This window comes from Lactuca saligna, chromosome 4, assembly GCF_052625555.1.
Source record: "Lactuca saligna cultivar CGN05327 chromosome 4, ASM5262555v1, whole genome shotgun sequence".
Classification (NCBI taxonomy): Eukaryota; Viridiplantae; Streptophyta; class Magnoliopsida; order Asterales; family Asteraceae; genus Lactuca; species Lactuca saligna.
The window spans coordinates 216,498,116-216,570,204 of record NC_136420.1 but is presented as its reverse complement, the minus strand read 5'-3'; positions in this window follow the sequence as shown (position 1 = coordinate 216,570,204).

Genomic DNA, 72,089 nt, shown 5'->3' with positions numbered 1-72,089 from the left:
TGCAATACTTATCATAATTATCATGCTCCCACTAACATGATGATTATTAGCATAACACTTATGCTCCCACTAGCTTTGACATGTACCCAAAAATCAACTGAACTTCTAGAATTCAATACTTTATTGACTTTCTTACCAAAGTTCAGATTTCTGATACTAGATTGCCTTGATAAGACTTTATCAATATCATACACCTCTCCTAGATAGCTCACATGTGTGTCTAAACAATTATGAAGAGGGATGCCGTAATCATAATGTTTAGACCTTTTGTCATTCCCACAATTGCTATCTACCCAAAATCTACTTAGTGAAAGAGTTTCCTTACCGTTATTTTCATGAATCAAAGAGCAACCTTATGACACTTAGATTTAATGGTGTATGTATTCTTATCCATGTGAATTGTCAAAATCATAGTCACAAGACAAGGATAATGACAAATCCAAACTCATATGGACTAAACTCAATCTTAATTTCTTGCCACCTGGCAGCTCAAGGGTCTATGATTGCTTCCAAGTTGTTGTGCAACACATTGAGAACTCTAAGAACTCATATTCAAAGCCAACTTTAACTGGAATGGGCACATAATATGTCAACACGATAGGTTATAAACCTCAAGTCGTGTGCTAGTGAAGAACTTCAGGTTCTATTCTTTATTAGTTTTTGAGACTTTCAAGACCTTTAAGACTCCCACTGTCCTCTTGACCTATAAGACTCCCTTGTCAAATATCCAAGAGATAGTGTGGATTCTAACCAAGACAAACACTTCACACAATTGGCCTAAGTTGGTCTTTGTTTTATCCAAAACATCACAACTTACCAATTTCAAATGTACAAGAGTAGAAAACTTTTACTCTTACATTTGACAAGTGTTTTAAACCTTCTTTGAGACATGTCACTCAAGTTACAATCTTGGAGTATGACTCTAAGAATTGTTTTTGGAACGAAGTATGAATCATCTTCTTGATTTAACCACTTCAACAATTCATAGTTCCTCTTCTTAGCTATACGAAAGCACTTAGAGGATGAATTGTGATAAGGTCTCTAAATCATTAAGATGATCATAAAAACTGATACGAAAGTACTCTCCCATCTTTTCAGATTTGAGAAACTTCTATCCTTTTGCCTAATTTGATTCTTCTTATTCGCTCTGCCTTACATTGGAACCTTTTTCCAATGTCTCAGAATTACACTTAAGCTTGTAAGTATAACCATATTTACTGAACTTTAGTAAATTATGACGAATAATGTTATTGATATTTTGTGGTGGACTTGACCAATGCATAAGAATGTGTACTCGACCCCTTAGTCCTTTACTTGACTCACACATCCATGTGAACAAGTAATTAGTCTTAATTTTCCAATACTTGAAAGTTCTCATTCATCATGCTATACAACTTGCATGATTCCAAATTCTAGTCCAATTGAGACTTGGGTGATGAGAATCTTTCCTTATTTGGTAAATTTAGACATTACCACAAATGAAGAAATCAATTTCATATTTCCACTCTTGCTATTAATGGAATCATATAAGCAACAATTTTTCCTCAAATGCCATTGTAAGGATATTTTAAAATAAATAAAATCAAAAATTTTCTTTTATTTTAAAACTATGCGGAAAAACTTATCCTTACAATCCATATGAAAACTTGTTGTTATCTATTCCTAAGCAATATCTCATAACTCCTAAGAAGTAGCTCAAGAATCCGATCTTCAAACTACGCGATAGAAATCCATCTATGCGATCAGATTCAGTGTATTCTTTCTTTAAGTTTCTTCACTTTTCTTTGATTCTTAAAACATTACCATGTGACCCAGTCACATCATGTATCAGGAATCTCATAATAGAAACTTAACAGAGTTAGATAGTGGACTTTACCTGAAGTAGAGTCAAACTTGTTGACTTTAACCTCCTTAGGTAAATTTGGCAGCTTCACAACCAATGCCCCTTCCTTTGGAAATATAAACATACGGACCCCTTGATAATGGTACACGGGACTATCATAGACTTAGCTTTTCTCTTTACCATTTGGTCAACCGAGTTGACTATGGCCGATCCCTTTCCATTGGGAAGAGAATGCTTTTCTTAGATTTCCTGTGTCCCTATTGTCAATATCCATCAAGTTTTAAGGAAGTTGAACTTAACAAATAGATAAGATCATTAAGGGTCATGTCATAGTCTGTTTCATAGGTGTCCCAAAGGAACTCACTATGTGACTTAGAAAGTGATTGAACCACCAACTTTCTCAAGACTTTGACACCCAACTCTCCGGGCTTATCAATATGTGACTATATCTCCAAGATGTGACCACACCTAGACCTTGCCTTGCCAATAGGGCTTGAGTGATCTTAAACTTTTCAAGAACTTGTGGGTTAGGAAGAATAATTGGAGGAGGTGAAAGAAGTATGATTTCCAAGGGACATCATCTTCATTAGGAAAGCTTGTTTCAAGATATTTGGGAAGATCATAAATGTCTAAACTAGACATCTTTTGGGAGATATTCAAGATAGTTGATTTAAAGTCCTTAATATGACACCCAATATGAAATATTAAGGCTAGGACCCAACAAACTAGTTTATAACTTAGAAGAGGGATTCCGTAATCCAAGCTATAAAATATTTGAAGGTAGGTGAATGACGATTCACCAATTTCCACCATGTAAAACGAAATAATAATTAGGTTTTAATTGGTTTTGAAACTCCTAGATCTTTGAGATTCATTGAACTGTTCAATGGCATGTTTCAATCTCGAGTGTGCCCTTCAGGTTTTGTGACTGGGATGCCGAGGATCACAAAACAAGGTGTGAAGTAACCATGCAAATTACTTGGCACCCTTAAGTGTTTACCCCTCAATCGATGTGCCGGTTAACCACACACGCTCCATCGATACTATGATAAACATTAAGTTACCCTTTGCCTACCTTGTTAAATATGAGTTAGTGTGTCGGTTAACCACACATGCTCCACTAACCGACTTAAACAAAGTGCAAAGTGTAATTTCATGGATTAGCACCTTATTCACATTTTCCTAAGTAACTAAGATTAGGTATTTATAAAAGGTTTAGTTACTTAGTATTTATCATTAATACTTTTAATGAAGGGAGAATTATAGTCCTTGTCCTACCCGTTCGGCTAACGACCCTCCACCAGTCAAGGAAGCGGTGGGTGAGAGTGGACACCCATTAAACTACCATTTTATAGGCTGTAACCTTATACCCCCCTTATAAACCGGCTTCGTGAATGAGACCTACTAACGGTAAGACTGACTTTACTCTTATACATATATATAAATATTATTAACTTATAATATTATAAATTATAAGGGTTGAATTTTAACTTTTAAATTTCTAAGGTCTAGTTTGGAATTAAAGTATACATGGGGGGTAACTTTACAAATTCCAAAACTTGAGGACAAGTTTTGAAACCTTTCAAAACTCTTGGATTTTTCATAACTTATGAGTTTAATTAAGGTTTAATGAAAAAAAAAACAAATTCCATAACTTGAGGACAAGTTATGGAAGACATTAAATCATTTCATGATGACATTAATAATAGAGACTCTTCTATTTTCATAACCTATGAGACTTAATGACACTTTAAAAAGAAAAACTCTTCACGTTCCATAACTTGAGGACAAGTTATGGAGTTCATAAAAACCAATAAGATCAAATATTCCAATTAACACAATAATCAAATATTTTTTCTATGATCTAGATTAAACTCATAAGTAAAGATAATTCACATCAACAATTTTCAAGAAATTAGATAATCATATAAACTAATACAAATCTTGAAACTTTAACAATTATTCTTTGAAGACTCTTGGACTTCATAACCTAAAGAGTTAATAAATGAGACATTTCACATCCATAACTTATGGAAGTTTCAAAACTCTTAAGATCATAACTTAAAAAAAACTTTTGAGTTCCAAAATTTTATGACAAAATTTGTAACTCCTTAAAACCACTTAGATCAAACTTTTAAAACAAATAAAATACTCATATCATTCTATCTTTTAATAAATTGACCTAATTCAACTCTTGTAGTAAAGTGACTCAAATTTTAGAAATAATTAGTTTTTCATAAAATCAAGTAATTATCATAAAATTTGACAAACTTCATGTTTTTTTTTCTTTTTTTTCATCAACTTGAAAAAAAATACATTTGCAGCAAATGTAGTAGAAAAAAACCCATGTCTCTGATACCACTGTTGCGTTTTGGTATAATACAACATCCTATGGTGCACATACAACCCTAAATACCTTGGATCTATGTTTTCACTAATTATACATGCAAATGGTTTCCAAGGCATTAAACCTATAACTAGCATGCATTTGACATAAACCATATAATATACTAGTTAGGGAGGCATACCTTTTATGTGGCTTGAAGTCTTGATGTATTTGGCCTTAAGAGCTTAGCACCAATAGTATGAAATGCCTCAAATGGAATCACAACACACCTAGGACAAAGGTGGCTCTTGAGAGAGAATTCCATGCACCAAAACACCTCCATATTTCTCTAAGAAAAGAAGTGGTCATTTTGGCTATGGAGTAACCTATTTATATGTAGGATTCCAAGGGTCATGGGTATAACCCATAATCCATACCCATGGGTTTTATGATCCATGGTTCATGTGGCCCAAATCTTTATGTATCCATACATAAACTTGGTCCAACATGGATCATAAGCCCAACACATATAAATATAACTAATTTTCATAATTAGTCCCCATAGATTTAATTAGTCTCTTTTGATCACTAAATTAATTCCAAATTAATTCTCGATCGATGCTAATTAAAACATGTGAATTCATATTAATATATTATAACTTATACTATATTAATAAACCATAAATAACCTTCTCTCAAAAGTCCATCCTAACAAATTTTCCTGATGATATGCAACCCAAATGGACCATGCTACTCTCGGGTCAAGTACATACCAATAATAGTTATGGGCTTAGACATCTAATCTAACAACAACTCCGGCAGCTCAACCTGAAACAATGCAGCAACCTCATCATGCAGGATCTCAAGAATCCTCGCATCCAACTCGTACGTACTCATCTGACTGACAACCTCGGGCGGTACGGACCCACCCGGAACTCCCTCTCCTGCTCCTGATCCTGACCCGGATCCACTCCTAGCACGCCTTGAAATCTCCATACTGAAAATAAACCACCAAAAATCTCAGACACTTCCCACTATCCCGGGAACCAACTCTCAACCCAACCCTAGAGGTCATGGTTTCCCTGATACGCGTATGGGTCTTGTGCTTTCAGTAGTACGGGCCCATACTACCTTCCACACCTACCCAGATTTATATGAAGTACTACCACAACACCCTAGAGAAAACACACATAACAACACTCTATCCTCACTACTAGAGGAACACTAGAAATCTCTCACAAGGAAACCCTAGGCTAGCAGGCATCATAAATTAGGCAACACATCATGAAATCCTGAAGATCCCTAGCCTAACTCTAGCATGCTATTATATCAAAGCTCAATAAAACAAATATCATGTATGGTATTTTGGAGTTACTTACTGGCTCCGTCTCATCATACCTCCGCGTCCTCCTTTACTTATTTTGAAAACCATTTTGAATTCTCTTTTGAAAACCCTCCTCGATTTGAGACTGGAGTCACACGAGTGTTCGTCCAATTCACTCAAACCAAGGCTCTGATACCAACTTGTAATGACCGAAAAATCCAACCAATTTAAATTTTTTCAAAAACAACCTGATTTCATTAAATTATCACAAAAAGGTTTTCAATACAAATCATTTAGAGTATTACCAAAATCACATTGCTACAAAATCATGAGGAGCGGTACGATCACGCCTTCGCCTTGCCACATTCTCCTGAAGAACCTGAAAAACATTAAACCACAACAGTAAGCCCGAAAGCTTAGTGAGATACCCCCAAAATACCAACCACATATACCATACACATAACACGCTATCTCATAACGAATCACAGAACAACCATGCATATCGGGTCTATTGTGGGACTGGTCCGCCTTGTCAGGCCTTCAATCCACCGGGTCCACCCTCCGAGTCCAATAATGTCCTTCGAGTCTACAGTGTGGTTGGTCCGCCCGCACTGGGCCTTCAACTCACCTGGTCCACTCTCTGAGTCTACAGTATGACTGGTCCACCCGCGCCCAGGCCTCCAGTCGGCCTGGTCCACTCTCCGAGCCTCGGCACGTCTAGTCTGCCCTTTTGGGGCCTACAGCCTATCCGGACCGCTCGTTGGCCTTCGGAATAACCGGTCCGCCCTGGGTATCTTGGCCTACAACACGAAGCAGGACTCACCTCAACCCAACTCCAGCCCAAACAACCATGTGCACATAAACATAAAATCACATAACAATTCATATTCAGGCAACCGATCTAGCAGATCACATATCACAACATACTCTAACAGGATACCGACCTAACCGGCCACTAGCATAACCTCACCACACATACCAAGATACCGACCTTAACCAGGTCTCTAACGAATATTATTCTAACTACCAGGATGTAACATATCAAAGTAATAACATAACAACAAATACCCGGATCTCAATCCGATAAAAGGGTCGGCCTTAGTGCCTTAGACCCTGTTGATATAGTGAGGATAAATCACCTCGAAACTGCAGGCTGAAAGGATAAGATCCCGTTGCTCCGAACTCCGACACGAACTCCTCTACTGAACACAAAAACACTCAACTCAATAAATACCCTTAATTACCAAAATACCCCTGGAAGACAAATGGTTAACCTTTGGACAAAGTCAAAGTCAAACCCTGACTGACTCTACTCGCCGTGTCAACCTGATGACTCGCCGAGTCCCTAAGCTCAAAACTCCCCTCAATCCGTGACCTAACTAGCCGAGTTACCCCGAGACTCGCCGAGTCCAACAACTCTGAGTCCACTCGCACCCAACTCACCGAGTCATCCCTTGACTCAACGATTCTCGACTCAACCAGAAAATATTGGGACTCTTCGACAAGACTCGTCGAGTCCAAGAACATACTCGCCGAGTCTAAGGCTATCTTCAACCTACTCGCCGAGTTGTTCATCCAACTCGTAGAGTTCCAGCCCATCTTCAAGCAACTCGTCGAGTCCACCCATGTGACTCGCCAAGTACCACCTGTCTGAATCCATACAGAAGCATTCCAGGCCATGCAATTGATCCAAAACATAGATCTAGCCTCCTACAACCCATCCATCACGTAAAGTAGCAAACTTTACGTGAATCCAAAGAGATCTAGGCCTTTTTTACTCTAGGGTTTGGGGGTTGGGACAATATAGCTCCATCAACAACACAAGAACAAGGACTTTAATGCTCTTAAGACCTTCCCCACCTCAGATCTGAGGTAGAAACCTCAGATCTATCCTTCAAACTCAAGATGCCACAAATCTAAGTTCCCACACAACCCAAATATGAAGAATCTAGAAGAACACAGCCCAAGAACGAGATATTACCTCAAAAGAATGCCCCAATTGCAATAAAACTCGAATCTAAGCAAAGCCCTTTGATCCAAGCCTCTTCTCCTTCAAGATTTCTTCAACAAACACCTCCCCAAGCTCCAAATGCACTCCAATCTTCCACAATCACGCTTCCTAGGGTTTCTGGACTTCAATGGGGATCAAAGAGGTTGGGGAGAAGGTGTGATGTTCTTAAAATAGGGCTCATTCCCCGGATTTAGAGTTTTCTCCACTCAGCACCTACTCGCCGAGTCCATCTTTGGACTCGCCGAGTAGGCCACTTGACTCACGACTAAGGTCGCGACCCTACTCGCTGAGTCAATCCATTGACTCGCCGAGTTGCCCTTCAAAATTTACACTTTTAATCCTTCAACTCTACTCTTGCTATTCCAGGATGTTACAGAAATAATAAGTTTGAGTACAATATTTCCTTGTACTTTTGCTTGTATTCTCCCCCTGAAAACATGAGAAACACCAAAAATAATGTTGGGGTATGAACTCACCAGACGAGAATGTGTCGGGTAGGATGCAAAGTGTCAATTTGGGGCTTGAACATGTATGATCTCTCGATCCATGATTTCGATTGGTGCTTCCACGAAGTTCAGGTTTTCGTTGATCTTGATTTCATCAAGAGGGATCACGGGGGTTTCATCGGATAGACACTTTTTAAGATTTGAGATGTGGAATACAGGATGGATGTTGCCAAGTTCTCGAGGTAGTCGGAGTTTATAGGCTACGGAACCGATCCTAGTGAGGATCTTGAAAGGTCCTATTGTGACAACTGCCAATTCAGGTCATTCTTGGACTCATGCATCTTTATAATAACCATTCATGCACAACATGCCATGACCTAGTAGTATAAATTAGGTCAAAAATCTTGCATAAACTAGGATCCAACTAAGATCTAGGACTAATATACTTGATACTTACAATTCTAGTAAGTTGCTTAGCTACAATAGGAAATGCCAATACTATAATTAGAATAAAGCTTCAAGCTTTGTTACAATTGAAATAGGGTATAAAACTCTAAAAATAAATTAAAACATTCTAATTATACTTCAACATGTTGTTGAATATCAAACAATATTCCAAAAACCCTAAAGAGCCAAAAATCCCAAGTTATAAATTATAAAGCTTAAAAACTTTATAAAATTTGGCTATAAACTTCCTAATATCAAATTTTATTAATCAAATTATGGATTATACCAATGAACTAGAAATATAAATTACAAGTATTAATCATAAATTATTTGTTGAAAACAAGATTTTTAAATAAATCAAATTGCTTAATAAACATTTTATAAAAATGAATGTTTTTATATAAAATACAGGAGGGAAGTTTATAAAATTTAAAATTGAGGAGAGAGGAGGCCAAAGTGCATGCAAAAACTGGCCATCACCTCTCCCCATGCCCTCTCTCTTCCCCAAAACACAATCATTAAGCTTAAACTGTCACACCCCAAACCAGAACGGCGGAAACGTTCGGGGGCGGAGGACATCATGTTCAATATCATAACAGTTCATAGAAAGGAAAGTACACACCACCATATATAGTAATTTTGCAAGATGTTTACATACTTGTATTCATTACATGTTCAAAAGATAAATAAATAAACATCATTCAAAAGAAGTAATTAACACCAGCGCGTTAATCCCAAAAGTTGATTCCCAACCTGCTTAGCGATTTCCTGAGAATACAAGTTATTTCAAAGAAAAAGTGTCAACAATTAAGTTGGTGAGTCCATAAGTAATTTAGAAAAATTGGATGCCATTCCAAAATGGGTGTATGTTTTCCAGTAAACGTAGCTTTTCAAAATGTAAAGAGTTGTGATTTGTTGTATTGAAAATGAAAGCATTAGATCCAGAAAATCCCATATTTTCCCTAATGGTTGAGATACGACTTGTTGTGTTTTCCAAGAAAACCCTCATTTTCTTATAAAAGTATGGAATGCATATAAATATTCGTGTTACAAGTTGTAAATGATTTCACCGGGAAAATCCCTTATTTTCCTATTAGTTGTTTGGTTTGTATGTAGGAAAAACCCTTATTTTCCTCACACAAAATGGCAGTCTCTAAGACCGAAAATTTGCAAGAAACCGACGTTTCTCGTAAGTTGTGTCATAGTTTTATATATAATAAAACTACGCGAAGATCGAACCGGTTGGATGAAGAATAGTTTTAATAGCTACTCGTTCATCAAAACTGAATATTATAATAATTGTATATCCGATGAGTTTTATAACCATACTAAACATAATATGCCTGTAACGACGTTCTTCAGGCGTCGCAGTGCTATGACAACTGTCACCCCAAAAGACGGACTGTAGCTAACAGTCAGGGTGCGGGATCATGACTTCCCGTATAGATCTATACACATTTGACACGTTCTCGTCGCGGGAGATTCTGGTTATAGACAGGACTTACTGCAGTACTTTCTAATAAAGAAAAGTAACGTTTGAAGATGTACGCGTCTCATGGATTCTCAATTAAGTCTATATTAAAGTGAAAGTTTTGTATGCAAAGTTTATCCTTTTTCACAATGTTTGATAAAGCAAAACCATAAGTTTTTAGAATGTATAAAACGATTTAACAATGAAAGATCATTATATGCTTCGTATAGGTCTAATGCACACAAAGTATGACAAGAGTTTTCCATAATAGTAATGAGCTCCAAGTGGTTTATTTGATAATATAAGTGAAGTGAAACTTTATAAAATACACGATAATAACTGTATGTTTACTTGTATCCCCCCCCCCCCCTAAAAGAGTGTAAAAGTATTTAAAAATGTATTTAAAGTGTGTTAGAAAGGGGTATGAACTCACTTGACAACTTGAAGATAGCGAGATGGCAAAACGGCAGAGTTTCGTCTCGGGAAATGGATTTTCCACGGAAATCTCGGGATTCCTCGGGAGAAAATCGACCTTCGGATCTTGCACGAAGCGACCAGGGCTTCGGGGTAGTACGAGCACGGAAAACGAGGAAAAACGCAAGAAAAATGAGAGAGAATGAGCCCTTTTCTCGGGAGCCCTCGCATCCCTTTTATAGGGGGGCGGATCAGCTTGCGTACGCGGGGCGTACTCCCGTACGCGGCGCGTACGGGACGTCATTGCTGACCGCTTCCTCGGCTGCAGCGTCTCGGATGGGACGGGAGAGGGATAGCTTGCATAGGGGTGACGTGGACGATCCGAGGCCGTGGCCTCTGAGTACGCGGGGCGTACTAGGGTACGCGGCGCGTACTATAGCCCTAGGCTGACTCCTCTTCGGATAATACCGAATTTTGAATAAAAATTATATATAAATTAATTATCAAACTTCAAAAATTCATATCTCCCTCATACGAACTCCGTTTTTGGCGTTCTTTATATCCCCGCGAAGGTGAGACTACGATCTACAACTTTCATTTAGATTCCGTTGGCAAATTCCGAAATTATTTTTATTATTTATTTATTAAAGTGACGTGTTTAAGGAATTTCTTTAAAAATTCATAACTTATTCATATGATGTCCGATTTGAGCGTTCTTTTTATGCATGTTTGTAGTTTAATGATATCTATGACTTTCATTTAGACACCTAAGGTCAGAAAGTGTTTTGTTGAAACTTTGCGTTTTTACGCAACTTTATATTGATGGTTTTTGTCGGAAAACTTATAATGAGCATAACTTCTTCGTTATAACTCGGATTTTTGTGTTATTTATATGTTTGGAAACCTTAAGACGATAACTACCACATAGTGTACTCCAAATAGAGTTTTTGAATACTTCATATTCTATTTCCTTTCTCAAGGGGGTTACATGACTCGATCTTTACTGACTTGAAATAACGGGTTGTTACATAAACCCTTACTCCACCTCTTCCCTCTTCACTCTCTCACTTCACTCTCTTTTGCCCTCTCTCTATACTCACGAAAATCCTCTCATTTCTCTGCAAAATTTCGTGATTGTGAAGCCCTTGAAGTGTTCTTACTTCTCTCAAGGTCAAAACCAAGGTAAACAACAACATCTTCTTCCATAGTTTCATGGTTAAACCTCTTTTTCTTCTTAGTCTTCTCTACTTTTCGGATTCTATGCCTTTCCATGGCTAGAAATCTTTATTCTCCCCTTGTGGTTCGTAGATTCTCACCATAACACAATGCATGTGTTAGAGATGGTGAAAATCCGGGATCAAACCCATGCAAGGAGTGGAAAAGATGCACATATGATCATGTGACATCAAAACCTAATATTTCATGTTCTTCTCCATTTCTTTTGTGTTCATGCATGAACAAAAGCATTTAAACCATTTCTAGTACATCTTGGATGCTCATTCATTCCATGCATGTGTTAGAAATCGGGCCTTACCAAAGACATGCATGATGTTCTTGTTGAAATACCCTAATAATGCACACAAGCAAACATGCAATCTGCCAGATTACTTTGTTCGACTTTGAACAGTCATAACTCAGTCATTTCTTAACCAAATCATGATATTCTTTTTGTATTGGTTAGTTCCACGCGTTAACCTTCAAACCCAACTGGTCTCACTGTGAAATATTAAGTATCCGATTTTTAGCAGATTTTACAAAAAGGTTGCGCATACAGCTCTTTTTCTGTGATCACTATTTTTATCTTGCTTAAACAATGGCCTTAAACCCAACCATAAATCTGAGGAAAAATACCTTAGAAACTTAACATATCTAGTGAATTATGGTTGAAATTTCGTGGCTTAAAACCTCACTGAATGGGCTACACAAATTCATGAACTTCAGCCACATTTACACTTCATGCATTATTGCATGCAACTTTTCTTAAATTGTTTGGAATCATTACCCTCATTTCTCTTCTGAATACATTTTTTTACATTTTTCCTTTTGAAAGCCCTTGCATGCATGAGATAATCTAGAAAATTTCAAGAGCTTTTGTTATTTCTTTGATTTATTAGAATTATTGCTAAAATCAAGGGCATAAATCATATAAAATACTTCCAGAGGTCAATAAATCCTAAATAAATTCATGGATGATCCGTATGGGGAATAATGAACCCTCACCAAATTTCATCAATTTTTGTTACTGTTTCATATGATTTCTAATTTTCTTTTATTTAGGACATGATAAATTACAAAACCACCTTATACGATGTGAAAATTGTATCTAAAAATTTTTGCATACCTTACCTGTGATGGGTGACTCCAGAAAATAATTTCAAGATTTTCCATCCTGTTTTACTATTTTTCCCAATTTTTGGTAACTATAATGGTCTAAAAATGGGAGAAATAGTTCTGATTAACCAAAATTCATAAAAATTTACCAGGATATAATATTATAGAGTAGGAGGTTACATAAAAAATTTGAATATTTTTCTCTACTGTAAACTATTTTTCTCTTATTTTCTAAAGATAATTGCAGTAAAATACACTTAAATATACATAAATACCCAAAACCAGTTTATACATTATGAAAACCACTTTTGATATTTTTCACAGGATATTTATACTGTAAATGATGTTACAAAAATTTATGGTGATTTATTTTAACTGTTTAATATTATTTCTTTAATTAATGACTATTTAAAGGAATAAAGCAAGGAAAAATAGAAATACCCACTGAAAAATATCTTTTATATTTTTCCCAGCATATTTATGTATAATAACAATTAAATAAAAAGTTTGGGTAATTTTGGAAACTGTTTTCTACTTATTTCAATTTTTATTGAAATAAATGCTCAAAAATCATAAAATATAATTAAACAGCTTGGAAATCCATTTTTATAATTTTCCCAGCTTAGTATTGTGTAATAACAGTTAAATAAAAAGTTTGAGAATTTTTATCCCTCGAATGCTATTTTCGTGAATTTATGTTGTAATAAGGACTTAAAAATTTGGAAAGTTTATATTCCAAGGTTGTAATTAATCGCCCGATATATAGAATTTCATTACTTCAGAAAAAGTGTAACTAATTGATATAAAATCCAATACTAAAACATAAATTGGCATTTCCCTATATGTAGAGTTTAGTATATTAGCATTAGATATCGACATGGAAACTCACTAGTGCATGTGTTTGATGTCGTAGGATCCCGGTAGTAAGACGTTGGTGCATCCCGAAGTACCGCTTGTGTCTACACAAAACATCGTGAGTATTCACGCACTCCCCTATTTTCAGTTTTTATGTTTTGGGGTGGAAAAGCATGTCCAGAAAAACTACTGTTTGCATGTTGTATTTAAATTGAATTGTATCAAACATGATTGCTATTGTATTGCTATGTTTCTTTATGTATGTCTATGCAACACGGAACATGAGAACTTATCGTACTAAGGCCCTTCCCTTATCTCTAACCATTAACTCTTTGAGCCAATGGTCGTTATGGATAGCGCTATTAGGAATTGACAACTCCTCACTCACCCGAATCACTGGAGTGCATGATACCATATTCATCTATGGAACGATAAGCATAGATCTCGATAGGGCTTCAGTCATAGGTTTGGTTGAGACTCATTGTTTGCTCATACACATACAAACTCGTTTCTCGTTATAGCAATAAACTTGTATTCATTAATAGCAATCAACTTGTTTATCATTGAAGCAATGTACTTGTATTTACGAAAAGCCTTATTGTACGCTCGATTTTTATAAACTTGTGATACTCACCAACTATTTTCATAGTTGACGCTCGTTTTACATGCTTTTTCAGGAAGTAATTAGTAAGTGGATGTAAAGATTCATCATCATAGAGCATGCTGCATCGTGTTTAAGCTATTATGAAGCTATATTTTGAACAATGTTATTTTGAAAAACTTGTATTTTGTTTCTTTTGAAGCTATGGATTGTAAACTTTTAAATACTGCTATGGTGATGTATCTTTATCTTTTTCATTGAAACCGTTATCGCTGTCATACCTTGCGTTTCCGCTTTAGCGGGGTGTGACAGAAGTGGTATCAGAGCTAAAGTTATAGAGAACATCGGTTTTTCTTTAAGAAAACACTACCTATAACTAAAACTTACAAAGAAATTCGTTTTACATCAAACATATTACTAGTATAACTAGGTCGAGAGTTGTATTATTGGACCTTGATTAAACATAGCCTGATCACCTATGTTTAATTAAGAAAAGATTTATACAAAGCTTGAGCTAATTATAATGGGAATATGTTCAACAAAAATATTTGAGAAAACTTTATTTCAAAATTTCAAAAGGTTAATTTTGGTGTGTGTAAGCATTGCATATTATAGGCATGCATTGTCATTTATTTCATATCTCATTGAAACTATGTCACAGTCCACTATGTCAACATCGTCATCTTCCCGCGCTACCGCCTCAACCGATGAATCCGGCTACATCACTGTTATCCCTCGACGTAATCCCCCCGCCTCGGTAGAAGAAGACCCATCAGAGGATACGAAAGATACTGGGAACTCGGTGGAGATCAGCAATGACAACACCCCGAGTCAACGACGCGAGGCATCACCGACATCGGTGTTGCCACAGCCACCGCTCTATGGACTTCGCATTCGGAGGACAGCGAGGAAGAGTGTTCCCATTCCAGGAAGGATACCCGCCAGCAGAGCAGGACATGGCACGGCAGGACCTAGCGGACCAGAACCCAGCGATGCAGGACCGAGAGCACCCTCACTTTAGCAAGTCATAGGGATACCTGTCAGACAGCCAGGTATGACCCCGGAGGAGTCCCGGAGATTGCAGTTGATAGCAGCGGGCCTACGTCACAGTCTCGCTGTGATAGCTGGGCATCGAGAAGTTTTGGATGAAGTCTTGGCAGGAATGGAAATCCTGTATCAGCATTCGATGGAGACTGGTGACACTGCTAGTGCTGCTAGACGAGAGGCAGGTCATGCGATTGGCTTTTGGTTCCTAATTTTGGTGTTGATGCTTCTTGTTGGGATAGCGATTGGCTTTTGGTTCTGATTTCAGTATTTTGTTTTATTTTGTTTTGAAATGAAAACCCATGTTGGGTGTCTTTTGGGAAAAATATTTAAAACTTTATTTTGGGATTGACGTATTGGTTTGGTTTTAAGATTATTTCAAATGGTAATGAAAAATTTTATTTTATGTTTGAGAACTTTTACTATGAGGTCAAACCCTAAAATTTATTTGGTAAATGGTTTAATAAAAGAGATTTTTCTTTTCTTTCCTTTCTCAAATCTATATGCATAGTATTAATGCAACCCATTAATTTGACAACACTTACAGTTTTCAAAATGGTAGTGAAATACATATTATACATTATTTTATGTATTTATACGTATTTCTTCTCCTGTGTCATAGAACCATGTCAGGAAGGCCTAATCGCTGGCGCCCACAGAACGAAACCCCCGATGTTGCTCAAATGGTAGCACAACAACTCATGCAAGCAATCCCAAACATTGTTACTCAAGTAACTGCAGGACTTAATGCTAACCAAGGAAGTAGTGGAGGAAACCGGGGAAACAATGAAAGAGAATGCAACTACAAGTCCTTTATGGCCTGTAAACCTAAGGAGTTCCATGGAAAGGAAGGTACGGTCGGGTTACTGAAATGGATTGACAGCATGGAGTCGGTCCTTCATATTAGTAAATGCCTCGAGCGCAACAAAGTTGAGTATGCATCTTGCCTATTCCAAGATAGGGCATTAACCTAGTGGAATACTCTAGTGCAAACCCGAGGCCGTACAGCAGCATATCAGCTAACTTGGGAAGACCTAAAGAAGCTGCTGATAGAGGAGTATTGTCCCAAGGATGAACTTCAGAAACTTGAATATGAATTCTGGAACCATTCTATGGTTGGAACACAAATAGAGAAGTACGCAGTCCGATTTCATGAACTAGCAAAACTAGTACCTCACATGGTTACTCCTGAGGAGAAACGGATAGATCGTTACATCTGGGGTCTGGCACCAGAGATTCGGGGAATGGTTACCTCAGCAAACCCAACTACCATTCAAAGTGCAGTAAGCCTAGCAAATCGACTAACCAATGATGTGATAAGGATGGGAGCATCAGCAAAGGAAAGCTCTAGTAGCAAGAGGAAGCCAACAAATCAGGGAGAGAAGAAGTATGGAGGCAAGTCAGGGAGGAAGCAGAAAGTCTCAAGAAACTTTATGGTAAGAGCCCAGGAGCAAGAACCAGTGAAAACTCAAGGACAAGAAGTGCGGGAGCGAAAGCAGTACTCAGGGCCGCTTCCGAAGTGCAATAAGTGTAACTTCCATCACAAGGGAGCTTGCCCGGTGTGCCAAAACTGTAAGCAAACAGGCCATTACTCAAAGTATTGTAAGGTGAATAAGGAGGGAAAAAGGACATGTTACGAGTGCGGGAGTAATGATCATCTCCGTAGAGCATGTCCTAAACTGAAAAATGGACCTGGTAACAATGGACAAGGCCAAGCCAGGCAAAACTTTCAAGGAAATCAAGTTCGACAGCCAAGAGGTGTAGCCTTTGTGATTGGTGCAGAAGAAGCTCGTCAGAACCCTGAAGTGATAACAGGTACGTTCCTCCTGAACAACCATTTTGCATCAGTAATTTTCGATGCTGGAGCAGATAGGAGTTTTGTTTCTTTAGCATTTAGACCGTTAATTGGCTTGAAATCGGTAAAGATGAGGAATGCTTATGCTATTGAACTTGCTGATGGGTATGAAATTAGGGCTAGTGATATAATTCCTGGTTGTACTTTGAATTTAGCTGATAAACTCTTTAGCATTGACCTAATTCCTATAGAGCTAGGTAGTTTTGATGTGATAGTAGGGATGGATTGGTTATCCAAAAATAGAGCGGACATTGGTTGTTATGAGAAAGTCATCAGAGTGCCTCTCCCTAATCGAGAAACCCTTATCATACACGGTGAGAAGCCAGGAAGAAGTTTAAACATAGTATCAAGCGTGAAGGTTCACAAGTACCTGAAGAAGAATTGTATTGTATTCATGGCCCACGTGCTAGAAAGAGAACCTGAAGCTAAGCAACTCAAGGAGATTCCAGTGGTTCAAAACTATCCCGAAGTATTTCCGGAGGAATTGCCCGGTCTACCCCCTTATAGACAGGTCGAATTTCGGATATACTTAATTCCCGGAGCGGCACCGGTAGCAAAAGCACCATATCGCCTTGCACCATCCGAGATGCAAGAACTATCCGGACAACTTCAAGAACTTCTAGACAAAGGGTTTATTCGACCAAGTTCTTCACCTTGGGGAGCCCCAGTGTTATTCGTCAAAAAGAAAGATGGTTCGTTCCGAATGTGCATTGATTACAGAGAATTGAACAAGTTGACAATCAAGAATCGATATCCCCTCCCTAGAATAGATGACTTGTTCGATCAGTTGCAGGGTGCTTCCTACTTCTCAAAAATCGACCTTCGGTCAGGGTATCATCAGCTAAGAATTCACGAAGAGGACATTCACAAAACAGCATTTAGAACCCGTTATGGACATTATGAGTTCTTAGTCATGCCTTTTGGACTAACGAACGCACCCGCTGTATTCATGGATTTGATGAATAGGGTCTGTAGACCATACCTAGACAGGTTTGTAATTGTATTTATCGATGACATACTTGTTTACTCGCGGACCAAAGAAGATCACAATAGACATCTAAAGCTAGTGTTGGAGCTGTTGAAGGAACAGAAATTGTATGCCAGGTTCACTAAGTGTGAATTTTGGATTCGAGAAGTACATTTTCTTGGTAATGTGATTGGTGAAAGAGGAATCCATGTAGATCTAGCTAAGATAGAGGCAATCAAGAAATGGGAGGCCCCCAAAACCCCGACAAAAATACGACAATTCCTAGGATTAGCTGGGTACTACAAACACTTCATTGAGAATTTCTCTAGGATTGCTCAACCATTAACATCTTTGACCCAAAAGGATAGAAAATTTCTCTGGGAAGAGAAACACGAAGAGGCGTTTCAAATCCTGAAAAACAAGCTGTGCAATGCACCAATTCTGGCTTTACCAGAAGGATTAGAGAACTTTGTGGTGTATTGTGATGCGTCTCATCAAGGATTAGGATGTGTACTAATACAAAAAGATAAGGTCATTGCATATGCTTCCAGACAACTCAAACCGCACGAGAAGAATTATACCACCCATGATCTACAACTAGGAGCAATAGTTTTCCCCCTTAAGATATGGAGGCATTACTTGTACGGAACCAAGTGCACCATTTATACCGATCACAAAAGCCTTCAGCATATCCTGGATCAGAAAATGTTAAACATGCAGCAGAGAAGATGGGTAAAGTTGTTTAGTGATTATGATTGTGAGATACGATATCACCCAGGGAAGGCTAACGTAGTAGCCGACGCTCTTAGTACGAAAGAAAGAGTGAAACCTTCCCATGTGAGAGCTTTGGGAATGGTAATTCAGACAAACTTGAAATCTCAAATCATTAATGCCGAGGAGAAAGCGTTATGCAAGGAAAATCTTCCAGGCGAAACTTTACATGGTTTGGAAGAAAGATTTGAAATCAAACCTGATGGAGTTCGTTATTTTAAAGACAGGGTCTGGATTCCAAGGGTTAACAACCTGAGAGACATGGTACTAGAGGAGTCTCATCGATCTAAATACTCCATCCACCCTAGAGCAGATAAGATGTACAAGGATCTTAAAGAGTACTATTGGTGGCCTGGAATGAAAAAGGATATTGCCTTGTAAGTTGGGAAGTGTTTGACATGCTCAATAGTCAAAGCTGATCATCAGAAACCATCCGGGTTGTTGCAACAACCTGAAATTCCCCAATGGAAATGGGAGCAAATATCTATGGACTTTGTTACCAAACTTCCTAGAACTGCTAAAGGTCATGACTCAATTTGGGTCATAGTGGATCGACTGACGAAATCTGCACACTTTCTCCCCATTCGAGAAGATTTCAAGATGGAAAAATTGGCCCAAATCTACATCGACAAAATTGTTTCTCTGCATGGTGTACCCTTATCTATCATTTCTGATAGAGATAGTCGTTTTACATCTCGATTTTGGTGGATGTTACAGAGGGCACTAGGAACCAAGATAGATTTGAGCACAGCTTACCACCCTCAGACAGATGGGCAAACAGAGAGAACAATACAAACATTGGAAGACATGCTACGAGCGTGTGTCATTGAGTTCAAAGGAAATTGGGATACTCATTTACCCATAACTGAGTTTTCCTACAATAACAGTTACCGCACGAGTATCCAATGTGCTCCATATGAAGAATTGTATGGACACAAGTGTCGTTCGCCCTTATGCTGGACAGAAATCGGAGACAGACAGTTGACTAAAGTCGAACTTATCCAGGAAACATCCGACAAGATTCCTATCATCAAGGATAAGCTTAAAGCTGCTAGAGATCGTCAGAAAAGTTATGCGGATAATCGTCGAAAACCATTAGAATTCCAAGTAGGAGACAAGGTACTTTTAAAAGTGTCGCCTTGGAAAGGGCTTGTGCGTTTTGGTAAGAAAGGAAAACTAAGCCCGAGATATGTTGGACCCTTTGAAATCCTTGAAAGGATTGGCCCAGTAGCGTATAAACTCCAATTTCCCCAAGAGTTAAGCGCCATTCACGACGCATTCCACGTCTCCAACCTTAAGAAATGTCTAGCCGACGAAACATTGATAGTACCCCTGGAGGAAATTAAGATCAATGATAAGCTGAGCTTCGTTGAGGAACCGATAGAAATCCTTGACAGGGAGGTAAAAGAACTTAAGCAGAGTAAGATCCCGATTGTGAAAGTTCGATGGAACTCAAAACGCGGGCCGGAGTACACCTGGGAGCGCGAGGACTTCATAAAGGAAAAGTATCCGCAACTTTTCCCTTGCGATGACAAGCAATGACATAGAATGAATTTCGGGACGAAATTCTTTTTAAGTGGGGGATACTGTGACAACAGCCAATTCAGGTCATTCTTGGACTCATGTATCTTTATAATAACCATTCATGCACAACATGCCATGACCTAGTAGTATAAATTAGGTCAAAAATCATGCATAAACTAGGATCCAACTAAGGTCTAGGACTAATATACTTGATACTTACAATTCTAGTAAGTTGCTTAGCTACAATAGGAAATGCCAATACTATAATTAGAATAAAGCTTCAAGCTTTGTTATAATTGAAATAGGGTATAAAACTCTAAAAATAAATTAAAACATTCTAATTATACTTCAACATGTTGTTGAATATCAAACAATATTCCAAAAACCCTAAAGAGCCAAAAATCCAAAGTTATAAATTATAAAGCTTAAAAACTTTATAAAATTTGGCTATAAACTTCCTAATATCAAATTTTATTAATCAAATTATGGATTATACCAACGAACTAGAAATATAAATTACAAGTATTAATCATAAATTATTTGTTGAAAACAAGATTTTTAAATAAATCAAATTGCTTAATAAACATTTTATAAAAATAAATGTTTTTATATAAAACATAGGAGGGAAGTTTATAAAGTTTAAAATTTAGGAGAGAGGAGGCCAAAATGCATGCAAAAACCGGCCATCACCTCTCCCCATGCCCTCTCTCTTCCCCAAAACACAATCATTAAGCTTAAAGCCTTACTCCACCTCTTCCCTCTTCACTCTCTCACTTCACTCTCTTCTTCCCTCTCTCTAAACTCACGAAAATCCTCTCATTTCTCTGCAAAATTTCGAGATTGTGAAGCCCTTGAAGTGTTCTTACTTCTCTAAAGGTCAAAACCAAGGTAAACAACAACATCTTCTTCCATAGTTTCATGGTTAAACCTCTTTTTCTTCTTAGTTTTCTCTACTTTTCGGATTCTATGCCTTTCCGTGGCTAGAAATCTTTATTCTCCCCTTGTGGTTTGTAGATTCTCACCATAACACAATGCATGCATTAGAGATGGTGAAAATCTGGGATCAAACCCATGCAAGGAGTGGAAAAGATGCACATATGATCATGTGACATCAAAACCTAATATTTCATGTTCTTCTCCATTTCTTTTGTGTTTATGCATGAAAAAAAGCATTTAAACCATTTCTAGTACATCTTGGATGCTCATTCATTCCATGCATGTGTTAGAAATCGGGCCTTACCAAAGACATGCATGATGTTCTTGTTGAAATACCCTAATAATGCACACAAGCAAACATGCAATCTGCCAGATTACTTTGTTCGACTTTGAATAGTCATAACTCAGTCAATTCTTAACCAAATCATGATATTCTTTTTGTATTGGTTATTTCCACGAGTTAACTTTCAAACCCAACTGGTCTCACTGTAAAATATTAAATATCCGATTTTTAGAAGATTTTACAAAAAGGTTGCGCATACAGCTCTTTTTCTGTGATCACTATTTTTATCTTGCTTAAACAATGGCCTTAAACCCAACCATAAATCTGAGGAAAAATACCTTAGAAACTTAACATATCTAGTGAATTATGGTTGAAATTTCGTGGCTTAAAACCTCACTGAATGGGCTACACAAATTCATGAACTTCAGCCACATTTACACTTCATGCATTATTGCATGCAACTTTTCTTAAATTGTTTGGAATCATTACCCTCATTTCTCTTTTGAATACATTTTTTTACATTTTTCCTTTTGAAAGCCCTTGCATGCATGAGATAATCTGGAAAATTTCAAGAGCTTTTGTTATTTCTTTAATTTATTAGAATTATTGCTAAAACCAAGGGCATAAATCATATAATATACTTCCAGAGGTCAATAAATCCTAAATAAATTCATGGATGATCCTTATGGGGAATAATGACCCCTCACCAAATTTCAGCAATTTTTGTTACTGTTTCATATGATTTCTAATTTTCTTTTATTTAGGACATGATAAATTACAAAACTACTTTATAGGATGTGAAAATTGTATCTAACAATTTTCGCATACCTTACCTATGATAGGTGACTCCAGAAAATAATTTCAAGATTTTCCATCATGTTTTACTATTTTTCCCAATTTTTGGTAATTATAATGGTCTAAAAATGAGAGAAATAGTTCTGATTATCCAAAATTCATGAAAATTTACCAGGATATAACATCATAGAGTAGGAGGTCACATAAAAATTTTGAATATTTTTCTCTACTGTAAACTATTTTTCTCTTATTTTCTAAAGTTAATTGCACTAAAATACACTTAAATATACATAAATACCCAAAACCAGTTTATACATTATGAAAACAACTTTTGATATTTTTCCCAGGATATTTATACTGTAAATGATGTTACAAAAATTTATGGTGATTTATTTTAACTGTTTAATATTATTTCTTTAATTAATGACTATTTAAATGAATAAAGCAAGGAAAAATAGAAATACCCACTGAAAAATATCTTTTATATTTTTCCCAGCCTATTTATGTATAATAACAATTAAATAAAAAGTTTGGGTAATTTTGGAAACTGTTTTCTATTTATCTCAATTTTTATTGAAATAAATGCTCAAAAATCATAAAAGATAATTAAACAGCTTGGAAATCCATTTTTATAATTTTCCCAGCTTAGTATTATGTAATAACAGTTAAATAAAAAGTTTGAGAATTGTTATCCCTCGAATGCTATTTTCGTGAATTTATGTTGTAATAATGACTTAAAAATTTGGAAAGTTTATATTCCAAGGTTGTAATTAATCGCCCGATATATAAAATTTCATTACTTCAGAAAAAGTGTAACTAATTGATATAAAATCCAATACTAAAACATAAATTGGCATTTCCCTATATGTAGAGTTTAGTATATTAGCATTAGATATCGACATTGAAACTCACTAGTGCGTGTGTTTGATGTCGTAGGATCCCGGTAGTAAGACGTTGGTGCATCCCGAAGTACCGCTTGTGTCTACACAAAACATCGTGAGTATTCACGCACTCCCCTATTTTCGGTTTTTATGTTTTGGGGTGGAAAAGCATGTCCAGAAAAACTACTGTTTGCATGTTGTATTTAAATTGAATTGTATCAAACATGATTGCTATTGTATTGCTATGTTTCTTTATGTATGTCTATGCAACACGGAACATGAGAACTTATCGTACTAAGGCCCTTCCCTTATCTCTAACCATTAACTCTTTGAGCCAATGGTCGTTATGGATAGCGCTATTAGGAATTGACAACTCCTCACTCACCCGAATCGCTGGAGTGCATGATACCATATTCATCTATGGAACGATAAGCATAGATCTCGATAGGGCTTCAGTCATAGGTTTGGTTGAGACTCATTGTTTGCTCATACACATACAAACTCGTTTCCCGTTATAGCAATAAACTTGTATTCATTAATAGCAATCAACTTGTTTATCATTGAAGCAATGTACTTGTATTTACGAAAAGCCTTATTGTACGCTCGATTTTTATAAACTTGTGATACTCACCAACTATTTTCATAGTTGACGCTCGTTTTACATGCTTTTTCAGGAGGTAATTAGTAAGTGGATGTAAAGATTCATCATCATAGAGCATGCTGCATCGTGTTGAAGCTATTATGAAGCTATATTTTGAACAATGTTATTTTGAAAAACTTGTATTTCGTTTCTTTTGAAGCTATGGGTTGTAAACTTTTAAATACTGCTATGGTGATGTATCTTTATCTTTTGCATTGAAACCGTTATCGCTGTCATACCTTGCGTTTCCGCTTTAGCGGGGTGTGACACCTATGTACCTCGGATTAAGTTTTCCGCGCTTTCCAAAGTGTATCATGCCTTTCCAGGGCGAGACCTTCAACATGACACGATCTCAAACTAGGAATTCCAAAGGTTTTCGTTGTTTATCAGTGTAGCTCTCTTGTTTGTTTCTAGAGGCTTGCAGTCGCTCTCGGATTTGGGTGATCCTTTCGGTGGTTTCACGCATGATTTCTAGGCCAATGAGAGTGCTGGTAGGGTCTTGCCCTTGGCTATCTGCGTGCTATCCACCTTAGCCCAACGCAGAGGGGATCCGCACCTGTGGTCATAGGGAGTTCCAAACGGTGCAACCTTGATGATAAATAGGTCATTGTTTGTTTCGAGGAGGTTCAACTAAGAATAACTGAGTGTCCTATGACGTACTTTCAATTGTTCGTATAACCCTCTTACTTTGTCTATGTCCTTATGGGTGGCACCCTTAGTATGAATACTTTTGGGTTCCTTGAAAAGCGATAAATTTTTGAAGTTCACATCTAATTTGTCGTTACGAGTGACGAGTGTTTTGGGATAATATGATTTAAGATGATAGGGTGAGGTATAACATAGACTCAATCGGACTAAACATGATTTCATTAAAGAATTACACGATAAGTTGGTTTGGAAGGATCACTTTGCTAGAACATTGATGTCCTTGGGTAAATGTCTATGGTGTACGCAAACCGTTCATAATTACAACCAATCCTAGTGTATTCACTAAGTTATCATAATTTGTTCATTAGACCTTAAACCTTATAAAGATTTTGTGATCTAATTTGGACGAGAAAGTAATCACAATTATGAACAATTATCAGGATTTTTGAAAACATACCAAAACGTGGCAGGGTCTTTGGATGCTTCCTTACTCTCATAGGTTACGCTCCTGCAATTTCTTCATTGTTCTTTTCTTTTGGGCAATCTCTTTTGAGATGTCCCATTTCGCCACATACACAGCACACTTGGACTATGCAAGCATCAGTAACGGAAGTGATGTGTTGGGTTGAGGTCTGTACAGAGTGACTTTCCCGACCATCCATAATCCTTGGACAATTTCTTTTGAAATGACCGGGTTCACCATAATTGTAGCAAACTTGATTCATCCTTACACCGCAATCAATGTGTTTGGTTGTGCAGATGCCCTGCAGTATTGCGTGGTGTGTCCTTGCCCATTGCAGTTCTTACAGCACTCTCCTACGTGATGAAAGTTGCATTTCTCGCAACTTGGAAGTTTTCCAGTATATTACCGCACTGGCGTTGGCACTGGTAGGGCGGACATGGCGGATGTAGAGGTTATCTCGGGTTGTCATTTCTTTGCAAGTTTCTGAGATGACTTTTTCTTCTTCTCGGACCAAAATTTTCGTTTGGTGCTCTTAGGTTTAGGGGTTGGAATGTTCTGTAGGATAGGCTCTTGTTGATTTCCTGGTGTGTTGTTACAGCTTGAGGTGTGGAAGTTGTTCCTATTTCCATTTAGGCTGTTAGCATTAAGAACAGCTAAAGCGGCTAGTACGGCTGCTGTGACAGTAGCTTGGAACGTAGCTGAGTCCATCTAGAGGATTGGTGCCTTACTGGTTGATTCGTTCTGTTTCTTCGGAGGCTTGATCTGCTATTTGTCAAGAAAAGAGTTTGTGAGAAACAAATGTTGTCTTTGGATGTATCCTAAATATTTGTCTATGCATTGATATTTCCCATTTTTGCTACTGACCCTCTTTGATTCGACCCACATCCCCAAGATGTGGTCTTAGCAAGTATAGAAAAAGATTTGAGCACACAAAGTTCACATAGAATAGTATTAAGAACTTTTGTTCGCTCAGCCCATTGGGCTGGCGGAGTAACTCTCCTATTTCTACAGTTTCAGATGAGGTGAAGTGTTAGCTATAAGAGTAGCTACAATTATTCAACTTGAAGTTCGGGAGAAATCCCTTAAATGTCTTTAGGGAAAACATCAAGAATGTTGTAAGCTTCGTAAAGGCTCTTGGGGTCTTTAACTTTTTGCATCCTATTGACAACATGAGCCAAGAATGCATAACACTCCTTTCGTAGATGCTCCTAGGCTTTGTCGTAGGAAATGATATGAAGTTGCGAACGATCTTATCATTGAAACCGGTGAGGACTCCCTCAGCGGGACGACTGAGATGAATTGTTTTCTCAATGCAAGGACATTACCCTATAAGTGGCTCATTCATCCTATGCCGACTAGGACATTGAAGCTTTTTATGGGTACTTATATGAAATCGATTGAGGAAAAGGAATAACCGTATAAGGTAAGAGTACGTCCTATGATACATGCGTTAACTGAAATATGATTATTGTCATTGTTACTGAAACTGTGATTACATATTTTGGAATTTAGGACCTACGAATAGGTCTACATCCTAATATCAAATAGAAAATTTTCGGCATTATAGAAGACAAAGGTGTTTACGGGAAACGGTTACTTAAAATATAAACATGAAGGCTATTCCATAGACCAGAAAGGAAAGACGAACAAAGTGATCCTCCATCGATGATGGGTACCCCTCAAGTGAAATCCTAATTCGGTCAGTTGTTTCTCTATGTCAATCAGACGTCCTTCATACCCTAACTGTCCGGTTCAGAGCTCTATGACCTCAACTTGGGTTGTAGCTAACTCTAGCTGTAGAGCTCCGTTGTCTCTTCGTGGTTCTTCTGTGAAAAACTTCAGTAATGCGAATGTGGTATGTATTGGCATTCGAGTCTGCTTCAAGTTCCATAGTTTGTTGAAGGGTTGCCACAACTAACATCACATTGTAAGCCACTCGGTGTATCAGGGTTGGGAGGGCCCTGTCTATAGGACCTCCTCTATCAGATTGTAGAAGTTGTGGTTACCGTTGAATGAGAGGGGTTGGCCTTGCTTATGGCTCCACCTATTCAAGCTCCTTACCACATAGGCGTTGGATCTTGGAATCCAATTTGAGGGTTAGGATTTGGCATTGGAGTCACTTGGGGTAGGTTTTGAACTTCGGGTTTCGAGTCAGTCTCTTCAAGAAATGGTTCGACAAGGCCGTCGTCCAAACGAATTTTAGTGTTTCCTTCTAGCTTCGAATCGATCCATCCGCCATCTCCTTGGTTGACGAAGCATGGGTCGCCAAGGAGATGGAAATCTAGCCATACTATCTACACGAGGTGATGGTAAAGGGGTCTCTGAATTGAATCAAGAGATATGGAACAAGAGATATCTCATTATGATACATAAAGTGTTCTACTATGCGATAAAAAATAGGAAAGCTACCAAAGCAAGGGAATTTATCGCTATGGGAAACGATTACTAACGCTTGAATAAGGATTTCTATAACGAAGTTGACTCTAGAAAATATTCCCATAGTATTTTATGTTTCGCTACAACGATGACTCATTGTTTGGATATTCGGTAAGTTTTAGGCCTGCTGCACACCACAGTCACTCCAAAGCACATCTTCGCCGTGTTTCGAGTGAATATAGTTGATCAGGCTGTATTGACCCTAGACATGACTACATAACTGCCCAGGTTTAACTGTATTTTACAACACCCAATTACTTATATTTTGTTCTACTCTTGGTTACGGTTTCTGTGTTTAGGCATTCTTGTATACTTTTGAAATAAAATACTTATATTTTAAAGTATACTTTTAGTTCAAAGCGCTTCGACTCCTTAGTGTTTATAGTTATATACCATGTAAGGTTCGATATACTTAGTTCACTATAAACAAGGGCTATGATACCAATCTGTCACACCCCAAAACCAATGGTGGAAACGTTCCGGGGTGGAGGACGTCATGTAATGTATCACAACAATGTACATAGAAAGCATAGTAAACACAACCATTACCTTACGTAGGAATATTTACATTTATTTGAAAGCAAAGTAATACATGTTTTATATATACATCAATATAACAAAAGTAAAGATGAGACTTCTATACGCTTCGTCTTCTCCAAAACAATTTCGGATACCTGTCTAACCAGAACCTGAGAATACAAGCAATCTTAAAAACATCAGCATAAAGCTGGTGAGTTCATAAGCGGTTTGTTTCTTGTAAAAGAATAAGTTTTCCTTTGGTTTTACGAAAAGTTGTTATCCAAGAAAATCCCATATTTTCTTATATAACAAGTTTAGTTATCCGCTTGTTAAACAGCCTGTTTATGAAAAGTCAAGTTATCCTACGAATAACCCTATTTTCCTTAAAAGTTGGTGGTCGGTTATCAATCTGAAATGAGGTGTACAAGTATCTACCATACTTGTATCGTTAAATGAAGTTTCCCTAAAAGCCTAGTTATCCTTGAATAGTACGTTAGTTTTAACATGTATATAAAACTAATAAGTAAGTAATAAACTAATTACTAAAGTTTATCTCCATTATCTAAGTTGCAAGTTCCATAACCATACAATAAACTAGATAAAGCTCCTAAAGGGTCCAGTATTATTTTATGACTTTTGTCACCCGTGGACCTGTCCGTCCCACTGTAGCTAGCAGCCAAGTGCGGGGTAGCCAGTCCCGTATAGATCTATACACTAAAGTCACGTTCTCCCTCTAGGAGATTCTGGTTATAGGGGTAGTCCTACACCCTCGTATCTAGGGGGAGTGTTACCAAGGATGTGTCTCCAATCTTAAGATTAATGAATTTAAAAGTAATAATACATAAAATCGTATTTTATTGGTCCTTCACTCTCGTATTTCTAGGGAGTGTTACCAAGGACGTGTCTAAAGTTCTAAGATTAATGTTATTGGACCTTCACTCTTGTATTTCAGGGGAGTGTCACCAATGACGTGTCTAAAGCTCTAAGATTAATGTTTTTGGTCCTTCACTCTCGTATTTTTGGGGAGTGTTACCAAGGACGTGTCTAAAGTTCTAATATTAATGTTATTGGTCCTTCACTCTCGTATTTCTGGGGAGTGTTACCAAGGACGTGTCTAGAATACAAAGATTAACAATTTTACATGTAATGATATGGAAAATCCTGTTTTATGAATGGTATGAATTCCTTTGTGAAATATAAAATATAACATTTTATAATGAGTTTCATGATTAGTTTGAAAATTAACTCTACAAGTTAAACGGTTAGTAATACGGTTTTCTGTGTTTAAAGCATACTAAATATGTAACATTTCATACGAAATAATAAGTTTGAGTAGAAGTTTTCCTTGTACGTTTGCTTTTATTCCCCCCTGAAAACATGAAAAACACAGAAAATAATGTAGGGGTATGAACTCACCAGACGATAATTTGTCGGGTAGGATGCAAAGTGTCAGCTTGCGGCTTGAACACGTGCGAGGATCCTATGTAACATGAGGATATTCATAATTGTATATAATTAGACATTGAACCACTAATTAATTAAGATAACACACTCTGATGCGTGAAAATACTTTATCTCAAGTGTTTGGAATGATACGGGTTGCATCTAAGGGTTGTAGGGAATAGTTATGGAGTTTACTCTTCAAGAGTAAACTCTTAGGTAGATACCGGCCCAAAGACCATATCCCCATGAGTTTACAGCCTTCAACTCAAAGTTGGAGTCTTTTTGGATGTTTAAAGGTATTATATTGCACAAGGGGAGGTTCTAGGGTTGATTCAATGGCTTAGGAAGTGATCGGGACTTGAAATGACCTTAGAAATGATGTTTGTGGTTCTTAAAGGACACTTGGGCTGTTTACTGCAGTAAACACATGGGTTTACGGACGTAAACTCATGCTTGGACCAAACATGCATGATTTAGATTCTCAAATGAAAGGATACAAGGTTCTATGCATTAATCCAAGCCATAGGGAAAGTTAGGGCACCATTTGACCTCTTTAAGGGATTTTACGGCCAAAGGACCATTTGTTTGGGGGTTCACGGCTGTAATCTCTTAAGTTCTTGGTTTCTTTGATGTTTAAGGTCCCTACTTCGATGGTGGTGGATCCTAGACATTAATCCAATCCATAGGAGGTGTTTAACGGGTAATTTAACACCTTAAAAGTTGTTTACGGTCTATGAATGAGTGTTTACAGTCCAAGAGTGTTCTTGGGTCATAAACTCATGTTTACCCTATACTGATATGATTTTGGGGTTCTAAGCTCATACATGCAATTCCTTAAGTCATAGCTAAGCACTAGGAAGGATTTGGAAGGGTTTTGGGGCTTCAAAACCCCACTTGTAGGTGTTTACGGTTTTGAAGTGTTCCATGGCCATAAACACAAACTTTTGAGTCTTTTGAATGATTTAAACACGAATTTTCATGAACAACAAGCTAAACAACAAGCTAGGATAGATTACTTACGATTTTGGAGCTTGAAAGTGGTGTTTTTGGATAAAAATCAACTTGTACAAAGAGAGTAGAGAGAGAGAGAGAGAGAGAGATCTATGAGGAGGTGGAAAAAGCTTCAAATGTGACCACTCAATCCCTTATATAGGGGTTGATTTTGCAGCCTGGTGGAAATCTACCCTATACCGATGTTAAACGGGGCTTATGGTCGTACCCGATTAAATGTTCGTAACTTGACTTGGTCGTAAACTAAAAGCTTTTCAACGGTGTTTCACGTGTTTCTAAATAATTTCGACACATATGAAGTTATAATAAATGTCCCAATTTGATTATCCTAATCCAAAATGTTAACGGAAAATTTAATAAAAACGAGTTTTATTAACGGAAATGGGTTACAACGATGGAAGAAATTTCAGGTTGTCACATATAGCACTAAGGGTGGCAACCCTATGCCTAGAAACAGATTGGACCCGTAAAAATACATTATTCGGACCTAAAAAGGTCCAAAACACCATTAACATAGAACTAAGCATTGATGAGGCAGCGTTGAGAGCTTTTTACCCCAAATAATTGCCAAATGGTGATGTTATCTCAGATCCTTGAGCTCAAGCTATTCAAGTTCTTCTTCTTCAACTTTTTCCTTCTCCTTCCAAGCTTCAAATAACCAAAATAAGCTACACAAGGCCAAAAACACACAAACATGAAGAATGAAAGGTTTCTAGGGTTTTTGAGTCGAGGTGGCTAGTAAGGAGGCTAGGGTTTGTACATAATGTTGTATTTATACAACTTAAACCCTATACATTTAGGTTTTGAATCTGCTCGCGTACAATGCGGGTATGCGCATGAACCTCCCATATCCAATGTTACACTATGCCCAACATACACCAAGCTTACGCCCAACATACGTCTTCAGGCAGCGTAATCATGACGACCCACTCACTAAGGCCGAACTCAATAATACACTATTCATCTCATAGCCCAACAATTAATTACAAATATATTAATTAAACAAAGATATTAAATTATTATTATAACCTCAAGTCATAGATGTCACATGAAGATAATCCATAAATAAACAAACTTAGTGAGGAAGACACCAAAACAACAAAAAAAGAAAGGTTTTTCTCAAACCAAAGCACATTCGAAAATACCCTTTTCTTCAAAATAAGATGTTTGCCGAAAATACGACTTTTGTTAAAAATAAGTCCTCTCTAAAGGAAAATGATTTTTCAAAGGGACAATCTAATGATTCCAAATCAATTAGAAAACCAATTGTTCAACAAAAAAGAAATGGGAAGTTTGTTTCAAACCAACGATCATGGAATTATGTTTCAAATCCTAAAAATGAAAGGTTTTCGTAAAACAACTTTCAAAGAAATGTTGTTCAACAAAATGAACAAAGAAATTTCCATTAGTTCTGAAATCAAAGATGTTTTGTACAAGAACAAAAGGTTTTCAATTGAACATCGGTCGGTTATAACAATGATTTTCAAAATTGGTTTCAAAATCTTTCAACAGCATCGTTTCCAATTTTTTTTTTTTTGAAAAATTAGAATTAAAATGAAGGACAAAATGAATTGTTTAAGCCAACACAACCTCAGTTTCCAAATCCGGAATCGAAGCACAAATTCAAAGCTTTATTTGTCAAAGGAAAATTTTATATGAAGTATATTAACCATTGGCTCAAAGGCAAATGAAAACTCTACGAATATGGGAAGTTCTCTGAACAGCAAATCAAGGATGCTTACGAAAGTTACTTAAACGAGTCACAAACTGGTATTTCATCATCAATCGGATAACCTCTGTTAGTGAAAAGATGGAACGAAATACCCAAGACGAAGGTTAAATCACAACAAACCATAGATGGAAAAGGGAAATTTATTTTCGAGCCAAAACCATTGAATGATTTCATTTCAATGCCCAACTATGTCAAATTTATTAACTTAATAGATAGCGTAAAGTCGAAAGTTCCAAATTGGGTACTAGGTTCATCATTTCACCATGCATTCTACACTAATATCTAAGGACCCACAAAGCCTTGCGACCTAAAATCTTTTAATTGATCGCATGTATTCTGTCACGACCAATACAATGAATACTAGTATGTCGATAGTGGTTGCTCTCATCACGTGACAAGTTGGAAGGAAAATCTACATGATTTTTGAAGTCTGGAGTGTGCTGGAGTTCTAAAGTTCTGAAGTAACCAAATATGAAAGGTAGAAGGCTATGGGAAATTAACAAAAAAAAAATTTATAGCCAACCAGGTGGCATACGTCGAAAGTCTTCAACATAACCTGATAAGTGTTTACAACTTATTGTGAGCATGTGTAATCAAGTAGTCTTCAATGATGAAGGAAGTGTCATCTTGAACAAAGAAAAAAAGGAATTACTGCTAAAGTCTATCAGGAAAGGTGATATGTTCACACTCGACATAAAGCTATTTGGCGGTGTTCCATCTGTTTGCTTACATTCGAATGCATCGTTTGAGCTGAGCTAGATGTGGCATCGAAGACTCTCCGATCTAAATTTCAAGAATCTAAAAAAATTTGTTATACAGATCTTATTTGTGTCTTACCTATATTAAAATTTAATAATGATTAGTTATGTGTAGCATCTGAACAGGGCAAGCAACATCGTCAAGGGCATCCCATCGTCATTGAATCAAACTTCATCGAACCTCTAGAACTTCTTCACATTGACCTTTGTGGACCTTCGACTATTCAGACTGTCAACAAGAAGAGGTACATACTGGTTATTGTCAATTAATTTTCATGGTTTCCTTGGGTTTTCTTTCTTTGTTAGGAGTCTAAAACTGCTCAAGTAATAATCGATTTCATCAAGCACATCGAACTCAGTATGAGAAAGAAATTCGGAAAAATCAATAGCGATAATGGCTTAGAATTCAAGAATCATGTTCTTGATTCATTTTTGGTTGAACTGGGGATTACACATATTTTTTTCATCTGCTTATACACCATAACAAAATGGTGTTGTCGATAGGAGAAAGAGACCCCTATGCGAAGGAACGAGCATAATAATGACCTATGGAAAGTTGCCTCAATTGACAGTTGTCACAACAAGTTTGGGTCATTTTGGCCTTGTTTTGGGTGTTTACGGCCTAAGGAGGAGCTTAGGCTGTAAACTCCTTTTCCATTGCTTATAAGTCCGATTTTTGCGCTATAAACACAAATCAATATGTTTAGAATAATCTAGGGTAAGCGGACTTACAGTTTGGAAGCGTTTGGTTGCGGATTCGAGGCTAAAACGAGTTTAGAGAGAAAGTATAGAGAGAGATTGTAAAAAGTCTCCAATGGAATCCACTCACCCTTATATAGGGTTTTGAGTCGGGGCTCAGTGAGATTTTACCCGATACTGTCATTAAACGGGGCTTTTGGTCGCACCCGATTTAGTGGTCGTAATAATAAAACTTAACATTTTTCCAAATAAATGGAAATGGGTGTTATGTGTTTTTATTTTCTTTTATCACGACTTAACGACATATAAACATAAACAATTGAAATTTTTTTTAAATTTGACGACCTCTAATTAACGGGACTTTCAGAAACTGGAATATTCCGCTAACGGTAACGGGGAAATGTAACGAAACAACTTGGGTTGTCACACAAATGGATGCCAAATCCGCTTTCCTGAATAGAAAGTTGGCTGAAGATGTTTACATGAGTCAACCATAGGGTTTTGTCAATGCAATGTACCCTAATAAAGTGTGTAAGCTTGAGAAATCCATATATGGATTGAAACAAGCATCTCGTAGATGGAATCTTTGTTTTGATGAGAAAGTCAAAGATTTTGGATTCTCAAGAAGCAAGGACGATTCATGTGTGTATGTCAAAGCTAGTGGGAGTATACTTGTCTTTCTGGTATTGTATGTAGATGACATACTACTCATAGGAAATGACATCCCACCCTTGCAGGAGGACAAGTCCTGGATTGGGTAGTATTTCGCTATGAAGGACCTTGGAGAAGCTTCTCATATCCTAGGGATAAGGATATTGAGAAACAGAAGTAAAATACTAATAGGACTTAGTCAAGCTACTTACTTGGTCAAGGTGTTGAAACTTTTTAGCATGGAGGAGTCCAAGAATGGTGACTTACCTATCCAAGGCAATACCAAACTGAGTAAGACTCAAAGTCTAAGTATAGAGGCTGAAATAGTAGCGATGAGTCATATATTATAGGATTCTGCCGTTGGTTTGATCATGTATGCTTGGACTTCTACTCGCACTGATGTGGCTTTTTCTTTGAACATGGTCAACATATATCAAGGGAATCCTGGTAAAACTCATTGGACAATGGTTAAGAACATTCTTAAGTACATGTGAAGGACTAAGGACTGGTTCCTTACCCTCGGTGGGAGTGATTATTTGAGAGTGATAGTGTATAGCAAATCCAACTTCCAAACCGACAGAGATAATTTCCGCTCTCATTCGGGTTGGGTGTTTACCCTAAATGGAGGAGCAGTGACATGGAAAAGTTCCAAGTAGGAAACTGTAACTGATTCAACATGCGAATCAGAGTGCATTGCAGCAACCGAAGCATCGAAGGAGGCAATATGGTTGAAAAACTTCATCGGAGATGTTGTAGTAATTCCATCCATAAAGGAGCCTATGGAAATTTTTTGCAATAATGAAAGGGCGGTTGACTTAACTAAGGAGCTGAGAGATCATGGAAGATCCAGGCATACCGATAGAAATTACCACTTCATAAGACATCAAGTAGTAGAAGGACACCTCATGGTGAAGAGGATATCATCAGAGGACAACCCAGTAGATTCCCTTACAAAGGGACTAACTAGGGTTAACCACTTGCAACATGCGAGGGGCATTGGGCTAATGGACGATATTAGTTTTAGTGATTAGATAAACTGAAACTTGTAAAAGCCAAATTGTAATTGGGATTTGATGATGAATAAATGGATTTTTATGTATAAGTAAAGTTACTGTCTTGTGACAATTATTTACTATTGTTTCACTTTGTGTGTTTTGACTTCCAGAATAGTAGTCGATCATACGTTGGAATTAAGTATGAAAGAATATTGTCATGAGTTGGCTTGTAGATTGTCTAAGGTGTTAGGCATAGCAACAGTTTACTACACCATTCATGAGTACTTCTAAAATAAGATTAGAGTATTGGATCAACCCGCACTCACCTGAATCACTTAATAGAATTTATCACGGGTGATTGTGAGACGATAATATCCTATAGTATTCAAACCAAGATATATTAGTTGTTTACTATGATTTGGTTGTGCATTGATGGCACAAAAACTCATCAGTAACTTGATGTTATAAAACATGTCGTTGTGCATGATTTCTTTAGTAGCTAGTACAAGCATATAATGTCGAAGTCTATATGTTCCCTTTTATCCTAATAGGATTAAAAGAGATATCTTAGGCTCCTCAATGATTATGTTTTAACTATGTGTTGGGCCCGGTCAGAACTAAATTCATGTGTTCAGTTATGTTCTGTGTCAGACGAATCAGAAAATGAGAAACAAACTGCTGGACAATAAGTATGACTTTGTTCCATGTATTTTTTGGGTTGATATCTTGAGAACAGAGGAGTATATGATCCCTTATCTAAAGTATGCATCAATGCCTGGGTCAGAGTTAACAGCAGCTTTTGAAAGTTTACAATTGCTAAGTCGGATCCTGAAGTTACATTGGCAACTAGAGTTATTAGACTTATTCAAATGGAACACTGTTGGATTTGGTGTCTAAGCCCATAACTATAATTGGGATGTGTTTTACCTGGTTGTAGCATGGTCCTTTTGGGTTCCTTCATTAGTGCAATTTGATAGGATGGGCTTTTGAGAATTAGGTTATTTGTGGTTTATTAATATATTATAAGTATAATATATTAATTGAGAAATTATATTATTTAATTAGTATTGGTCAAGAATTCTTTTGGAATCAATTTTGTGATCAAAAGAGCCTAATTAAATATGTGGGGATTGATTGTGTAAATCAATCATTCTTATAATGTGGGCTATTGATCCATAGTTATTTAGGATGGGCTAAACCATTTAGAAAGTCCATGGATAGTCCATGGAGGTTATCCCACGCAGCCTAAGTATATAGAAGGTCAATCCTAGCATTTTCCACATTATAAATACTCACCCCTAGTGATAAAATCGGCCACCACACACATTATAAGAGAGTGATGTTGATTTTGTATTAAGTGACCTATTCTCTCAAGCCTCCTTTTCTATTTGGTGTTTGTGAGCCATTAGGGCATCATACTTGGGTGCTCAAGATTACAAAGGTCATGAACTCTACACTACTCAATAGGTAAGCATCCAAACTAAGTTGATATTGTAAAGCTTCAATTGCATGCTAGCTAGGGGGAATGCTTTGGAAAATTTGAAAATGTATGTATAATTTGAGAAAACATAGATCCAAAGCATTTAGGGTTGCATGTGCAGCATAGGAGTGCTATAGTGCTCAAAACCCAACACATTCATCATCGTTTTAACATCACCCCTTATGAAATTATAACAATTGAAATCCTAAGGTGAAATTTTTCCATATTTTGGTTGTAGGTGCTTCAACATGAATCTCAAGGATAATCTTTCAAAATTTCAGTCAAAAGCTAAAGAAGGGATATTCTTGGGATACTCGCATAATTCAATCGCATATAGGGTGTTGAATAAATGCAAAAGGAAGATTGAGGAAACATATAATCTAACTTTCGATGATTATCATGCTAAACGTGTTGAACAGACTTCCGCAACAAAATTATTTCTTTCAGAAACAAATGATGAGTCAGTAGTTGTTAATTCTTTTGATATTGAGGAATGCTTAGAATGACTTGTAAGGCTTCAAATCACAAAATGGTCAAAGTATCATGAGTTTACGGCCATAATCTCATGGGTTTACAACCGTAAACTCAAGTGGAGTTGGTTACAAAACCGTAAACACCCATAGATGCCATTTCACTTCCCTTTTGATGAATCACATGTGATTCCAACACTTAATCAAGGTGTTTCCTAGTCCCGGAAGGTGTTTCCTTTCATATAGTTGTTTATAAACACTATATTCATGTCAATATGTGTCCTTATATGTCATTTAGGACTTGTTGTTTCTCGAGACTTCATTCGTGGAACTTCTCATCCTTACACGCATAGCCGATTGAATCACCCACATCAGGTGACTTCATACCCCATAATGAATCTTTTAACTGTTTAAGGGGGGGAATACAGGTTGAACACAATGATAATTGTGTATATATTTGTTGTTAAACATCTTTCAAAATGTTACTTACGTTATTTATAAGTTGTCAAAACATTTCAAAAATCTTTAAAGTTATGTTACTTTATAGTTACACAAAACTCTGTTTTTAAAGTACAAGCATAACTTATTAGAAAATGAGTCTTTTCAATAACAGTCCAAGTATAACACTAGTAAACTATAATAGGTATAGTTTAGGAGAATGATATTCATTAATTCTAGTACAATGAAGCACACAAAGAGTCAGTCCATGCAAGAATCAAACAAACAGTGAAGAAAATCAAACAATACCATACATAACAAACAAGTTAGGTTGCTATAGCATGAGAACACACAAATAGGATCTAATTATACCAATGAATCACTAACTCATTGTTTTAAATAAAAGGTGATTGTTATATTGGGTATACATGGTCATATAACTTTAATGTGAATTACACGGCTTGCAAGAATTTGCAGGGGTCGCGTTTGGTTCCCTTAATCTCTTGACAGGGAGAGTGTTTAGTAGCGGTTCTCGCCTTCACATTATGACCGTAATAAAACAAATATGTTTTTAGGTTATTTAGTACATCTATATGTCATTATAAATGACATCTGTGTACATATTTTTCCCATTACTTTCATAAAGTGACAGTACCACTTGAAAGTTGAACTATTTTCTAGTCAAGATAGTTATAAACTATGGAAAATATACTTCTTAATAATCGACAAAGGACCCATCGGGTCTAGCACAGAACAGAAGATGCCTTGATAAAAGGATACGATTAAAGGATAGGACCATAATGCTAGTCTTATGATTCCTTAATATATACCAATAGGTTCTAAAAGCTAATAGGATGTGTGCTCTCCGCTTCATTTCATGTTCCTCGTTGGGTTGTGGGCTTGGAACAGATTCACCCAATCTATTATCTATCCGATTCTATATATATGTATGCTTAGTATACATTAAGTCATCATAAGAGTATCAGGTATGGGTCAGGTTATAGGACACAGAGTCAGAGCACGGTTTTCTAGTACAAAACATACTTTCCAAAGTCAGTACTTTTGAGTATTCAAAACTAGAAACTTCCCAGTAAAGGGTTTAATCCATTTTATTAAACCGGTACAATTTTAAAGACTTTAGGTGAGTAATTCTATAATACCTTAGTTTATACACCATGTTTATATATAAAACTAATACCCAATAGGTAGTTAAATGTATGTTTTCTGCCTTACTTCCTACTCATTGTTGGGTTGTGGGCTTAGGGTAGATTCACCCAATTAACTTTCTAATCGATATTAGATTATATATAGCAGTATAAACTAAGCTATTACAAAAGTATTCACTGTGGTCACTATTTTAACTATAAGAAATATAGGTTTTCTTAAAGAATTTTTCATTAGATATAAAGGATTCATTACTACTAACTCCATCAGTAACAAGTGATTACACCAGGGTTATATATGACAACGATCTAACAAACAATGGGATGTGTGCTATCCACCGTACTTTCTGTTCCTCGTTGGGTTGTGAACTTAGGGCAGCCACGCACAATCGATTGTTTGTTTACTCCGAGACTTATATAACTCGTACCCACTTAGTACCCATAGAAAGGCTTGTAGTGTCAATTTACTTAACTTTCATTCAAGTAGGAAATATAGGATTTTCTAGAGTAACAGGATAACTTTTCAAAACATAACTTAAAGCTTACATCACTTTTACATATACATTTTCAACAATATTTTACAGCTTACTCACATGACTAAAATCTTATGAACTCACCAACTTAATTGTTGATCAACTCTTTCAAATAACTTGTATTATCAGGAGACTATTAGACATGTGCTCGTGTTGGGAAATCAGAAGATGGAGCATTATAGCTTCAAGTCTTTTTTTGTTATTTGTTTATGAATTCTACATTTTGTGAACACACACATTGTAAACACTTTATTTCTAAATGAAATGGTTGTGAATTACTTGCTTACCATATACATATCTCGTGATGCTAAGACTGGCGTCCTCCACCCTTGAACGTTTCCGTCGTTCCGGTTTTGGGGTGTGACAATTGAAGATTTCCATGGAAAGTTTGTTCGACGGTCTTTTACATAATTTCGATACTATTTGGTCAGTGAAAAAAATGTGGCTTATGAATTCTCTTTGGCTGATTCCCTCTTATGAACCTAAATGATCTTATCATTGTGGCAAAGATATTAAGTATGGTCGATGTATTAAAGCTTCAAGTTAACAAGAAAGATGATATCTTGATTTCTTTTGCACATATCAAAGTTTTCATTGATAACTACTATGATTGCTTGGTTATGATGAATATCGAGTTAGCTATGACAGTGAACAGAACATTGAAAGTTCCTTGGTCGACGCTAAAAGGGAAAGGTAGTCATAAAGACTATGATGATGGAGATATTATTCACAAACCTTAGGAGTTGTCTTTCTTTGGAAGAACAAGAAAAACAAGATGACAAAGTTTCTATTTCAAGTTTGTGACTTGGAGAGGTATATGAATTCTCAGTATACTAGCTTGTTAGTTCATCTTGGAAATTCCAAGAAGAGTACTGTTGCAGATAAAACTGAAATCTGAAAGACTATCATCTGGTATATAGAGGTTCGTCGAGTACTTCACTAGTCCATGAAGATGATGATGACATAGATTCGACACTTCTCACTAAAGGGGAGATTGTAAAGTTCGAAGTATGTAGTGAGGTGTTGAAGTACAGTTAGGCCTGGTTAGTGTCAATGAAATTGTATTACATTTATTAATATATATATATATATATATATATATATATATATATATATTACAATAGGCATTGTTATAAGTCGAAGGTCTCATGTCTATCCCTTATGTTTTTTTGTACACGCCTATTAGTCCCTAAAAAGAGGAGTATGTTTAGGAATCGAAAGTAACTTTTGTGAGCATGAGCATTTTACTTTTCTGTACTCCTGTATTCTTTCAAACATAATCAAAGAGCCTAAAAGATTCTATTTACTTCTTTGTTCTTGTTACATTCAGTTCTTGATTTCGTTCTTAATACTCGATTCAAACTCACTACAATAAGGTATCACATAGTCAGGCATCCCTATCCTGAAACTTATGAGGATTCCTTAGTCGAACAACTAGCATGCATTACCATCAGCTCAAATACAACAACTAAAATACAACATATAACATAGTTATGGATATTTTTAAAGATAACTACCCTGGGCTCCAGCTGACTGTACACTCTGCTTTCTCTGTTCCCTTTCGCAAACTCATTATAGTAAAAAGCTTTATAAAACCTTTTGACCCATAGTTTGAGTCTGGAATCCCATTAATGTTCATCCAACTCTCGCAAACCAGGGCTCTAATACACACTTGTAACAACCAAAAGTTGCTAACAATTTTTCCACATTTATTTTTGCAAAAACTGTCACATCCCCGAACCAGACGGCGGAAACGTCTGAGGGCTGTCGTTACTTAATTGAATACGATAACATTGAATATATATGAAACATAACAACATTCGTCACCATGCATTAATATAGTACAAATGATAAAGTTTACATGCAGTACATTGTTCAAACATTACATTCCCAAAAATAAATTGTTCGGTTCGTTAATAAGTAAAATGCACGCCATCACTAAGTACATTTTCCTTTGATTCACTGGTTACCTGAGAATACAAGTATTTTGAAAAAAAGTCAACATGTGAAATGTTGGTGAGTTCATAAGCGTTATTTGAAAAACAATGTTTTGTATCATTTTGAAAACCACCAGAAAATCCGATATTTTCTGAAAAGAACTTTTGAAAACATTGTGAAGATCCATAAGTATGCTTGTTTGTTTCTATAGTTGTAATAAGAATGCTCGTCAAAATTGGGTACATTTTGAAAACCTTGTGTATTGAAAAACCCTAGGAAAACCCGATGTCTTCCTAATTCCTTGGATTCCATGAAGTTAAAAATAAAACCATTGCAGCGCGCGAAGTCATTAAGTCCAGGCGACGTCGGATTATTTTTGCGCATGATTAATTGCTATAAACACACGTTACACAAATGACCCGTTTATAACTATACTAACGATCCCGTAGGCATCGTCTATACTAATCACGTTATCCAACCGCCCTGACTTCGAGTAATCCCACATCCGAAGAGAAAGAGGACACGAAGACCCCGATGACTCCATTAACCGGTTGGGAAGAAAAAAAGGTACGAGGGGCCCTTGACCTGCCTCACATGAAATACCGACTTTACTAGCAATACCATAGGACCCTTGGGGACCAATAGTATATAAGCCATTGAAAGTCCTTTTATGCTGTGTTAGATCATGTAAGACCCAACAACTCGTAAGGTAGAAGTCTTCGGGCCTTAAGATCAGGTCATTGGGCTAGCTAGGCCCAACAAACAAGATTTTACACTTTGGGGCCCAAAGATGGTGCGTAGACGTCTATGCACTCTCACGTGTATATTGAATTACGAAATGTTTTCGTGTATGAATCGAGTTATCGTCGTGTTAGTATTTTCGGATTGTTATTGATTCAAGACCGAATCAAATCGTTTAACAACAAATTTTGGTATTGTTGTGTATTGTATTACGTAGGTAGTCGTGCTGCCAATATTTGATCAATTTGCGTGTATTGAATTACCCTTGAAAGTTTTCTGTTTTCAGCCCCTCATTGTTTGTAAAATTTACTTTTTCAACCCTCTAATTAAATAACTTTCCGGTTTGGTCCTTAAATCATTTTCTTTTCATTTTAACACCAAAAATTATTGAAATTAATATTTTTCAGCATATTTTTCATTGAAAACAGTTTAAGTCCCTGAAATTGCAGTTTTCTCGGTTATAGCCCCTCTTTTTCGCAGTTTTTACAATTTTGGCCCAAATTGGAAAATTTTTGCAACTTCGGTCCTTTTTAAATTGGAAAAGCATTTTAAACCTTTGAAAAGTACTTGGAACCTTAGTAGTCCACTATTTTACAGAAAAACACAGTTTTGGCCCTCCAAAACATAAAATTTTGCATAATGGGCCCTATTGGGCCAAAAATGCCATTTTTAGCCCCTTAAGCTTGAAATTTATGTTTTTAATCCTCCAGAAAAGTATATTTTCAGAAAATACATTATGGAAACTGTTTTGACTCATATCACCCATCAGATTTCGAAATAATTCAATTTGGGCCCTTTAACTTTATATTTTTAACATTTTATGTCCAAAAATTGAGTTTTTAGCCCAAATAAAATGTTATTAAGCCATTTAGCTATTTTTCTTGGAACACTTTGTATGTAGAAATATACTTGATGCTAGTATCATTAATCATAAAGTATATCTCGGTTTTTAGGGGTTTTAAGGCTAGATCCAACATTATAACACATAAAAACACACATATAAGCATAAAAATCATACAACGCATACAAACATATATAGATCTACACTTTCACTTGTATTCCCCCCCCCCCCACAAAACTCATAAAAACAAAAAATAGGGGGTATGAAGCTCACCTTAGGGTGTGGTTTCGGTTTTTGAAGAAAAGATGGAAGAAAACTTGATGATTTTTGGCCTTAGCACCCTTTTCTTGAAGATCTCGAGTTTGATGTGCTTCTAGGATGTAAGATCACGATTCTTGCATGGATTAGGAAGAGATTTTGATAAAACAAAGACTCTAAGTAATAGATCCAAGCATAACCTTACCTTAGATGAAGAGTTTGTGGAAATATCCTCTTGAAAGCTTCCTAAATCTCGAGATTTTTGAGTGGAGAGGGAGGATATGTTCTTGAGTGTTCTTGAGAGAGTTTGAGAGATATTTGTGTATGTGTGTGTGTGTGTTTTAGCTGTAAGTGAGGGAGAGGGAAGAAGGAATGAACTTTGAAGTGATGTATGCATGGGTATATGAGATATAATGCATGGATAACCATGAGGTAATAGTGAGGTGTCACTTGAAAGTCAACTCTCTTCATCTCCTCTTGGGTTTGGGCCTTGGGCTGAGAGTTTTGAATGGAAAAGGAAAATTTTGGGCTTTTTGCCCCTAAGCCCAATATTAGAGTTTGTTTGGGTGTGTTTCAACCTAAAAGAATGTGATATGACTTTTACATTTTTGTTGGACTAGTTTAGGTTATTCATGGATCAAAGCTTTTAATTCATTTCATTCTAGGCCCAATATGGCCCAAAATGTTGAAATGAATTAATGTGAGTCCAATTAGAGCCCATTTAAGGTTCTAAGCCCATGATAGTCAAATTGGAAGCTTATTGGTCCATTTGGGTCCAATAAGGAAGTCCTAGTCCAAAGTGGACCAAAACAAGAACTTCTAGGGTTTCCAATTGTTTGATGACTATTTGTAGTACTTGTATGATGTATTTGATTGACGTTTTTGATGTCATAATAATAGGTGTCACACATGTTCTTAAGTTTTGGATTCACATTAACTTGAGTGTATAGATTACATGACACAAAATTTCCAGTTGTGACATCATCCCCCTGTTAGAGGGAATTTCATCCTGAAATTCTGTTTGAAAGCTAGATTTGAGAATGCTAGAATAGGTGAGGGTACTTTTGCTTTATTTGGTCTTCGCGTTCCCACATGAATTCTGGCCCACACTTTACGTTCCACCGTACTTTCACGATCGGGATGCGACTTTGCTTAGTGCGCTTCACCTCCCTGTCCATGATTTCGATTGGTTCTTCAATGAACAGGAGATTCTCATTGATTTCGATTTCGTCAAGAGGAATGACAAGGGTCTCATCTGATAGGCACTTATTCAGGTTAGAGACATGAAACACAGGGTGTACACCATTTAGTTCTGTAGGTAATTGTAGTCTGTAGGCTACCGGACCTATTCGGGCGACGATTTTGAAAGGTCCAATTTATCGCGGGTTCAGCTTTCCCCATTTTCCGAAACATATAACCCCTTTCCAGGGTGAGACTTTCAACAGTACTCGATCACCGACCTGGAATTCTAAGGGCTTTCGCCGTTTATCGGCGTAGCTCTTTTGTCGGTCACGCGTGCCTGCAATCGAGCTCTGATTTCAACGATCTTTTCTGTGGTTTCTTGAATGATCTCCGTTCCCGTTAGTGCCTTGTCCGACATATGTGTCTTCGCTAGCTGAGTATCACCTATTTCAGCCCAACATAACGGTGATCTATATTTACGCCCGTACAGTGCTTCGAAAGGAGCCACCTTGATGCTCGAATGGTAACTATTGTTATATGAGAACTCGATCAAAGGTAGGTGGGTATCCCAAGACTTCCCAAAGTCTATCACACATGCACGAAGCATGTCTTCAAGCGTTTAAATGCTTCGCTCACTTTGGTCGTCCGTTTGTGGGTGATACGCGGTGCTCATGTCGAGATGAGTTCCCATTGCCTTGTGGAGTGATTGCCAAAAGCGCGATGTGAACCAACTGTCCCTATTTGAGATAATAGATTTTGGCACTCCATGGAGTCTCACAATTTCTCGTAGGTACAAACACGTCAATCTCTCCATCTTGCAGGATTCTTTGATTGGCAGGAAATGGGCAGATTTCGTCAGTCGGTCGATTATTACCCATATGGTGTCCAGTCCGTCCGACGTTTTGGGTAGCTTGGTCACGAAATCCATAGAAATCCCCTCCCATTTCCACTCAGGGATTGCCAGTTGCTGCAACAATCCTGAGGATTTCTGGTATTCCACTTTCACTTTGGCGCACGTAAGGCACTTACTAACGTAGGTCACGATTTCCGCCTTCATGTTAGGCCACCAATAGTGTTGTTTAATATCCAAATACATCTTGACCGAGCCAGGATGAATGGAGTATCGCGTTTTGTGGGCTTCCTTCATAACAACCTCCCTAAATCCTCCGATTTTTGGGACCCAAATACGGTTCATGAAGTAGTATACCCCATCCTCCTTTGCTTCTAGGTTCTTCTCCATCCCACGCAATGCCTCGCTAGCTCTATTTTCCGTTTTCATAGCCTCCGACTGAACTGATGCAATTTGAGTGGCCAGATGAGATTGAATGGTTATCGAGAGAGTTTTCGTACGACGATTAGAGTGCTCCTTCCGTCTTAATGCATCAGCTACCACGTTGGCCTTGCATGGGTGGTACTTGATTTCGCACTCATAGTCGTTCAGCAATTCAACCCATCTTCGTTGTCTCATGTTCAGCTCCTTCTAGTTCAAGATGTGCTGGAGACTCTTATGGTCAGTGAAGATGGTGCACTTCGTACCGTACAGGTAGTGCCTCCAAATTTTCAGAGCAAAGACCACAGCTCCCAATTCTAGGTCATGGGTCGTGTAATTTACTTCGTGCATCTTTAGTTGGCAGGACGCTGTTGGGCTTTGTAGATTGCGTCTTTTGGGCTCGACTGATTATGCTATTCTGTATTCTGGTTTGGGCCTGTCCAACCGTGAACCTTTTATGTTTTGTATATAAGTTTTCGCTTGCATGCATATTAGGTTAAGGTTTTAGAGATCTGAGAATAGCGATACATCTAGACGACAACGGGTTTCTTTGATCGTTCTTGTAACCTTCCAATCCTCTACAGTTGATGTTCTTAATCGAGCTCTTCTGAGGATTTTGTTTAATCATTCGACACGTTTGATTCAATCTTGTCTCGTTCTTATTATTGTGTTTTTATCGTCTTTGTTTACTTACTTGTTCAAGATCTAATCGATCTTTATAAATTAAAAGATTGTTAAATCTCATCAATTGGAATCAGAGCAGGAGGCTGTGTAATTGATACACATCTTTTCTGTGAAAAAGATTTCCATTAGGGTTTTTCCGCAATCATCAACATTTATTGAGCCGTCATCTCTTTATTGACGTATCTTGATATTTATTACTTTGCCCTAATCTGCTTTATTACAAGTCTGATCTTTGAACAGGTTTTTACGATCATAATGGACGCGACACAATCAAACCTTATTAATATTTCCAACAGCATTGGTTCGACGACAAAGATTCCGATCTTATACACCCATGACTATGAAGTATGGGCACATCACTTCGAAGACTACGTTATTGAATTGGAGGATAATGGGTATCTCATTTGGGAAGCCATCACCAATGGACCATTTTCTCATTCTGCAACGTCCAGAATCATCAAGACACAAAAAGAGTACAATGATCTGCTAAAGGACGTGAAAGATATTGCACAAGATGAAAAGGATAAGTTCCAGTGCAATATCAAGGCATTAAGGTTGATCAGGTTCGCCCTTCAGTCCGATAGATTCAGATTGATTAGCTCATGCACGACGACAAAGGATGTTTGGGATAGACTTCGCGAACTGTATTCTACAGACGAGGATCTTGAACATTCTATTCAAACTTTGCTCCTATCTGAGTTTGGAGAATTCAGGCAAGGGGTTGCCAAAGTAAGGGTCATTAGTTGCGAAGCTGCCTAATTTACCTAAGGATGTTAAAGTCAATAAGATTGACTCTACTTCAGGTAAAAGTCCACAAATCTAACTCTGTTAAGTTTCTATTCTGAGATTCTTGATACATGTTGTGACTGGGTCACATGGTAATGTTTTAAGAATCAAAGAAAAGTAAAGGAACTTAAAGTAAGAATATGCTGAATCTGATCGCATAGATGGATTTCTATTGCACAGTTTGAAAATCGGATTCTTGAGCTACTTCTTAGGAGTTATGAGATATTGCTAAGGAATAGATAACAACAAGTTTTCATATGGATTGTAAGGATAAGTTTTTCCGCATAGTTTTAAAATAAAAGAAAAGTTTGATTTTATTTATTTTAAAAATATCCTTACAATGGCATTTGAGGAAAAATTGTTGCTTATATGATTCCATTAATAGCAAGAGTGGAAGTATGAAATTGATTCTTTCATTTGTGGTAATGTCTAAACTTATCAAATAAAGGAAACATTCTCATCACCCAAGTCTCAGTTCGACCGGGACTTGGAATCATGCAAGTTGTATAGCATGATGAATGAGAACTTTCAAGTATTGGAAAAATTAAGACTAATTACTTGTTCACATGGATGTGTGAGTCAAGTAATGGACTAAGGGATCGAGTACATAGTCATGTGCACTGATTAAGTCCACCACAAAAGATGTAAGGCTATTCGTCATAGTTTACTAAAGCTCAGTAAATATGATTATACTTACAAGCTTAAGTGTAACTCTGAGACATTGGAAAAGGTTCCAATGCATGGCAGAGCGGATAAGAAGAATCAAGTTAGGCAGAAGGATAAAAGTTTCTCAAATCTGAAAAGATGGGAGAGTACTTTAGTATCAGCTTTGTGATCATCTTAATGATTAAGAAACCATATCAAAAATTTGTTCTCTAAGGAAGTCTTAGTGCATTCTTATGACTAAGAAGAAGGGATCTTGAATTGTTGAAATGGGTAAATCAAAAAGATGAGTCATACTTCGTTCCAATACAAGTCTTAGAGTCATACTCCAAGATTGTAACTTGAGTGACATGTCTTTAAGAAGGTTAAAAACACTTATCAAATGTAAGAGTAAAAGTTTTCTACTCTTGTACATTTGAAATTGGTAAGTTGTGATGTTTTGGATAAAACAAAGACCAACTAAGGCCAATTGTGTGAAGTGTTTGTCTTGATTAGAATCCACACTACCTCTTGGATGTTTGACAAGGGAGTCTTATAGGTCAAGAGGATAGTGGGAGTCTTAAAGGTATTGAAATTCTCAAGAACTAATCAAGAATGAAACCTAAAGTTCTTCACTAGCACACGACTTGAGGTTTATAACCTATCGTGTTGACATATTTTGTGCCCATTCTAGTTAAAGTTGGCTTTGTATATGAGTTCTTAGAGTTCTCAATGTGTTGCACAACAACTTGGAAGCAATGGTAGGCCCTTGAGCTGCCAGGTGGCAAGAAGTTAAGATTGAGTTCAATCCATATGAGTTTGGGTTTGTCATAATTCTTGTCTTGTGACTATGGTTATGACAATTCACATGGATAAGAACACATACACCATTAAATCTAAGTGTCATAAGGTTTCTCTCCGATTCATGAAAATGATGGTGAGGAAACACTTTCACTAAGTAGATTTTAGCTAGATAGCAATTGTGATATTTGCATTCTCAAAGTAGTTAGTGGAGCGCGTGTGGTTAACCAGCACACTAACATGGACTTGTGAGAAATGACAAAGTTCAAAACAATCAAGACTATGATTACGGCATCCCTTTTCATAGTTCTTAAAATTGTTTTGACACACCCATGAGCTATCTAAGGAAAGGTGTATGTTTTTTGATAAAGTTTTATCAAAACAATCTAGTATCAGAAATCTGAACTTTGGTAAGAAAGTCAATAAAGTATTGATTTCTAGAAGTCCAGCTGATTTCTGAGTACATGTCAAAGCTAGTGGGAGCATAAGTGTTATGCTAATAATCATCATGTTAGTGGGAGCATGATAATTAAGATAAGTATTGCAAGCTAGCAATGTTAATTATAGAAAACAAAAGGTTTCAATTGGGAAAAAGTTGTTTTGCTATAATTAAGGGAGAGGAAATTATACTTCATCTCAAATCTATAAGCTTAGATCGTGAGGTTTTAATCATTTAGTCAAGGATATATATGAATTTCATGTTGGAATGGCTCAACATAAGGAAATTCTGTATATGGGTCCATTATTTGCGTTCTTAAATTCGATTATGATTACGGCATCCCTTTTCATAATATGAATTATAAGAACTTGGCAAATACAAATGGAAATGTTATAGCAAAAGACTGGTTTAGTCTTTATGTGAGACATCATGAATCGTGTCCCATATGCTTCGGATATAGGACCGATTACATGTGCTATATTCATCCTTTCTAAAATTTTCCAAATGCCTAGGGCATTAAGAAGGGAAAAGGTTTAGAACTGGATATGACTAAAAGGATTAAACAATTGTCAAGGACAATCTAAGGTTTACCAAAGATTGGTTTCTGAAGGATAATTGGAAGTATAGTGATAATTCTGGAAGGACCATATTGACATAATCTGTAAGGAGGCCACTCTTGTTCAGAAGTGATAGTCAAAATGGAACCTGGAAATGTTTCAAAGTTAGAATTTTCAATCTGTGTAAGATTAAGGAAACTTAATGCAAGAAGGATGTTTCTAAGGAGCTGATCTCCTTTGGAATGCTCTGTAATGTTTGTTGTCAAGTCTTTATCACTTTGTGCATAATCATTACAAGAGGATCAATGCATATAAGTTTAGAATCTAACAGATTTCAGTAAATAACATGAATTTGGAATTCTTGCATTTGCAGTAAGGATTTGGGAGTGTGAAAAGAGAATCATTGAAGTTATGTTCATTTGATCTAGTTCACAAAATAAAGATCATAGACAAACATATTATGCATACTTGGTGTATGGCATGACTATTGTTTAGAAAAACATAGTGTGCATGCTTGGAGCATGGGACAACTATTGTTTCAAATTCAAGAATAATGTTGATAGCTGAAACAATATACAATGAATAATGTGTAATCATATGGTGATAAATAAAAGGAGTTTTATTTATATTCATAAGTTCTGAGACCATATTGGATTCAATTATTATTGTGTTTCACTTTGCATGTTTTGACTTCCCGAATAAACTAGGTTATTCCTCCGGAATGACTAAGTTTTTCAAACCATCCACAGTCGGTCATATGTTGGAAGTAGAGGTCTAAGGTGTTGGACAAATGGCTACAACACTCATGAGTGCTCATAAGTTCTGAGTATTGGATTCAACCCGTGCTCATTGGAATCACTTCATGGATTTTATCACGAGTGATCATGAGACGATAATATCTTATATTCTTCAAACCTAGAGATATGAGTTGTTACTATGAGTTGGTTGTACATTGATTGCACGAAACTGCATTTGGTAACTCGGTGCTATAAAACGTGTCTTTGTGTATGATTCAACAAGTAGTAGAACAAGCCATATGAGTCGAAGTTTATCCATTCCTTTTACCTTCGGGATAAAAGCAATATCTGTGGGCCCCTCGATGATTTGATGATGACAAATGGAAGTGCTCGGCCGGGCCAAGACTGATTTGATTTGTTCAATTAGTCAGTCGTCATAAATCGGAAATCGGGAAACAACTAATGGACAGAGAGAATGATTATAATCCATGTCTCAATCCATATGATATCTAGAATGGAGGAATATATGATCCCTTATCGAATGGACAAGTCGTTGACAAAGATCAGAGTTCATCTACAAGGTCAGAGTTCGACAGAAGCTTTTGAGAGCTACGATTGCTAGTTGGTTCCTGAAGTCATACGCAATAATAGTTTTAGACTTATCCAAGTGGGAGACTGTTGGATTAATGTCTAAGTCCATAACTATAATTGGTAAGACTTGACCCGACCCGGCATGGTCCATTTGGGTTGCATGGCATCATGCACTTGGATAGACTATAATGAGAGAAATAAGACACTTACGGTTATTAATATATTATAAGTTCTAGTATATTAATAATAATAATAATGAGATTATTTAATTAGTATTGATCAAGAATTAATCTAGAATTAATTAAGTGATCAAAAGAAGACTAATTAAATATATGGGTTGATTGTGTAAATCATTCATTCTTATATATGTGGGCTTGTGATCCAAGATTCCTTATGTTGGACTAAGTCCATGGGGTGACCCGTGGATACTCCATGGAGGTTAAAATCCATGGAGCATAAGGAATGGGTAAAGTCATGAGTTACATGGTGTAACCCTAATAGCCACCATATAAAAGAAACCCATGACTCAAGAAATCGGACTATGACTAACACTATGTGTATGTATGAGGGCTACACGATTTCATGAAGTGTTCTAGTTTCTCTCAAGTTATTCCAAGTGTATTTGGTGTTGTGTGAACCATTTGAGGTGTCACACTTGGGGCACTAGGCACTCAAGCTTCATGAAGACATTCTACATCAAAGAGGTATGTATTCTATCTTGTTATATTGATAGTTTTGTATGCTATATTAGGATAATACCTTGGATGTTCATATTTGCATGTATAATAGAGAAAACATAGATCCAATGTATTTAGGGTTGCATGTACACTTAGGAGTGTTAGAATGCTCATAACCCAACACAAAGCTCACGTGGACCCAAGAAATTTTGGGTTCCTAAATCTGTCTAATTTTTGCAGGTTATAAGTGACGAGCAGTTCGACGAAGAATGGTACATCGATAGTGGCTGCTCACGTCACATGACAGGGAGGAAAGAAGAGCTTAGGGAATACAGATCTCTTGCAAATGGTGGCAACGTCAAGTTTGGAAACAATTCTTTTGCCACCATAAAGGGATACGGGATGATAACAAATGGAGACTTTACTATAAGGAAGGTGGCTTATATGGAAGGACTCCAACACAACCTCATTAGTGTATCTCAGCTTGTTGGAGGTACAGATCTCAAAGTCTCGTTCGATGATGAAGGTTCTGAAATCATAGAGAAAAAGTCAAAGAAAGTAATTCTCAAGTCAGAGCGAAAGGGTGAAATGTTTCCCTTAAACCTTAAACCCATCAAAGGAAACCCAGCTATATGCTTGTTGTCAAAAGCTCAATCCGACGAAAGTTGGTTGTGGCACCGAAGATTATCTCATCTTAATTTTAAAGATATCAACCGTCTTGTTACTGGAGGTCATGTTAGGGGCCTTCCATTGCTCAAGTTCTACAGGGATCATCTGTGCGCTGCATGCGAAATGGGGAAGCAGAGTCGTCAAAGTCATCCATCTATAATCAACACAAAAGTTATTGAACCACTCGAATTACTTCATATCGATTTGTGTGGTCCTTCATCTATCGAAAGCATCGGTGGTAGCAAGTATATTCTTGTTATTGTTGATGACTTTTCACGATTTATATGGGTGTTCTTTCTAAAGCTCAAATCTGAAGCGACTCAAAAGCTGAAAGTGTTTATCAAGCAAATTGAAGTACAACTTAAGAAGGTTGTTCGTAACATCAGAAGCGACAATGGTCTCGAATTCAAGAACAGGGAGTTTGAAGAATTTCTTTCAGAAAAGGGAATTAGTCATAATTTCTCAGCTCCCTACACACCGCAACAGAACGTAATAGTCGAAAGACGAAACCGATCTTTGTGTGAAGCTGCCCGAACTATGCTAAGTTTCGCTTCCTTACCTCTTTATTTTTGGGCTGACGCTATTTCGGCTGCTTGTTTTACACAGAACAGGTCATATCTCAACAAGAGGTTCACGCTCACTCCATATGAGATACTGAACAACAGAAAGCCAAATGTGAAATTTTTCCATGTGTTCGGCTCAAGGTGTTTCATCTTTAATTCTAAAGAACAACGCAACAAGTTTGATGTCAAAGCCGACGAGGGAATATTTCTGGGTTACTCGCTCACATCCAAGGCATACAGAGTCCTAAACAAGCGTTCGACAAAGATTGAAGAGACATACTATGTGACCTTTGACGACAACTATGTCAAGAAGCTACAGGCTAAAGAAGAAATCACTGGGGAAATCTTTCCTCTAAATGGCCAGGTTACAGTCTCGGTCGCCAACTTATTCGAGACATTAATGGACATCTTTGACGAACCGGAGAACGCTTCACTTTCCGAAGCAGGTGCAGCAGACAACAAAGTTGATCACATGGAGCAGATTGTCGAAGACGCTGCAAGGAGAATGCATGAAGAAGCATCAATCTCTAACGACTCTCCTTCCAACGATGCTCAAGTCGAGGGGGAGCCAAGTGCTCAAGTCGAGGGGGAGCCAAGCGCTCAAGTCCAGGGGGAGCCAAGTTCTACAACTTCAACCAAAGAGGTCTCAACACCAGAAATCTCAGAATCACACGAAACACCTGAACCTCATGTCTTTCAAAGCTCATCAACTGAGGGGGAACATAATGATATGACACTCGGTTACGATAGCCAATCTGAGCCAGACGAAATAATTAATGTTGAACTAGACCCAACCTTTGATCCAAATTACCCTCCTCTTATCAAATGGACCAGAGATCATCCTGTCTCTCAAGTAGTTGGAGATGTCTCTGAAAAGGTCTTGACCCGATCACAACTGAAAGCAAAACAGACTTCCTTATTTTCAAAGGTTGAGTTTTGCATGTTCAACTCATTCGTATCAAAAGTTGAACCAAAGACAGTTAATACTGCCCTCGATCACTCTGATTGGGTTCAAGCAATGCAAGACGAGCTGAACGAATTTGAAAGGAACAAAGCTTGGCGCCTCATTCCAACTCCTCCAGATGCTTCGGTTGTTGGTCTCAAATGGGTATTTAGGAACAAAATGGACAAGGAAGGTAATGTTATACGGAACAAGGCTCGTCTGGTGGTAAAGGGATACTGTCAGGAGGAAGGGATAGACTATGAAGAGACTTTCGCTCCAGTAGCTCGGCTAGAATCTGTTAGAATATTTCTGGCTTATGCTGCTCACAAGAACTTTGAGGTTTTCCAAATGGACGTCAAGTGTGCATTTCTCAATGGAGAACTCGAAGAAACGGTGTACGTGGAGCAACCTCCTGGGTTCGTGAACGAAAGGCATCCAAATCATTGCTATATTCTGGATAAACCTGTGTACGGCCTTAAGCAAGCTCCGAGAGCCTGGTATGAAACGCTTACAAAATTTTTAAAGATGTCTAAATTCAAACAAGGTTCGGTTGACCCAACCTTCTTTCGCAAAAAGGAAGGTAACCACCTTATGATAGTTCAAATTTATGTCGATGACATCATCTTTGGTTCCACGAATCCTAGCTTAACAGCTGAATTCAGAAAGCTGATGGAGACTAAGTTTGAAATGAGCTCAATGGGTCCTATTAATTTTTTCCTCGGTTTAAACATAAGACAGGGACCCGAAGGCATCTTTATTAATTAGGAAGCCTACACAAAGACTCTCCTAGCAAAGTTTGGAATGATGGGATACTCAAAAGTCAAAGTCCCAATGGCATTCGGCACCAAGCTTACCCCATCCCTAGACAAACCGGCTGTTGATATCACGCTCTATCATCAAATGATTGGCTCATTAATGTATCTAACCGCTAGCAGACCTGATATCATGTTTTCTGTTTGTTACTGTGCTCGATTTTAGGCAAACCCACGCGAACCTCACATGCTTGCAGTGAAGAACATCCTACGCTACCTCAAGCGAACCACCTCCTTAGGTCTATGGTATCCATCCAACTCAGGCTTCTTTGTTCAAGCCTATTCTGATGCTGACCTTGGAGGATGTGGACTTGACCGTAAAAGCACAACTGGTGGCTGTCAATTTCTTGACGGGAAGTTAGTCAGTTGGCAATCCAAGAAACAAACGTGCGTGTCGCTATCTACTGCCGAAGCGGAATACATTGCAGCTGCATCATGCACGTCACAAGTGATTTGGATCCAAAGTCAACTTCGAGACTACGGACTCAATATGAAGAAGATCCCACTATATTGTGACTCTGAAAGTGCAATTAGGATCTGTCATAACAAAGTGCAACACTCCAAAACCAAACACATAGCACTGAGGTATCACTTCATCAAAGATCACGTGGAAGATGGAAACGTCGAAGTTCACTTCGTAAGAACCACTGATCAACTGGCTGATGTCTTTACAAAAGCTCTTCCTGAAGCATCATTCAATAAAATATTGCAAGGACTAGGTATGATGGAATCAGAGTCAGTACCTCACGCTACCTCTCAAACTCAAACATAAGCACCGAAACCAACCGAACGTTCGGGTTCGGTTCAACTATCTGACCCACTCATTTCTTCAAAGGTAGTTTTTCAATGTTGTATATTACTTGTACAATTTTGTTTTTCCTCGTTTGATTAAAAATATATATATATATATATATATATATATATATATATATATATATATATATATATTCTTGTTTTCTTACATTTCCAGGTTCTTCAAAATTTTCTAGAACCGAAACCAACCAAAGGTTCGGGTTCGGTTTTTCAGAATTTTCTAGAACCGAAATCAACCGAAGGTTCGGGTTCGGTTTTTCAAAACTTTTCTCAACCGAAACCAACCGAAGGTTTGGGTTCGGTTTATCTCAAAAATTCCAAAATTCTTTTTTTTTTTGTGTGTTAGTGTTCGTTTATGGGGATACATTTGATGAAATACCTAAATGTCCCTAGAAGCATGCTGCTGTATGTGTCTCAAGCCTCATAAGATTTTGAATAATGGCCTTCATGACCTGGTATACACAAACCTTGTCTTCCCAATAAGGCCAATTCATTTATTCTAATCGTGAGCTACCTCACTCTTTTCTCACATGAGTTAAGAGTTTCCTGCTTGGTCCTTCTTTTCGCAGTAGAGGTACTTTGTTCTCTTACACCATCTCTACATTACTTCTCCACTACACTCATTCCATCATGGTAACCCTTGAGACTCTCAGAAATTACCACTGAGGTTTACGGTTAGACAACATCTGTGTTTATGATCTTAGTATTGTGTCACTACGAACTAAGTGAAACCCAAAATTCCACACCTAACGAATTGACGATGAACAATTAAATTGCTCAAGTTCTCACTAAAGAATTGATGAAAGTACCCTATTAAAATCTCCAATTCTATGTGATTCCTATGAAATTGTTACAAACCCATAACATTTCTTCCCTTGGGATCTAGTTCTTATTTTTCTTTCTGAGATTTTATTTTCAAGCTAGTCGTTTTTAGCCTAATTAAAAGAAGCCTTTCAACATTTCTTTATAACTGGTTGATCGTAATTTTAACGGACATTCTTTTAAACCTTAAGTTCTTTCTTGTCCTGTGGCATTCAATGCGCGTGGTTAAACAGTAACGGCTTGTCCCTATGAAACGGCGCTTATTGGGCGGCGTGGTCCTAGGAACCTGACACTCTCTCTCCTACGTGATCATCACACGTCCCAACTGTCATCCATAAGAGATTTGAAACGATTTTTCTCTCTCTTATCACCCACTATAAATAGCCCGTTACACCTCCTTTTACCTCTTTACCACTTTCAAAATTTCCGAAACGCAAATACTCCCATACAGTTTCCTGTTCATCATCTTCTTCTCACCTGCATCAATGGCTGACTCCTCTTCAGTTCATGCTACCTCACAAATTCTTCCCATTCGCCCACAGCAATGTTTGGTCATTGATCTTAACCCAATGGCATACGACTCCTACATGTCGCCGGTCATAGAGTGCTTAAAGTATTCCCAACTCGTTCCAGCACTTTCCAGAATCGAATTGGTGCCGATGGCGGCCCTATCGCAGGTCTACGCGACTGCATATTACGACAAGGTTGTCGACCGGGCATTTTTCGAGATTGGAGACCACAAAACCTCTGTCTCTCGCCCTCGTTTCTGCACTTTGCTCGGATTTGCTACTGACCATTCCAGAGTTCATCCGGAGTCGATACAGATTGGTCATCTGTATAACATGTTTTACAACATGGGATACACAGAAGTTCTTACCTCCGTTGCAAAATTCAAAAAGTCATGCTTGCCGCCACAATGGAACGGTATATCTACAGTCCTTTTCAAGGGATTGTCGGAGAGAAGTTCAGGTTCAGATGGTGCAAGTCGTCTGTTCCTCACCATCATGTACGGAGTTTACAATGGGATCAACCTGGATTATGGGTTTGTTCTATGGCAACAACTTATTCAAAGCCTCTCCTCTTCATCCCGACACTCTGAAGTCTCGTTGGCCCGATTCTGGATACTGATAACTAAATGGGCCATGGACAGATTTGATGTTCCCACTGCTGAAGATGCATCGATGTCTTCTGTTGGTACTTTCCATACCAAGAAGATCATCGTCTCAGATGCATCAAAATTCTCCTTTATTGGCTCTATCCCGGAGTCAATGTATGGTGATGTGCCTTCGGATAGCAGGTTGATTCGGAAGCTCAAGGAGCTAAGGCCATCTGGTCCAAGGGATCTGACCCCGGATATGCTCAGGTCTATTCATGATGCAGATAAACCGGTGAGCAGAGGTAAAAAGGCAGAAAAAGGAAAGCAAGCCTCCAAAGCTTCAAAGGGCCCTTCTTCTAAAAAGAGGAAACAGCCAAAAGCCGCACCATCCCCACCACCGAAGAAGAGGAAGACCCAACCGAAGCGAAAGCTTGTTATACCCTCTTCTTCGAGTGACTCTGAGGGTGAGAGTTCGGGTTCTGACGACTCTCAAGGGGATGCATCTCCTCAACGAGGCAATACACCACCTCGGTCCCCTACCCTAGAGATTGAACTACCCATTTCCCCAATTCCTTCCCCTCTACCAATCTTTACAACTACAACCGAATCACCACATGTAACCGAACCTCCTCAACCCAAAACCCACACAACCGAAACTACTCATACTCAACCACCAACCGAAACTATACCATCACCCACTCAACCTGCTCCTACCAAACCCTCAACACCCCCAACCTCTCCACCCTCTTCATCTCATGAAAATGCATCTGAGGGTGAAAACCCTTATCTTGGGGGAGAAAACATGATCTTTGATTCGGTCTACTATAGTCCGTTTGAAGTTCAAAGTGACGAGGAGGATGATGCTCCAGTAACCAAGAAACATCTCAAAGAGCTCAACGAGAAGATTGACCTACTTCTCGCCTCCTCGTCTAACCAACAGCCCACTTTGTCTGAAGCTGCCCTTCAGAAGATTGTTGATGCCTTCTTAAGGGCTCAACATGATTCAGCGGCCTCAGTAACTGCTGCAACTCAGGCATCTACCAGGGCATGTGAGGCAGCGACCGAAAAAGTCGATAAACTATTTTTTGATGCCTCTACCCTGCTGCAGTCCCTGCAGGAAAGTGCAGATGCCACAAAGGCATCTTTGGAACCAATTGTCCAACAATTGGTCAATTTTGTCTCATCGGAGTTGCCTTCGTTCGCAACTCTACGTCAAACCATAAGCGACGACAACTCGGCCTTTACTGCCTCCATTGATGCTCGCCTCGCCAAGCTACAAGAAGATCTGGCAACCGAGCGTTCGTTAATGGACGATCTGGCAATCAAAACAACTGCACTTGAGGTCAAGACCACACAACTCTCTCAATCCCAACAACAACTGGAAGATCTTCGATCTGAACGGGAGGTGGTCAAGACGTGTGTTTTGGATGTCCACGCTGTTATATCCAACATTCTGGAAGCCCACGATCCAATCTTAAACTTTTCGGTGAGGCGTTCCCTTGCTGAAAAGCTCTCTCCAGCCATCGATCTTCTTAACAAAGTAGAAGGCCTCCCAAGTTTTGTGTCCATTCCGAAACAAGGGGGAGATGAGAAGACAGGATCAAAACCACCTCCTTCCTCCAAAGCTACTCACACGACCGAACCATCTCCAACTGATCAAACTTTAGGTTCGGGTGTGAAGAACAAAGGCAAAAACATAGCTGAGGACGAAGATGAAGAAGGCGACAAGGAGACCATTGCTGACATTTTAAAACGAAAGAACAGTCGCAAGGTTGGTGAAGATGCCAGTCGTGTGGCGCGTGAGGCTGTCGAAGCCGAACGCAAACAAAAAGAAGCCCACGATCTCCTTGAGAGCCGAAAGACTCTCTTCCCTGCCTGGACCAGGGAACGCTTAATCAAAGAGGCCATTGAAACTCCCAGCATCTTGTGGCTCGAGCCGGTTATATCGTTCGACTGCAACAACACTGTCGATTCGCAGTTCGATATGCCGCTGACTCGAAAGGCGTTCATCTTCCACGTCTTCTCTAACATCTTTGAAGTCCCTCACCCGAACGCTGAGCTTGACAGGGAGCTCATTGACTTCTATCTGGCGGCTGCTCGTCCACAATTCCTTACATGGAGCGTCAGAAGATTGTTAACGTTCGGGTGCTAAAACCTTATACTGAGGGACGTTTTATAAACGTTCAGTTCAAATTGATTCGGGGATCTGCAAAAACTGCTCATCTTATCTCCCTGGAAGATCTACCGAATCTAAATCCTCATGATTGGATCGTCCTGTATAATATCCTTTTGACTAATGAAGCTGAATATGGTCCCATTCTAGACCATGTCAAAAGGATGTTAATCTGCTACATCATGGAGGTTGCCCTAATGGATCAGGAGGTCGCCACAGTCTTCAAGAAGAAACCCAAAATTGCTCCTGTGGGATCGGCCAGTGATCTCAATCAAATGCTACTGGGCAGGATCGACCCAAGACGTAACACGGTTATGTTCACTCAAGCGGAAGGACAGAAATGTCTCTTCGCTTTAGCTGACAAGCATCTTTACACCACAACCTGTTTGGAGCATGTGTTGTTCATTGTCAAACGGTGTAAAGAGAACTCGGCCGATGATGTCAAGTATTTTGATGATATGATTAACTGGTACATCCGGTTTAGACAGACCATTCTTTCAATCACCAAATGTCTGTTTAGTACCGTGAAGAAGGTACTGGTTTCAGCTGCTGGCCCAAGTAATTAGTGAAGGTCTCAATCAAATGCTACTGGGCAGGATCCTGTGGGATCGGCCAGCAAAGGGGGAGATTATTGGGCTTTGTAGATTGCGTCTTTTGGGCTCGACTGATTATAATATTCTGTATTCTGGTTTGGGCCTGTCCAACCGTGAACCTTTTATGTTTTGTATATAAGTTTTCGCTTGCATGCATATTAGGTTAAGGTTTTAGAGATCTGAGAATAGCGATACATCTAGACGACAACAAGTTTCTTTGATCGTTCTTGTAACCTTCCAATCCTCTACAGTTGATGTTCTTAATCGAGCTCTTCTGAGGATTTTGTTTAATCATTCGACACGTTTGATTCAATCTTGTCTCGTTCTTATTATTGTGTTTTTATCGTCTTTGTTTACTTACTTGTTCAAGATCTAATCGATCTTTATAGATTAAAAGATTGTTAAATCTCATCAGACGCATATGCTATCACTCTTCCACGTTGCATGAGAACGCAACCTAAGCCCTGATTTGACGCGTCACAGTAGCCCACAAAATCTTCCGTTCCTTCAGGTAGAGATAGTACAGGAGCACTACAGAGAGCTTGCTTCAAGGTTCGAAACGCAATCTCTTGTCGGTCTGTCCATTTGAATGGTACGCCCTTTTGCGTAAGTGAGGTAAGCGGCTTGGCGATCTTCAAGAAGTTTTGAATGAATCTCCTATAGTAGCCTGCTAGGCCTAAGAAATGACGAATTTCTGTGGGCGTGGTCGGAGTTGTCCATCCTTCCACAGCTTTGACCTTAGAGGGATCCACATGAATTCCATCTTGGCTAACTACGTGGCCTAGGAAATTCACACTCCGGAGCCAGAACTCACACTTGGAGAGTTTGGCGTACAGTTTTTTTCCGATCGCAGTGTTTCTAGGACTCGTTGGAGATGTTGGCCATGCTCCTCTTTGCTTCGAGAATAGACGAGGATGTCATCGATAAACACAATGACGAAGTTGTCAAGGAACGATCGACAGATTCGATTCATTAGGTCCATAAATGCAGCAGGTGCATTTGTTAGACCAAAGGGCATTACGACGAATTCATAATGTCCGTAGCGGGTTCGGAAAGTGGTTTTAGGAATATCCTCTTCCTGGACTTTAAGTTGGTGGTATCTGGACCATAGATCTATTTTAGAAAAATAACTCGCTCCTTGGAGCTGGTCGAACAGATCATCGATTCGTGGGAGTGGGTAGCGGTTTTTAATAGTGAGTTTATTTAACTCTCTGTAATCGATGCACATTCTGAAAGATCTGTCCTTCTTTTTGACCAAGAGTACCGGAGCTCCCCATGGTGAGTAGCTAGGTCGGATAAATCCCTTGTCCAGAAGCTCACTGAGTTGGCTGGACAATTCTTGCATTTCAGCAGGAGCCAACCGATAGGGTGATTTAGTGAGAGGAGTTGCTCCTGGAACAAGGTCGATTCGGAACTCAACCTGTCTCTCTGGGGGTACTCCCAGAAGATCTTCAGGAAACACGTCTGGAAATTCACACGCTACTGGAATATCTCGGATGTTAGTTTCTTCTTTGGTCTTGTCCACTATGTGAGCCAAGAACGCCAAGTTGTTCTTTCGCAGATGTTTTTGTGCCTTGATGCACGAGATGCGACGAAGATTCGTGCTGGGTTTGTCTCCGTAAATTACTAGGGTTTCGTGATTTGGGAGACGAAGGCGAACGGCCTTCTCGTGGCACATAATCTCAGCATGGTGGGGGCTTAACCAATCCATGCCGACAATCACATTGAAACTCCTAATTGACACTGGCATTAGGTCTATTCAAAAGACGTGTTGGTTAAGGGTTAGGGTACATCCGATGTAGATCTCCCCAGTGGATTCGGTTTTCCCATTGGCCATTTCCACCATATAGGTTTCATTTAGATTTTGGGGTTGTTGTTTTAATAAATGTTTAAACTTCTCGCTTACGAAACTTCACTCCTCTCCGGTGTCAAATAAGATGCATACATAAGTGTGGTTTAGGAGGAACGTACCGGTCACAACTGCGGGGTCCTGAACTGCCTCACCCTGACCCATAGTCAGCATCCTTCCTGCTCCTCTGTTTCCCGAGTTGGTGTTGTTAGGGCAATCTCGGCGGAAATGCCCCATCCTTCCACACCCGAAGCAGGTGTGGCTAGGCCCAGCATTATTGCCGCCGACATTAGTGTTGTTGTTATCGTGGTGGTTGTTGTTGTTGTTGTTGTGGTGGTGGTTTCCCTGATTTTGGTTCTGGGGAGGATAAGTCCTGCAGTATCTTGCAGTGTGTCCCCTTCGGTTGCAACTGGTGCAATGGAGTTCCCTACATTCGCTGTGATGATGGAGACCGCACTTATTACATTTGGGAAGATTACTGGAATAGGGTCTTGAAGCATTTGAAACAGCTGAGGCTGGAGCATGTGGTGTGGCTGGAACCAGTGTGGTGATAGCGTTAACTGCCACTGACTGCTGCTTTTTAGAGGTCTCGGGGCCCTGACGTCCCTTTCTCTTGTTGTTCCTCCCTGTCTTGCCATCACCCTCCTTTTTCTTCTTAGCCTCCACTGGCTTCTCGCCCTTCTTGTTGTTATGATCATACAACCTCTTTGCCAATCTCTTCGCACTGTCGAACGTTTCAGGGTTCGCAGCTATCACATTCCCTTGAATGGGTGATGTTAGTCCCCAAATGAATCGTTCAATCTTCTTTCCTTCTGATGTGATCATACCCGGGCACAGTAGAGATAGTTCACTAAATCTTGATATGTAGGCATCGATATTCGCATTCTGTACGGTGAGGTTCCATAGCTCCTGCTCCATCTTCTGTATTTCACCTCGTGGGTAGTACTCAGCCATCAACATTTCTTTCATTTCTGTCCATGGCATAGAGTTGGCTACAGGGAGCGTCATGGCTTCCACGTGTCCGTTCCACCAAGTGAGTGCTTGGTCCACAAAAGTGCAGGCCGCGAACTTCACCTTCATCTGCTCAGGGCAATCGCATATCTCGAATACCGACTCCACCTTTTCAATCCATCGCTTCAAAGTGATCACCCCTCCAGTGCCGTTGAAAGTTCGTGGTTTAGCGTTTGTGAAGTCCTTGTAGGTACATGTTTTGGTAGACCCTTGGTTCATCCCGTTGTTCGAACTTCCGGCTCCTTGTCCATTGGCTCCTCCATTGTCCCTTGATGAATTTGCGCAATTGCTGCAGTGACTGCTGCAGATACAGCTGCCTGGAACGCGGCTGAGTCAACTTCAGGTGGGGTTCGTCCTGGGTTTCCGCGAGTAGGTCGGGGAGGCATCTTTCTGTCATGAAACGGAAAGATGTTGAGTGTATGCGGTTTCTGTGAGGTTGTGATCCTACTGACTAAGTGTAGGGTACGAACTTAAACACTACTACCATTGACCAATCAATCATAATTTCTCAACACATAGCAACTTGTAATATCGTAACAAAACACTTAAAAATTTATTAATATTATCCGCATTTGATACATGAAAATTTTGCTCGTAAGAGCATACATGAGTGATACTAGTTCGACAGCATAACGGCTCTATGAGTAGTGTAGTCTCTTAAACATAGAGTCGGAGTACATAGCATATTTCCTAACGACCTACTAAGATAAGTCTATCCCTAACCGCGATGAGCTGCGTCCTACTATAACGGTGATATCATATGCCGAAGTGCTGAGCCAACAGCTGAGCCATCTCAGTCATGTCTACAATGACCTCATCCCTCTCATGCTCTACTTGCACGGCACGTGGTTCCATGGCGAACAGTTGTTGCCGCAAGTCGGCAATCTCGGATTCTAGGGATCGATTATCCCTCGCGGGATTCACTGGTGGGACGTGGTGATCCTGTTGCACTTCGCTAACACGAGATGCGACGTGATCCACGTCCGGGGCCTGATCCTCCTCCATGTCATCGTTGGAATCCTCGAACTCGTAGTCGGTGTCCATGTACTTGTCAGGTTCAACGCCGTGGAATCCCTCTTGATTCCCTTCTGGTTCGTCTTCGAGTATCCCGTGTGCCCCTAGGGCTTGGTGGAACTGAATGCCCTGATGCTCTCCCTCCATGAAGACTGGGAGAAAGTATACGAATAAGCTATCACATTCCTACGACTCTACCGCTATTGCACAAGCTAAACAGGCATTCTCTTTTCGGTAGTAGGGGTATAGTTTTAGGTTCCCTAGCTATCCCGATCTCATCAAGACGTGTGTTAGTTTTACTTTGGAGAGAATGTAGTTGATCAGGCTACATCCACTCCTGGGTATCACTAAGAACAGTCCCGAGTTAACCGAGATACCAACATTATTGTGTTTGATTCGGCGTTATGTTCTTATTCCTAATGCAAGCAAGCGTGTCTTATTTACTTGTTTTGTTCATAGTTATGTTAGTCCCTCTTTTTGGTTTATAGTTGCATATCAATGTGTGGCTCGACATGCTAGTTTACTATAAACAAGGCTCTGATACCAACCTGTCACACCCACGAACCAAACGGCGGAAACGTCCGAGGGCTGTCGTGACTTAATTGAATACCATAACATTGAATATATATGAAACATAACAAGATTCGTCACCATGCATTAATATAGTACAACTGATAAAGTTTACATGCAGTACATTGTTCAAACATTACATTCCCAAAAATAAATTGTTCGGTTCGTTAATAAGTAAACTGCACGCCATCACTAAGTACATTTTCCTTTGATTCACTGGTTACCTGAGAATACAAGTATTTTGAGAAAAAGTCAACATGTGAAATGTTGGTGAGTTCATAAGCGTTATTTGAAAAACAATGTTTTGTATCGTTTTGAAAACCACCAGAAAATCCGATATTTTCTGAAAAGAACTTTTGAAAACATTGTGAAGATCCATAAGTATGCTTGTTTGTTTCTATAGTTGTAAGAAGAATGCTCGTCAAAATTGGGTACATTTTGAAAACCTTGTGTTTCGAAAAACCCTAGGAAAACCCGATGTCTTCCAAATTCCTTGGATTCCATGAAGTTAAAAATAAAACCATTGCAGCGCGCGGAGTCATTAAGTCCAGGCAACATCAGATTATTTTTGCGCATGATTAATTGCTATAAACACGCGTTACACAAACGACCCGTTTATAACTATACTAACGATCCCGTAGGCGTCGTCCGTACCAATCACGTTATCCAACCGCCGTGACTTCGAGTAATCCCACATCCGAAGAGAAAGAGGACACGAAGACCCCGATGACTCCATTAACCGGTTGGGAAGAAAAAAAGGTACGAGGGGCCCTTGACCCGCCTCGCATGAAATACCGACTTTACTAGCAATACCATAGGACCCTTGGGGACCAATAGTATATAAGCCATTGAAAGTCCTTTTACGCTGTGTTAGATCATGTAAGACCCAACAACTCGTAAGGTAGAAGTCTTCGGGCCTTAAGATCAGGTCATTAGGCTAGCTAGGCCCAACAAACAAGATTTTACACTTTGGGGCCCAAAGATGGTGCGTAGACGTCTGTGCAGTCTCACGTGTATATTGAATTACCAAATGTTTTCGTGTATGAATCGAGTTATCGTCGTGTTAGTATTTTCGGATTATTATTGATTCGAGACCGAATCAAGTCGTTTGACAACAAATTTTGGTATTGTTGTGTATTGTATTACGTAGGTAGTCGCGGTGCCAATATTTGATCAATTTGCGTGTATTGAATTAGCCTTGAAAGTTTTCTGTTTTTAGCCCCTCATTGTTTGTAAAATTTACTTTTTCAACCCTCTAATTAAATAACTTTCCGATTTGGTCCTTAAATCATTTTCTTGACATTTTAACACCAAAAATTATTGAAATTAATATTTTTCAGCATATTTTTCATTGAAAACAGTTTAAGTCCCTGAAATTGCAGTTTTCTCGGTTATAGCCCCTATTTTTCGCAGTTTTTACAATTTTGGCCCAAATTGGAAAATTTTTGCAACTTTGGTCCTTTTTAAATTGGAAAAGCATTTTAAACCTTTGAAAAGTACTTGGTACCTTAGTAGTCCACTGTTTTACAGAAAAACACAGTTTTGGCCCTCCAAAACAGAAAATTTTCCATAATGGGCCCTATTGGGCCAAAAATGCCATTTTTAGCCCCTTAAGCTTGAAATTTATGTTTTTAATGCTCCAGAAAAGTATATTTTCAGAAAATACATTATGGAAACTGTTTTGACTCATCTCACCCATCAGATTTCGAAATAATTCAATTTGGGCCCTTTAACTTTATATTTTTAACATTTTATGTCCAAAAATTGAGTTTTTAGCCCAAATAAAATGTTATTAAGCCATTTAGCTATTTTTCTTGGAACACTTTGTATGTAGAAATATACTTGATGCTAGTATCATTAATCATAAAGTATATCTCGGTTTTTAGGGGTTTTAAGGCTAGATCCAACATTATAACACATAAAAACACACATATAAGCATAAAAATCATACAACGCATACAAACATATATAGATCTACACTTTCACTTGTATTCCCCCCCCCCCCCACAAAACTCATAAAAACAAAAAATAGGGGGTATGAAGCTCACCTTAGGGTGTGGTTTCGGTTTTTGAAGAAAAGATGGAAGAAAACTTGGTGATTTTTGGCCTTAGCACCCTTTTCTTGAAGATCTCGAGTTTGATGTGCTTCTAGGATGTAAGATCACGATTCTTGCATGGATTAGGAAGAGATTTTGATAAAACAAAGACTCTAAGTAATAGATCCAAGCATAACCTTACCTTAGATGAAGAGTTTGTGGAAATATCCTCTTGATAGCTTCCTAAATCTCGAGATTTTTGAGTGGAGAGGGAGGATATGTTCTTGAGTGTTCTTGAGAGAGTTTGAGAGATATTTATGTATGTGTGTGTGTGTTTCGGCCGTGAGTGAGGGAGAGGGAAGAAGGAATGAACTTTGAGGTGATGTATGCATGGGTATATGAGATATAATGCATGGATAACCATGAGGTAATAGTAAGGTGTCACTTGAAAGTTAACTCTCTTCATCTCCTCTTGGGTTTGCGCCTTGGGCCGAGAGTTTTGATTGGAAAAGGAAAAATTTGGGCTTTTTGCCCCTAAGCCCAATATTAAAGTTTGTTTGGGTGTGTTTCAACCTAAAAGAATGTGATATGACTTTTACGTTTTTGTTGGACTAGTTTAGGTTATTCATGGATCAAAGCTTTTAATTCATTTCATTCTAGGCCCAATATGGCCCAAAATGTTGAAATAAATTAATGTGAGTCCAATTAGAGCCCATTTAAGGTTCTAAGACCATGATAGTCAAATTGGAAGCTTATTGGTCCATTTGGGTCCAATAAGGAAGTCCTAGTCCAAAGTGGACCTAAACAAGAACTTCTAGGGTTTCCAATTGTTTGATGACTATTTGTAGTACTTGTATGATGTATTTGATTGAAGTTTTTGATGTCATAATAATAGGTGTCACACATGTTCTTAAGTTTTGGATTCACATTAACTTGAGTGTATAGATTACATGACACAAAATTTCTAGTTGTGATAAAAACCTTTAGGTATCATAAAACAAAACAGGAAATCCCAAGTGTATCGATACAATCATACAAAAATTAGAGTATCAAAATGCAGATATCATAAAAAGAGCTGCAAGCCAGAGTGTACAGGAATGCCTTTGCCTTTTCACTATCGTCTGAAGTACCTGAAACACATTTAACACACAACTGTAAGCATAATGCTTAGTGAATCCTTCCCCAAATAACCATAGTACACAACATAATAAACAAATATCATTTATCAATAACCTTGGGGATTTTCAACAATCCCAGTGGGATAACATCTTGCCATGTGGATTACCATGATGTTCAGAGGTTATTAGCAACCCTAGGGATTATCAACAATACCAGTATACTAGTAATGTAATACAAACAAAACAACAAACAACAAATAAGACCCAACTGGTCACAAACATAAATACCAAACATGTAAAGTAATGAGAACAATCACTTTGTAAATAGCAGCTAACAACAGTAAAGTTATGTGTTTTCAACATATATCCTAGAACTCCAGTTTAAACCAAAAGTTAACTGTAATCTAAAGTCAATGATCAAGGTAAACTTGATTGGTCCCCAAGCCATGGCCCCTTATGGCCACGCTGTGCCCACTCTAAGAAAAAACAATCAACAACTTATCAATTGCCATGTCGTGACTACTATTGGCCACATCATGGAAATTGCCCGGTGAGATCTTCATCAAAAACCAGCCGCTATGACGTGGCACAAAGTAGGCACACTGTAGGCATTGTTCATCAAAGGCTTAATGGATTAAGCTGCTTTGCCTCAATCTCAACAACTTAAACTTCTAGATCTCGAACTCCTAATCGTCTTGATGGATATACTTTCCAACTTTATCCATTAAGACCTCTTATTATGACAAGATCTCAACCTCTAAGATCCTAATGGCAACATCAACTCATGGATGTACTTAAAAATCCATGCAAGCCAACTGTCAAACCAATCGCAAGGTCCAAAAGTTATCCACTCCACTAAAAGGTTTTGGAGTTCACTGAAAACTCCATAAACAAGAGGAATTGACATGAACTTATGAAATTGACTTAGAACTAGATCTAGGGAATCAATGGTCAAGGTAAACACTTTATACCTTCAATGATGCATAAATGAGGTGCAAATGATGGATCTAAGCTTGAACCAATATTTCAGGCAACACCATAAAGCTTTTTCTTCCTTCAACCTTTATAAAGATGGTTTCAAGCACTCACAACACAAAAGGGGCTATGGTTATGGATGGAATTCCATATTAATGAGTGGAGGCTGCCAATGAATCAACCCAATGAGTTTGTGCCCCTTAAATATGGAATAAGCCCCAAAATTAGGGTTTTATGCCCAAAACAGCTGCCATGCCGTGGCCAAATGCGAATCACGCGTTTCATTAATTTTAGTGTCACACCATGTAACTTCAATACCATGTTGTGGCCAACCCCTAAAGTGTAACAATTAATAGCTCAAGACATGGAAATTAATAGATGAAAGAAGGATGTTACTTGACTCAGATTTTGCCTTCAAAATCATCTATAGGAAACAAATCAGGGTAGTGGGTGCATATCTCCTCCTCTAGTTCCCAGGTGCACTCAGACCCTTTTTAGTGTTGCCACTGTGTGAGAGAATCCTACGGAAATAGCTTCATCTTCCTTCGCATCAATTTTGTTTCGATGCACCTAGGAATTAAAATAAAATTGATAGAACCAAACAAATGAAAGAATTTCAAAAATCATTTATTAATATAAAATTTGTTTTGAGTAAAGCATGTGGTTATGAGAGCATCAACCCAAATATAAAGTGGTAAGTTAGCAAACGAAAGCATTGTTCAGGTATCCTTGCAACAACATCTGTTTCGCCTTTTAACCACACTTTTCAGTAAGGTGTGCATGGGGATGAGAATTTATGATTGATTCCTTTATTCTTCCAATTCCCCAAATGTAACATCCGGATATCCAGGTTTGGAAATTTGAGTATTTTAGTTTTGGATGTGAAGAGACTCGGCGAGTTGACGCCCTAACTCGTCGAGTAATATCATGTATTGGTGACTTGTTTAATGAAGGGACTCAACGAGTCGGGTATCTAGACTCTCCGAGTCAGTGCTAGTAAGAAAAACCCTAATTTTCTGTGTTTGGGACCTATTTAAAGGTTCGTATGGCCTTCATTTGCAGCCATTACACCCTGAGAAACCCTAGAGAGCAGAGAGGAAGCTTTTGGTGCATGAGGGAGGCTAATTCATTATCTTTTGGTTTGATTTAGCAGAGGGAAGGATGAATTTTGAGCTAGGATGTATTATGGGACTTAAATATTCCATCTTTTCATTTAGAGCGGTTGTGGGAGGTAAGGGTTCGTGCCATCTTCGTTTGTGTGCTAGATTTCATGAATCTAGGGTTTCTTCTCTTCTTTTTGTATGAGATATAGAGTGTGTGATCCCCCTTGTGTCTATATCTTCAGATCTGGACATTGGAAGGTCTAGAGAGTCCCTATAGCCCAGCTGTATGCAAATCCTTTAAGAGTCATGAGCTTTGCTCGCCATTTATGAGTGAATTCTCCATTTTGAGACTTATGAGCGTTGCATGTGTATCAATGTTGTGCCTTTACATGTTTGTTGAGTTTGGGAAGGATAGATCTATGGATTAGAGGAACAGATCTGGCCTCAGAAGGTCATTTGAGTATGATCATGGATGCAACTCGTCGAGTTCATAGTTGGACTCGACGAGTCGAGTCGGGGCTGCCTCCACGATTCGTGCCAGATGTAACTCTTCGATCAAGGGGTTGACTTGACGTGTCAAGAGAGGTGAGAAGGAGGATTTTGTGGACGTGTGGACTCGCTAAGTCGTCCATGTGCACTCGACGAGTTGGGTCAAAGTTTGACCGTTGACTTTCATTGACTTTTGGGTTTTAGTCAAGGCTGACTTAATAGAGTTCAGGGATGGGTAGAATGGTCTTCTACCCAATCTTTATAGATGACTCTATGAGAGAGTATTGACCAGAATATTATTTGAGGTGAGCCTTCTCACTATACTTTACCATGAGTAGGTAATTAGAGTTATGTGATAGAGTATCTTCTATGCTATCTATGTGATGTGTTGCACTGCATTATTTCTATGTGATTTATGTTGTGTGTATATCATAGTTAGGACCGGAAGGTCCACAGAGCTACGACCAGGGAGTCCACAGAGTTAGGGCACAAGGTCCCACAAGACTTATATTCTTAAGTGGCTAATATGTGTTATATGTGGTATTTTGGGGAACTCACTAAACTTCGTGCTTACAGTGTTTTGTGTTATGTGTTTCAGGTACTAGTGTGGATCACGGGAAGGCATCGGCATGATCAATACATACACACGCAAAGTTTTATTTATATGATATGATCTTGGGATTTTTGACTTATGTCTGAATATATGAAACAATGTGTTTTATAATATTGTGACTTAAATGGTTTTTAAAATGTGAAAATTTGTTTGAAATTTTTCGGTGTTAAAAGTTGGTATCAGAGCCTTTGTTTGAGGGGTTCGGACGCACCTTCGGGCGTATCTGAACTCAAACTGAGGGTTTGAGGAAATTTTTTGATAATGAAATAACTTTCAATGAGTAATAGAGTTTTGAGACAAACAGAGTAGAGTCGTGTGTACGATCAGCTTGCGCCTGAACGGTGATTTCCCAAAATACCCTTACTTTTGTGTTATGAGATATTTATGATACATTTTATGAGATATTATGCATACTAGAGACAGGCTAGGTACTTTATATCTTAGGACTAGAGTGGCCTGATTGTGATGCCTTTGCCTAGGATTTGATGTTATATGTGATGCGCTTTTGAATATATGTCAAGTAAGAGTATTCAGCTGGAATCCTTTTAGGGTATTTGAGTAGAGGAGTCATCTAGGAGAGATGCCTAGACGAGTATTGTGGTGCATAACGAAAGAATAGTTAGGACCTGCGAGGGGTAGAGTTGCATAGTTTGGTGGTATTTTTTAGAATGAGCAGAGAAAGTTGAGTTATCACCCACGAGTGAGTTCTATGTATTATTCGATGCTCGAATGCTACTTGCTTCGTGCTTTGTGGAACTCTCGATGATGGGAGTCATCTACAAAGTGAATATGACGATATTCAGGATGTAGATGGTTGGCATCATTATCAGGTCTTCAGCAGCTGAAGGCGGAGATGTGGAAGGACCAAGGAAGAACCTAGGGAGTAACCTTAGTTAGATGAGTAAGCTGGAAGGGTAGAGCATTTCATTGACAATCGAGCACGCGTGATAGAATTTGGTGAACGAGAAGATTGAGCAGCTACTTAGGAGTTTTGGGATGGTCCTTGTGGAAAGAATAGGTAGATGTGGCAGGTAGTATGGACCCGTACTACCGAAAGTAGAGGACCCATACTCGAAATAGGTAGTATTCTATAGGTTCTGAGTAGCAGATTGAGGAGTGATGTCATGGTTCGAGTACCATACATCGGAGCTAATTGAGAAGTGATGTAATGGTTCGAGTACCATGCATCGTGGCAGATTGAGAAATGATGTTATGGTTCAAGTACAATGCATCGTAGCAGATTGAGGAGTAATGTTATGGTTCGAGTACCACGCATTGTAGCAGATTGAGGAATGATGTTATGGTTCAAGTACCATGCATCGTAGCAGATTGAGGAATGATGTTATGGTTCGAGTACCATGCATCGTACTAGATTAAGGAATGATGTTATGGTTCGAGTACCATGCATCGTAGCAGATTGAGGAGTGATGTTATGGTTCGAGTACCATACATTGGATCGGATTGAGAAGTGATGTTATG